General features: G+C 43.4%; 4 protein-coding genes across 4 annotated transcripts; 1 reads left to right on the top strand and 3 right to left on the bottom strand.

Moving 5' to 3' along the window:
* The first annotated feature begins 19138 nt into the window (after positions 1-19138).
* LOC133716589 (uncharacterized) lies at positions 19139-27606 on the top strand. Its single transcript, XM_062143281.1, has 3 exons — positions 19139-19660; positions 19751-20468; positions 27449-27606. Exons 1-3 carry the CDS (start codon positions 19139-19141, stop codon positions 27604-27606), a joined length of 1398 nt encoding a protein of 465 aa, XP_061999265.1.
* A 3697-nt stretch (positions 27607-31303) lies between these two features.
* On the bottom strand, positions 31304-34035 carry LOC133716588 (probable pectinesterase/pectinesterase inhibitor 36). The gene is given in 4 exon segments (XM_062143280.1): positions 31304-31464; positions 31466-32075; positions 32298-32636; positions 33960-34035. Coding segments are annotated over 4 exon segments (1104 nt in total). The 3' UTR covers positions 31304-31385.
* A 146-nt stretch (positions 34036-34181) lies between these two features.
* LOC133718082 (methionine aminopeptidase 1A-like) lies at positions 34182-39538 on the bottom strand. The gene is made up of 16 exons (XM_062144885.1): positions 39259-39538; positions 39012-39062; positions 38642-38803; positions 38361-38436; positions 38159-38206; positions 37972-38016; positions 37188-37287; positions 36804-36855; positions 36665-36706; positions 36302-36363; positions 36120-36218; positions 35596-35669; positions 35437-35506; positions 35264-35329; positions 35089-35177; positions 34182-34520 (listed from the first exon to the last, which is right to left on the bottom strand). Exons 1-16 carry the CDS (start codon positions 39312-39314, stop codon positions 34443-34445), a joined length of 1170 nt encoding a protein of 389 aa, XP_062000869.1. The 5' UTR covers positions 39315-39538; the 3' UTR covers positions 34182-34442.
* A 6307-nt stretch (positions 39539-45845) lies between these two features.
* LOC133716587 (probable pectinesterase/pectinesterase inhibitor 36) lies at positions 45846-48260 on the bottom strand. The gene is made up of 3 exons (XM_062143279.1): positions 47779-48260; positions 46763-47067; positions 45846-46537 (listed from the first exon to the last, which is right to left on the bottom strand). The coding sequence occupies exons 1-3, from the start codon at positions 48258-48260 to the stop codon at positions 45846-45848; spliced, it is 1479 nt and encodes a 492-aa protein (XP_061999263.1).
* Between the last annotated feature and the right edge of the window lie 12688 nt (positions 48261-60948).

Genomic DNA, 60948 nt, shown 5'->3' with positions numbered 1-60948 from the left:
CAAGACCTCTTCAGTCAAGACGAAGACCTTTGACTTCGAGGTCTGGGGGGCAATGTTTGGATCCAAAATGAGCATTTTTGCCTGACAAGGCACGTCTTGGAGAAATTGAGCCAAAGTCAGTGGCTCAAGCTATATATTGTCGACAAGTTCGAAATATATATTAGAGGCTAAATAAAGCCTACTATGGAAGCATGAAAAGTCAACTTTAGCACATTTTCCTACTTCGGCTAGGAGAAACCGAGATAAACAAGGAAGGAGGGGTGGCAGACTGATCAAATGAACTCGAAATGAGCTGAAACTCTGCAAATACATTCTAGACAGCTCAAGGATCATTTCTTATGAAGAGTTCCAGAGCTAGTTTTGAGTGGAAGTCCTTCAAACAATCAGTCCAATTTTCTGCAGAAGCAAAACTGGAAAACTGGACCTGTAAGAGGTCCAGCAGCGTTTCCGGCCCAACCACATGGAAGAAAGCTCTAAAAATTTTCCACAATGATCTACACTCATTGTGGATCATTTGATGTGAAGAGGTCGAAGGCCCATTTTGAGTTCTTGGTGGAGATATAGCTGCAGCAAAATTGGAGCAGTAAGTGCTTAAACCTAACATTCCATTAGTGTTTAAGTGCTTAAACCTAACATTCCATTAGTGTTTTAAGTGCTTAAACCTAACATTCCATTAATGTTTAAGTGCTAAAACCTAACCCATTATGAGTTGTTTAAGGCCATATAGTGTTGTTTGGTAGCCTATATATAGAGGCTACAACAAGTAACAAAAAACAACAACACAAATCAAAACATCTCTAAGATGATCTAAGTTCTCTCTAGAGCAACCTCTCTAAGAGCACTCCTCTCCTTCTCTTTCTCTTATCGGTGATCACACTCCTAGTCCTAGTCTTCTCAGAAGCCGACTTTCAGTGCCACCAAACCCTCTGTCAAAGTGCTTTGGTCCTATTCTCCTCAGGAGCCGACTATAGTACTGCGACCACAACGGTTACGGAACCAGCCAAGCAAGGGTAACGCCCTCGCAACCTAGCCAAGCTAAAGTCAAGCTTTAGCAAGTTCTCAATACTTCCCAGTGGTTCTCGCTCTGCTCGATCTACAACATCGAGTATCGATTGTGATTGTACATACATGTACATTTGCAAGCATAATTAGCTCTAATGGGCTACGCTCATTGTACCGCCAAAGGTACTAATTCCAACCAAAGGAATGACATGCAGACACACCGCCAGGCGGGCTACAGCCCCAACGTCGGACCACCTCCAGATCGGCGACGACGCGCCGCCACGCGCCGCGCCAAGATGGCATCAGAAGCTTCTGAAACTGGGAACTGAAGCATATCAGTCCCACATCGAAAACAAAGAGAAGATCAACCTCTTCCTCACCTATAAAAGGTTCTCTCCTCTCTCCTCATTAATTACGCATTCAATACTTTACCTACTGTTACTCTGTCAACATAAATACATTGACTAACTTAGGCATCGGAGAGTTGAAGACCGCCCAGCGCGGTCTCCCTCTGACGCCCCTTTGTATTTTACTTGACAGGCAACGGAGGCTCTGAGAACACTATAAGTATCGATCCGCCCACCGGATCAGCGTTAACAAAGGTTCAGCTACCGCCGAACTTTTAGACATTAACATTGGCGCCGTCTGTGGGAAACATTGAACAAAAGGCCATCCCACCACAATCACCATGACTAACGGTAGCGGGGGAAACGCTGAAGAGCAGGCAGACCATCCCGCCGTCCCCCAACCTCCCGACCCAGCAGTAGGCGTTAACCGCGCACTATTCACAACCCCGGCCAACCCCGGCGGTGAGGCAAATCCGAGCAGCAGCCGTCCGCCGGTCCAAGATCTCGTCACTATGTACGAGCTGGCACTGGCGGATCTTCACAAGGCAAACAAGGAGCGTGAGGCGGAACGCAAGGAAAAGGCTGAAGCCCAGCGGCAGGTGGCTACGCTCATGACACGTTTCGAGGAATTAAAGAAGACGCTGGAGGCCACCGCCCACCCAGCACAGGGCGAGCAGTCACATAGCACCAGGCATAGCCGACCCGGCACCGGAACGTTGGGGCCGGGGCCGGTCATACAGATGCAGGTGCCGCTGAACCCGCCCGTGTTATTGGGAATGGGACCACCGCCCATACCCCAACCCATGTTAGAACAAGAGGCGGAATCACTCCCGCACACCAACCGCTCGGAGACGAGGACCGCGAATGTCCCGCCTGTGCCAAGGCGCGGGCTGTCCCAGCGGGTTGTTCAGGCTGATTCCACCAACGACGCAACCGCCCAGATATTGGAAAGGATGCACTAGTTGGAGCAGAGGTTGATCCGGGCGGAGTCAGGCGTCCCAGCGCCAACTCAGAATCCGCTTTTCGCTTCCAGACCCGGGCCCTTCACCGCTGCCATTCTGCAGGCTGTCAGACTGGCATATGCAAAAACCCCAAAGATGGCGCATTACGGTGGAATGTCCGATCCCTTCGTCCACATGGACACCTTCAAGAAGGTCACCAACAACAAGGGATTCGACGACGCCACCTTGTGCCACTTGTTTAGCGAAACGTTGGATGGCGAGGCAATGAACTGGTTCTTTGAGTGTCCGCCGGGGTCTGTCAGTTCATTCAATGCACTATCCCATGCTTTCCTCTCCCGGTTCATCTTATTATCCGCTGGTCATCACAACACAAGTCAGCTGTTCAGCGTCAAGCAGGGGGAGGACGAGTCACTGAAGGCCTTCGTCACAAGGTGGCGGGCGGCAGCATCTCAGTGCCGTGACCTAGACAAAACGATGGCGTCGGCGGCCTTCAGGAAGGGACTGCTCAAGGGACCGTTCCTCTATCACCTCAACTACAATCATCCCAATGCGACGTATGACCACGTCATGAGTGAGGCGGTCATTCACGCCCAGGCGGAATTCATCACATACGGAGAAACCTCACCACCACCACTAACACCAAAATCAGCACAGCCATCTTCCAGTCATCAGGAAACCGCTAGCAAGACCCCCTCAGCACCATCAACTGACAAGAAAAGGGAGTGGCAACAGGGCCACCACCAGAGCAAGCGGCAGAAGGACCAGCAATACCATAAGGGAAACCGCCCAACACATGGGGATAACCGCAACAAGCAGGCGGAGTCCTCGCAGCGGTATGCAGTTTTCACTGTCCTGACTGCCTCATATGAAGACATCTACAATCAGTGCAAGAATCAGATCCCACCGCCACCCCCTCCAAAATACCCAAAAACAGGCAAGCCCAGGAACACCGGCAAGTGGTGCAAATACCACGAAGACAGCGGCCACAATACCAACAGTTGCAATGCTCTCAAAACGGCCATTAAGACCCTGTACCGTGACGGCAAGATGGACCAGTTCAAGGTGCGTCAACCACCACCAGTAATTGCCAACGTTGAGACCTTGGGCCGCATCAATACCATCGATGGCGGCGCCCCAATCACCAGCATGTCTCACAGGGCAAGGAAGCGCTATGCACGCGCTAATCACCCAAAGGAAGTCTGCAATATCCGCTACGAAAGATCCGCCAAACTCCCGAAATCAGGTTGGGAACCTATTACCTTTTCGGAGGAGGAAGAGCGCGGAGTGCATTTACCCCATGACGACCCATTCTTGGTCGATGCCATTCTGGGCAAATTCTCGGTGGGGAGAATTTTGGTGGATAGCGGATCCGCCGTCAACGTCATCTTCAATGGTTGCTACGACCATCTCAAGCGGAACAAAAAACTGCTCCAGGATCACGAGCCACTGCTCAGCTTCTCCGGTGACGTCACACAACCGCTGGGGTCAGATTACATGCGGCTGGTTATTGGTACTAGCCCTTGTATAGCGGAGGTACATACAGAATTCATTATTGTCGACTGTTTCAGTTCGTACAACGCCATCATCGGTCGACCTGCACTTAACAAGCTCAAGTGCATCATTGCCGGGTACATGCTCCTTATGAAGTTCCCCACGCCCAACGGCACGGGCTGTGTCAGGGGAAGTCAACAGCTGGCACGAGAGTGTTACTCGACAACTTTAGCGCGGTCGACGCGCCGCCATGAAATTCTGACAGTGGGTAATGAGGCACCGCCACCAAATATCTTTGAGGATCCTAGGGATGAAGAGGAGAAGTATGTAAGGAAGGAGCCGGTCGACCCTGACACGTCACTAAAGGTTGTCTGCCTCTCGGATGAACACCCTGAGCGGACAGTCCGCATAGGCGCCCATCTAAACCCAGAGGTGGAGGCAGAGCTCACTCAGTTCCTACGTGATAACGCCGCCGTCTTTGCATGGTCATACGCGGACATGCCAGGTATCTCTCCTGACATTATCACTCATAAACTGACCATCAAACCCTCCTTTTATCCCATCAAGCAGAAGCGAAGGGCCTTTGATGAGGAAAAATACCGGGCAATCAGAGAGGAGGTCGCGAAACTCCAGGACATTGGGTTCATCCGCCAAGTTATCTATCCCCAGTGGATCTCAAACCTGGTAATGGTCAAGAAGGCCAGCGGCAAGTGGCGGATGTGTGTCGACTTCAAAAATCTCAACAAGGCATGCCCAAAGGATAGCTTCCCGCTACCTCGTATCGATCAACTAGTCGATGCAACGGCCGGACATGAGCTCCTCAGCATGATGGACGCTTTCTCCGGATACAATCAGATCAAGATGCACCCCAGCGACCAGGAATGCACCACCTTCACCACCGACAAAGGCCTCTACTGCTACAATGTCATGCCTTTCGGTCTGAAGAACGCCGGTGCAACTTACCAGCGGTTGATGAATGCCATGTTCGCTGAGCATCTGGGAAAAATCATCGAGGTCTACGTGGACGACATGTTAGTCAAAAGCGTAAAGGCCAGCGGACATGTGGCAAACCTCAAGGTCATAGTAACCATTCTCTTGGCCTACGGCATGCGCCTCAACCCAGAGAAGTGTTTCTTTGCGGTCACCGCTAGCAAATTCTTGGGATACATCGTCAGCGAGCGAGGCATCGAGGCTAACCCAGACAAGGTCCAGGCCATCCTTGACCTGGCGGACCCTGAGTATAAGGTACACGTCCAGTGCCTCCAGGGCAAGTTAACCGCCCTTTCCCGGTTCATCTCTCGACTCACTGATAAGTGCGCCCCATTCTTCAAACTCCTCAAAACAACGCACAAGAAGGTCATCGATGGAACCCGGAGTGCCAAGCGGCGTTCCAGGGCTTAAAGGAATACCTGGCGGCAGTCCCTCTCCTTTCTGTTCCTGTGCAAGGAGAAACACTATTCATCTACCTGGCGGTTTCTACATCGGCGGTAAGTTGCGCCATTGTCCGGCGGGAAGGCCAAGATGAGCTTCCAGTGTTTTACGCCGGCAGAGGCATGAACAGTGCAGAAACAAGGTATCCCCCCTTGGAGCAGCTGGCCCTCGCACTTATCGTTGCTGCCAGACGCCTCCGGCAATACTTCCAGGCTCACACGATCCATGTGTTAACCAATCAGCCGCTGCGGCAGGTGATGCAGAACCCTGAGCACTCGGGGCGCCTCAGCAAGTGGGCCATCGAGCTCAGCGAATTCGACATAGATTACAAGCCAAGAACCGCCATGAAAGGCCAGGCAGTGGCGGACTTCATCGCTGAGTTAACCGAGCGACGGCCGGAGCCCGGTGTTGAGACAAGTCCCGGAACAGATATAGTAACCGTTGAGGAGTCAGCTCCCCCACAGTCAGACTGGAACCTGCATGTGGACGGCTCCGCCAGCGCCAAGGCCAGCGGCGCCGGAATCATCTTAACAGGACCCGGGGGACTGAACGCGGAATATGCGTTAAAATTCAACTTCAAAGCTTCGAACAACATGGCGGAGTACGAGGCACTCATCGCCGGTCTACTCCTCGCCATTGACTCAGGGGCTGACAGCGTCAACATATTCAGCGACTCCCAGCTAGTCGTTAACCAGGTCAACGACAGCTTCCAGGCCAAGGACCAGCAGTTAGCGGCATATTTGGGGTACGTCAAAACGTTGCTAAAAAAGTTCAAATTCCACAACATCACACAAATCCCCAGGGAAAAGAACGCCAAGGCTGATTCACTGGCGAGACTGGCAACCGCCCAGCCACATCAGAGTCCAGCGGACACAAGGGTAGAATACCTTGACAAGCCAAGCATCACAAGGACCCTGGCGGAGATCTTCAACATTGACGTCAACTCCAGCTGGATGGACGAGATCATTGCATATAAGCGCAACGGCACATTGCCAGAGGACAAGATCCAGGCAAGACAGCTCAAGCGGCGAGCAACCCGCTACAACATTCAGAATGGCAAGCTGTACCGCCAGGGGTTCACCTACCCCAACCTCCGCTGTCTAACCCCAGAGGAGGGAAAGATCGTCCTGGTGGAAATCCACGGCGGAGAATGTGGAAACCACTCAGGCGCCAGATCATTAGCCAACCGCACATTGCGACAAGGCTACTTCTGGCCCACACTGGGTGATGACGCCCGGAAGATTTCGAGGTCTTGCCACAAATGCCAACAGTTCGCAGATCTCCCACACGCGCCGGCGGAACCTCTGTCAGTAATCATCGGCCCTTGGGTTCACTCCACGTGGGGCCTTGATTTGATGGGAAAATTCCAAACCGCCAAGGGCCAGTTCAAGTACATCATTGTAGCCATCGACTACAACAGTAAATGGATAGAGGCGGAGCCACTAACGGCGATTACTACCGCCAAGGTCATTCGCTTCCTCTGGAAGAACATCTACTGCCGCTATGGTGTCCCGCACACAATCATTACAGACAACGGTACACAGTTCAACAACAAGGAACTCATATCGTTCACCGCCAACTTGGGCACCAAGCTAAGTTTTGCATCTGTCGCCCACCCCCAAACCAACGGCCAGGTCGAAGCAGCAAACAAGATAATCAAGAAGCTGCTAAAAAAGAAGCTCGACAGCGCCAAGGGTTTATGGGCGGAGAAGCTTCCAGAAGTCCTATGGGCCATCCGGACAACTCCAACTACCGCCACCGGCGAAACTCCTTTCTGCATGATGTTCGGCGCAGAGGCGGTCCTACCTATTGAAGTAACTCAGCCTACCGCTAGGGTCGAGGGCTACTGCCCAGACACCAACGGCGACGGCATCAATCTGGACAGGGACCTCCTAGAAGAGAAAAGACTCAAGGCCCATTTGCGCAACTTGCAAAACAAAAGGCTCGTATCGCGTTTCTATAACGCCAGAGTCAAGGCCCGGAACCTCCAACTGGGGGACTGGGTAATGAAAGAAGTCATTCCACCTCCGACCAAGCTCCGCCCAACTTGGGAGGGCCCATACAACATTGTGGAAGTCGTGAGCCCAGGCACCTTCTACTTAATGGACAAGGATGGCGTCAAATCGGCCCACCCTTGGAATACCGAACACCTTCGGTATTATTACAAATAGTCAGACCGCTACCCAGGAGCATCTTGACTTAGCTAAATTTTTGTTTAATATTTAGCTAAGGGAAGCTACCCGACGGGTACTACCCCACTTTTGTACGCTGATCAATCAGCTATCAATGAAACGAGGAATTATTCAAACCATTGTTACCAAGTCTAGCACTGAGGGCAACTGGCAACGCCAGCAATCGTCAGCGGACCTCGTCCGCTACGAAGTGCACTTGGACCAATTTTAATTCCTTTAATGTGTCATTGATTGACAAAAGCAAAATGTAATTCAGAGTACTAACGGCACAAACACATGGGGCAAACAAACTCAGAATTTCATACTATTCAGCAAAAACGTTACAAAATGATATGCCTCAACGGCTACAACGGAAATAGGGAAGTTGCAAAATCTAGAGCGGTCCAACTGGCCTCAGGGGTGCTCTTCGGCATCTTCTGCTCCGGCGGGCGGCGGCACGACCGCTCGACTAGTCTGATCGGACCCTCGCGCTGTCGGGCTCGGGGTCTCTATGGTACCATCTGCACGGGTGTGCGCCGCCAAGAAACCAGCGTGCGACACCTCTGATGGGGTGGGGTTGGGAGTCTGCTGGGAGTCTTCCGCCGGATGGGCACCACTTTCCCCGCTCCCTGACCGAGCGCCTCCCACTGGGGCTGCCACGACAGTTTTCACCGGCGGCGTACTCCTGGTTGGCGGCACATCAGGCTGCGACGCTTTGGCAAAGTCGATGGCACCCTTCCGCTTCAGCATATCTATGTTTGCCAGGGCCCCGGCCTTCGCCGACTCAGTCATCGCCTTCTTAAACTCGGCAGACTGCTTGAATGCCTCGACAGCGGCTGCCGCAGCGGTATTCCCTTCAGCTCTCAGACGAGCAACCTCACCTTCTAACCGCTTCAACTCCGTCACCCGGGCGGCAGACTCCCGCTGGACGATAATAAGTTTTTTATCCTTGGCGGCAATCCGCTCCTCCAGCAACGCAACGTCCCGCTCCAACTTGGAGACGCGGTCATTCCTCTCCAAGTCGCGCTCGATGGCCACGCGGAGCTTACCGCGGGCATCGGCAAGGTCACTCTCTGCCTTAGTCAGGCGCCGCTCTGCTTCCGCCAGCTTCTCCTTAGCCTCCGCCAACTCCCTCTGGAGACTTTGAATTTCCTCCCGCAGCTCCCCCTCGACCATGGGCTGCTTCGACGCCGCCGCAAACATGTCGTACAGTCCCGCCGATATTTGCCCAAACGCCAAGTTGAAGGGCGATTGGTCAATTGCTGTCGGGCGTGAGATACCCGCTAGGCCGCCGAACCCTAGCCGTTCGCATAGGTGGAAGAGAAACTCCCGCTCCCCGCCTGTCATGAACGGTGCGTACTCGGCAAACGAGTCTAGCTCGTTGGCGGCGGGCTCTTCTCCCTCCACCACAGCAGTCTTCGACGGAGCTCCTCGGGCCCTCTTCTGTTGGCGCGAGCCGATCACCTCCACGTCCTCCCCCTCTTCCTCGTCAGGGGAGTCGGCCTGCCGACGTTTTCTCTCCGGCGCCCTCTGGTTCCCGGCGGCAGTCTTTGTCACCCTCACCGGCGGTTCCTCCCTTGCTGCAATGACAGCATCCGCCGGCGGCACCGCCTTTTCCTTTTGAGGTCCACGCCTATTGGCGGGCATCCGATCCTTCTGCTGCCCAGCCGCAGCGCCTCCCTTCTTCCCGCCACACACTGAAACTCCCGCCTGCACTACCGGCAGGCCATCCTCACCAAGATGGGAGTGATGTGGCATGGGCAGCACTACCGGAACTTCTGACTGGCTCAGCGCCAGTGTCTCGGGGTTCACCAGCGTCTGTTGGGCTGCCAGCCCTTCGGCATACATGGTCTCCAGATAGTTGTCCACCTCGGCGCGGTCCATTGCTTTTTCGAAAGCGTCGCGACTCGACTTATTTCCTGGCGGAGTTTCTGGGAAAATACACAAGCCAGTCAGTCTCGACTAGTTACAAACGAAACATCGATCTGACGGAAATTTCTTACCAATGGAGCGAGTAAGTTTCTGGTCGACCAGCAAATCCCAACCAGTCAGAAGTCTGAAGTCCAGCAGGTTACGGTTCCGCCAACAGCCTCTGATACGAGCAATGCGACACTCCTCCTCCCGCGTTAGGTTGTACCGCAGTCCCGCTGCACAAACACAATTAGATTAGTAAGAATACAAAGCCTTCAACATAAAAACCCCGCCGGCTACCGCCAGCGGAAATTGGTCACCAACCTCGGATAGGTTGGAATTCCGACTTAATCCTAAACGTCGGCCCTTCTTCGTTCGCTCCAGCCTGGTACTCCCATCCCTCCATGGCGACACAGAAGGTCCCCCGCCAATAGGACATTGAATCCCTTAGGTTTTCTATCAACTTTGGCGCTCCCTGCCGGCGGCTCAGGTTCACTTGCCCTCCGCAACCCTGGCGCTTCACGTACACCAGTTCGTAGAAGTGAAGCACTTCCGCCACGGTAGGCCCCTCGCATCCGGATAACCGCCACAAGGAGTTCATCGCCAGCAGCAGGCGCCACATGTTGGGACAAACCTGACCGAACGCAAGGCCGAATTCACACACCAGGATTTGCAGATTTGGCACCAGCGGTAATGTCACCCCTTGGCGGAGTATCGCTTCGTGAACGGCCGCAAATCCCGCCGGGAGAATTGACGCTCTCTCATCCGCAGTCGGCGGGCGCAGCTTCACAGAGCCCGGCAGCCGGAACGTCCGCTTCATCTTGCCAACAGCGGCGAGAGTCATCCGCCCTCCCGCCTCGTCGACTGGGGTGCCATCCCGGAGGAACCACGCGGACTCAGCGTCTTCCCCCGCTGTTTCCTCATCCCCGGCGGATCCGCTGGCGGCACTGTTGCTCGCCAAGCGCTCGTCGCGCCTACCTTTGGCCGCCGCCACCTCACCCGCCTTAGAGCTCTCCGGACGTGACGTACGACCCATGGCTATTTCCCAAGGTATGGTCTGTAGCGGCTCAACCTCTAGCGGTTCCGGCAGTGAGGTTCCTGCATGGGCAGACGGACGCAACGAGTCAATAAATATCCTATCCGCCGCGCTGAACGACACGTCAGACCCGGAATCCTCACTGCTCGATATCTCTATGACGTTAGCCATCCCAAACCCTAAAACCCACACCAGTTAGCACAAACAGATCTAGCCTATTCGTACATCAGTATCGACAAGAACATGAGTCACAGTTTACCCAGAAATCACAAAAACAAGAACAAATAACCAACACTGAACCCAGATTCGACCATCTAGCAAACCCAGAAATCCCGACTGTCAAAAAACACCAAAACCCATCCCCCAAAAAAACCCACTTCACAAAACCCAGAACACTGACAACAACAGATAAACAGAAATTCAATGGAACAGGGATAAGATTCAGAGAACCAACCTTACTGATGAAACCCTTGTTGTGATTGCAAGCGCTTGTCCTCACCAATAGAAACCTCGTTCCCAAGACCCGGTAACTCCACAGTTTTCGCCCTGAAGAACTCTATTCGCAAATCGCAGGGAGCTTGAAGACGACGACTCGGGTTTGAAGTTTTCACAAAGTGTCAAATCTCGCTAAGGTTCCCCCCCTTTTATGTCAACATCAACGCGTTCTAAGCCGTCCGCTGAAATACGACATCACACACCAGCCGTCCACGTGTCATCACTTTTCACTTACTCTCCGGATTAACCGAGGCGTCGCCTCGGTTACGAAATCCATCATTACTATCATTAATGGCGAGAAGACGGCTACGCTTAGGGGACAGGCCTGCACACGCTAACCCTCTACGGGTTCAACACGTGTCAACTACCACCAGACGAAGCGTCCGGTGGGAGCAACCGTTTGGGCAGAATTCCCCAATCGTCCGAAGGCTCCGCTGAGCGAAACCCCGCCAGCGGAACTTCCCACTTGTCAACTGCCAAGTGACGAAGTCTCCGCTGAGCGAAACCCCGCCAGCGGAACTTCCCACTTGTCATCTGCCAAGTGACGAAGTCTCCGCTGAGCGAAACCCCGCCAGCGGAACTTCCCACTTGTCATCTGCCAAGTGACGAAGGCTCCGCTGAGCGAAACCCTGCCAGCGGAACTTCCCACTTGTCAACTGCCAAGTGACGAAGTCTCCGCTGAGCGGAACCCCGCCAGCGGAACTTCTCACTTGTCATCGGCCAAGTGACGAAGTCTCCGCTGAGCGAAACCCCGCCAGCGGAACTTCTCACTTGTCATCGGCCAAGTGACGAAGTCTCCGCTGAGCGAAACCCCGCCAGCGGAACTTCTCCCTTACCATCCTGCAAGCTGGGCATCTTCCGCTATGAACATCTAGCGGAACCTCCTTTTCAGCTTGCTAGCCGCGTATGTTCAGCAATATCACTCTACAAAATACCGCTAGGCATGCCTACCGGACACCGCTTCTTACTGCATTTAGCGGGGGGATATCCGCCAAACGGCGAATCCCGAGGCCACGCCTCACTCTGACAACGACCGCCACGCGGCGTTACCGTCAGACCGTCCCTACGGGACACGGGGACTGGTCAACAGTCTACGACGGCCCTGATCAGGCACGTTGACCCCCGTCATTTGGGTCCTAAAGCTTGGGCTCGCTACCCAACACCCTCTGCTCCGTGCAGCTCCCCCTCAACAAACAATTTTCCGACCATCCGGAGGTCTATCTTAGCCGGGGAGTGGGGGACTCCCTGGAGGGCCTAGCAGGGGCCCACCCGAAAGGGTATAAAGCGTTTGCTCGATAAAACCAACGGTTGACAACGCACTGACGCTAATTATGCTCTTGCAAGTCTAGCGGAAGAAAACGCTTCAAACCGCCGAACAACTCCCCAACCAAGATTGCCCTCCTTGACTGGGGACTTGGGGGACTTGTACATACATGTACATTTGCAAGCATAATTAGCTCTAATGGGCTACGCTCATTGTACCGCCAAAGGTACTAATTCCAACCAAAGGAATGACATGCAGACACACCGCCAGGCGGGCTACAGCCCCAACGTCGGACCACCTCCAGATCGGCGACGACGCGCCGCCACGCGCCGCGCCAAGATGGCATCAGAAGCTTCTGAAACTGGGAACTGAAGCATATCAGTCCCACATCGAAAACAAAGAGAAGATCAACCTCTTCCTCACCTATAAAAGGTTCTCTCCTCTCTCCTCATTAATTACGCATTCAATACTTTACCTACTGTTACTCTGTCAACATAAATACATTGACTAACTTAGGCATCGGAGAGTTGAAGACCGCCCAGCGCGGTCTCCCTCTGACGCCCCTTTGTATTTTACTTGACAGGCAACGGAGGCTCTGAGAACACTATAAGTATCGATCCGCCCACCGGATCAGCGTTAACAAAGGTTCAGCTACCGCCGAACTTTTAGACATTAACAGTGATTTTCAAGAAGCTCAGCAAAAGTCCTCGCCACGAGGCATAAAGAATCCCACGACGAGGTTGGTGCTCTCCTCGTCTACAATCGCTTGATAGAAGTCAGGTCAAGGGACACCCCCGACGACCGCACCCGACGGTGCTGGCACGCCCGCGCAGAAAAGAGACTGTTGACCAGCTGCAACAAAATTGGAGCCAAACAACCACAAAAGGTAAAACAGAAGCTCTGCACTTTTGGTATTCTTGACAGATTGGATTAATTGTTGTGCTGTGGTTGAAATTTGAAATACGTTGGTTATAAGTTTAATTGCTTGAGCAGAATGGGTTGTTTGCGTTTTGATTAGAATAGAATCTGATTATCAAGCATGGTTGTTTGATTTTAAGTTGAAAGGTGGATTGATACTTAACAAGAGTCGAATACTGTGTTGCAAGCTTGCTATTTTCTCCATGTTTGCTATTGCTGGTGAATGTACTATTCTTTTTGATTGTGAAGTTTGGACCGTTGATAATTGTTGTAAAGTGTGGAATATTAGAGAATGGTATCAGACTATCAGTCATATGGGTGTCCATAGTAAATTCGAAGACGAGATGAGAGTAGTGAACTTTGTTTTGAAGACGAATTCGGATGCAAATGTAGGGATGAGGAGAATGGGAATTGAGTGAGAGAGTGAGGGAGAAGATGGGCTGGTTGGGCTTCTGGTGAAACTAGTCTTTGGAGGCGGAATGAAAGAGAGGATTTGCTTCCGGCGGCGGCGGGGAGGGAAGGAGGAGGGAGGGAGGGAGGGAGAGAGAGAGAATATAGAGAAAAAAATAAAATTAGAAATTAGAAATTATATTAAATAGGAAATGTCCATTCTGCCCTCCTTCAGGATTTAAAAATCTGAAGTGTGGGCCCTCTTATCGGCTCGAACTCAGCAGCTGACGTCATTTTTGGACCCGAATTCAAATTTTGGACTTGGGTGATGTTGTTTGAGAGTACAAGGACCAGTCTGATTAAAAACAAAATTTAAAGACCAGTATGATTTTTAGGCCCAAAGTTCAGGGGGGTAAACTGAATTTAATCCTTCCATTTAATTATGTGTTTTGTGTTTATTGTTAGATGCTCACATATATAATACAATCTCTGTTGTTAACCATTAGATGCTCCGATTATACATTTATATATTTACATATGTACGTATGAAGAATTAAAATATCTGCGATATTTCCGATATATCTCATGATATCTCCTTTTTTGAAGGGACCGATATATCATAGGGGGAGAATATCTTATTCCACTATTTTTGAAAAATTTCTCCAATATCGTCAAAATCAAATATCCCTGATATATTAGATATTTGGGATACATCCCCGATAAAATAAAGAAATATCTGTAAAATATGACGAAAAAACAAAAACAAAAAAAGAAAAAAAAACTCAGTTGTTCACAGAGAAACATATAATATGGAATATGAAGGTTATATCAGGGTGTAAAAATTTAATGGTTTTTAGTCAGGATATGGCCTAATAAAGAGGCAAATTAACCTATTTGGGAAAAATACCTCGAAATGAAACCTCTGAAGGCAGATTTAGGTGAAACGAATTCTCTCAGGGCTAATTTAGGTGAGGAGAAATCCCCTCAAGGCAATTCTGGATGAGAAGTAATTCTCTAAATGCAAATCTGTGTGAAGAGAGATCTCCTCAAGGCGAATCTGGGTGGGGAGAAATATCCTCAAGGCGATTCTGGGTGAGAAATAATTCTCTAAATGCAAATATGTGTGAGGAGAGATCTCCTCAAGGCGAATATGGATTAAGAGAAATTTCCTCAAAGCGAATATGGATGAGGAGTATTCCCTTAGGGAGAAATCCGAGTGAGGAGTGGAATTCAGTTGAGGAGAAATTTCCTGAAGACGAATCTAAACGAGGAGAATTCATGATGAAGCAATTCATATTATATGAGTCATATGTATTGGTTTGATTATTGTACTTTTGTAGATCAGCGAGCGACTTTTCAACCACCTAAAATCTCCTTTTGGATGTAGATGAAGTTGACACTCATATGTATTTATATATAATCTCAATAAATTGACTCTTTCAAAAAGATATATTTTTCTGGATATCCCCGATATTTTCGATATGGATTAAATTATGTTTAGTCCCTGTACTTTGTCCCTCTCATCGTTTCAGTCCCTGACATTCTAATTTAATCTAAAAACTCCCTGACCTCACAATTTCCCTCCAATAGGTCCCTCCCGCGTCAAATTAAGAGTTGGCCTTAGGTGAAATGTCCAATATACCCCTTTGTTATTTCTTTTTCTTTTTTCCTTTTTAATTTCTTTTTTTCCTTTTTTTCTTTTTTCTTTTTCCTTTTTAATTTCTTTTTTCCTTTTTAATTTTTAATTTTTTCTTTTTTCTTTTTCCTTTTTAATGACCATCGTATCCTGCTGCATCGGTAGCGCCAAGTCGGCGAACCAATCCAGATCGACCCGAAACCCCAATTCTTGTTCTCCACGCCGGCGGCCCTTTTTCTTTTCTTTTTTCTTTTTCCTTTTTAATTTCTTTTTTCCTTTTCCTTTTTTTATTTTTCTTTTTTCCTTTGTAATTTCTTTTTTCCTTTTTCTTTTCTTTTTTCCTTTTTCTTTTTCCTTTTTAATGACCATCGTATCCTGCTGCATCGGTAGCGCCACGTTGGCGAACTAATCCAGATTGACCCGAAACCCCAATTATTGTTCTCCAAGCCGGCGGCCATTTTTCTTTTCCATCACTATTCTTCTTCTTCACTTCTGGTTTTGGTCAACTTGGCCATCAAAAACCATCATTTCAACCAGACCCAAAATCCAAATCACCATGTTGAGCAAGACCCAAAGACCTCAGGGTCTGAAACAAATGGTAGTTTTCACTGAAAAATTGAGGCTTGATGTGGAGAGAGAAAGTGAGATTTGAGTGGGAGAGAGATAAGTAGGCTGTGAAAACAAGAGTGGAGTGGTTTAGCGGCGAATTTCCGAGCTAATTGGGATCTGCTTGTGTTTGGGAGATGGCGTCAGCGACGATGGAGGCGAGGGCGGATCCCAATAGAGGGAGATGGCTTCAGATAAGGTGAAGAAGTGATCGATCAGCTCCTAGCCTCTTGCTTTTGCTCGATGTCCATCTCTGCACCGCCAAGCTAGGTCTTTGTTGGGTTTGGTTTCAATTTGGGGAGAGAAACAGATGGGTTGTGGAGTTTGATCGGAATGAGATTGGTGGGTTGAGGAAGGAGAAAGTAGGCAAAACGAAAAGAAAAAAAAAGGAAAAAAAGAAATTAAAAAGGAACAAGAAAAAAAAGAAGAAAAAGCAAAAAATAAATTAAAAAGAAAAAAAGGAAAAAAAATTAAAAAGGAACAAGAAAAAAAGAAAAAAAAGCAAAAAAGAAATTAAAAAGAAAAAAAAGGAAAAAAAGAAATTAAAAAGGAAAAAGAAAAAAAAAAGGAGAAAAAAAAATTAAAAAGGAAAAAGAAATAACAGAGAGGTATATTGGACATTTCACCTAAGGCCAACTCCTAATTTGACGCGGGAGGGACCAATCAGACAGAAATTTTGACGTTAGGGACTTTTCAGATTAATTGAGAATGTCAGGGACTAAAACGAAAAAAATGTCATAGTACAGGGACTAAACATAATTTAATCATTTTGATATTTTCGATATCTCCCTTTTTCAAAATTTCGATAGATATGTAGATACAGATTTTTTAATTATTGGTACGTATTCTTTGTGCATATTAACTCATGCTGCAAGACTGACCTATATATAGAGAAATTTTTTTTTTTTTTTAGCTTAACTATGAAGGATTATCATTAATGATCATAAATAATATTTTTCCTCTATATTATGAATGTTTTATGTGTATATTTTATATAACGCAAGGCATAATGCAATACAGAGGAATAAAAAAGTCATGAAAACTCTAGCAGCGCTCCCTCTCGCGCTAACTCTAGTGCCGTCTCCCCAGGTTGGCAATAAGCAGAGCCGCTCTGGCCGGCTTCCAACCGCAAGGCATCTGGGTCAGTTTCCTCCCATAACTTTTGAGCCTTCTAGTCTTCGGGTTCACCTACCCCTGTCGAGATCTGCTGCTGTTATCAATGACCATGGCGGCGGGATTGTTCTATTATGTCCAGACCGTGGAGACGCCTACGGCGGCGCAAACCAGCCTTCAAACCTCAAACCCTTGGGTTCGATCCTCTTTCTCCCGTCGACTGTCCTTGTTTTGTCAAGACTTGAACCGTCCTCTTGGGAAGGCTGCCTGCAATCGTCGTGGTGGCCTGATTGGTGGAGACTAGATTTTCAGATCTCTGCACTGGATGGTGGCGGTGGCCTATACTATGGTAGAGAGGTTTTTACAATCAGGTTGCCTTCGTCAAGAAGCATAGATGCTCAATGGTGCAGTTCAAAGTCTGGGGATCGTCACCATGCTTCATCGTTGTCGGGTTGGTCTTGGCTGCTGGAGGTGTTGAAGTCAAGCTGTTTGATGGAGGCGCTGGAGGTGCGAAAAATTCTGCTTCGATTTGCAAGGGCAGTGACTAGAGGCGTCAGGCCTCGATCTGAGGGTCTGGAGACAGGCAATTTTGCATCCCGCCGAACTGGTGGTGGAACACCATGCATCGTGCCGGACAATGGTGTCTTCCCGATGGGGATGCCCACATCATGGCGGGTTGGACGTCTGCTGGCGATTTTGGTGAAGAGGGAAGCATGTTGGTGGGTCCTGGGGCTTCTTGGGCTGCTAGTTCTGCAATCAAGTTTTGGGCAAGGATCTCTTGGGTCCGGCATGAGCATTGGGTCTTTGTACCCATTCTTTAATTAGTGTTGTTTTTTTAACTATCCTATTACTATGCAAGATTTGTTCATAGTTATAGGCTCACTTTAAATAAGTGAGCGATAAGTTCGAATATAGTAGGTCTATCCTATGTACCACTGTGGCTCCTCCACGAATTCTTGTCTGGCCATTGTTATGTGTCAGCGGATGGGTATGTAATGACCTTCTTGGCATGAGTTATTATTATCAATGGATTTCCATTATTCAAAAAAAATGCAATACAGAGGAGAATTTTTTTTTTTGTTAGCTTAACTATGAAAGATTATCATTAATGGCCATAAATAATATTTTTTCTTTATATTATTATGAATGTTTTATGTATATATTTTATATAATGCAAGGCTTACGCTATGAATGTTTTATGTATATATTTAATATAACGCAAGGCTTACGCCTTACGCCTTGCTGAGGCTCTCCCGAAAACTTCTTGGACTACGCTTCAACATTTTAAAACATTTTTTTGACTTTGTCAAGGGGAACCCATATGCTTCATAGGCCCAAGATAAACCCCTTCGGCACATGTGAAATGCTCCAACTGTGCATTGCAGCACAATGCCTGGCCACTTTGACAGCTTCGGGGTTCGAACCTAGGTTGGGGAGCACACCCAACTAGGCAAGAACCACTAGGCCACTTGCAGTGGTTAACATTTTAAAACGGATTCGGCTCCTCTAAAGTGAGGATTGCGTGAAGTTAGTAAATTTCATAAAATCTTAACCCTTTAGGTAATTCAATGGTTACAAGAGTCCACATCATCTTTTTATACCCTAAACCATTTAACGTTGCCGTTAATCTAACATTTTTGGTTTTTCCCGTAAACATAACAGCCTCCTCTCATGAGTTGGGAATTGATCGATCCTTTGTGAACTAGGGATCCAACTCCCAACTATTTTCATTTCTTCCTATCTTACCCAAGATCATATTTCAATTGTAATTTCAATTGCATCATGAATTTTAGGTTTTTCAGTTTTGAAATCTAGTGGCTTTCACGTAATACACTTTTTCAGTATTGGTGTGAATAGCAAAGGAGTTTCAACTGTCTTATTCAGTATTCAAAGAAACTGCATAGAGTAAATAGCTGACTAGGGAATCGCCAACCTCTGCTCTTTGATGAATGGTTGCTTTAACTTACTCAATACTCATCCAAGTTTGTTTATGGCCTTTTCAATTCTCATCGTTTATTTAATCATTGGTGAGTAAGTATTAATCATAAGCCATAAGAAACCCTCACCCACTTTAGCCTATAGAAGAGTATAAACTGAATATAGAGGCAATATTACCTGATTTGATTTACATTCTCGTAACCTTGAATGTTTTCCATTGGAAAAATAGATAGAGCGAAACAGAAATGAATTAGACGTGATGGAGTTAACGACGGTTTGCGGACAATACCAGTTAAAATTACATTAGCTGATTTAGGAAGTTAGTTAATTAGTCAAACACGCGCGGGACACACACCTTTGGAAAATTCACACGAACAGGGAGTTTCTGCACTCTAGGGTTCCTGCCTAGGGCAGCCACAGTTTCGCGATGTTGGCGACGAGCGCTGGAACCTCAAGAGCGGCTGCATGTCCGTGGGCCTTCTTGTGTCCATTGGAGGAGGGTTTGCCTCATCCTCAACCTATTCCAAAGGCCAAAACATTCGCCTCTGTGCTCTCTAACTCAGTGGAGTCTTCCGTCTCTCTTAGCGAATTGCCTGCTCCAGTCATACGCGGAGACAAAACTTACGTAAAAATCAATGAAGCTCTATACCAGTATCAGTTGAAAATTTTCAAAACCAATCTTATTGGTAGGCTGCTACTGCGAAAGGGTTCTGTCCCAATGAAAACATCCATCCTCAAGAGCTTGCTTGCCGATCTATGGAAGCCATCAACGCCTTGGCGCTTGGTTCCGCTTGGGATGGGATACTTTGACATTCACTTTGGCACTGAGGAAGACCTACGACGAGTTTGGGGTGGTGGTACATGCACTCTACTCGACGGCCTCTTCCGACTGGCTCAATGGAAGCCTGACTTTGTGCCTGGGGATGTCCTTCCACAAACACATGCCCAAGTATAGGTCAGATTGTATGGCTTGAGCCAAGATTACTAGCATCCTCAGCATCTTATGGAAATTGCGCGGGGAGTGGGTACGCCCTTGCAGTTGGACAAGGCTACCAAGGAGCGTGAATTTGGGTATTACGCTCGGGTGCTAGTGGACGTTGATCTTGCCGGCGAGTTGCCTTCTTCGCTCATGGTAGAGCGTGAGACACATTGTTTTCCTATTGAGATTATTTATGAAAACATGTGCACTCATTGTGGTATGGTTGGACATATGGCCGATCGCTGTAGACAATTGCAGGGTGATTCAAAGCCTCGTAATATTGAGAAACCTACTAGAGTTCCACAGCTGGTGGTCGGCCAGGTATACAGAGTGAAGGAGAAGACTGCTTCAAAAAAAAGTCAGACTACAGAGGTTCAGCCCTTAGTTGAGACAACTGACACTAATGTTGTGATTCCAGCATGCGCAGAAGTCATGCATGTTCATGCTGGCCAAGATTCCTTACAAGTTGGCACGAGAAATATAGAACCTATTGATAATGGGAGAGCTAGTAGTCCAGGGAGCACAGTTAGGTCTGGACCTCCTATTACCAATGACAATCAGTTTGCCATTTTGGCTCATGATGTCATTGTAGGGGCTGCCAATGACTTAATTGAGCAATTAGCAGACCAAGTGTTCCTTGAACCAAATGATCAATCCATTGCCGCAGAGCATTCAAGGGAGATCGCTGTTCAGGCTTCAGTTGATGAGGGGGACTCATTCCCTACCTCCCCCATTGTGACGGAGGGAAATGCAGTTGTTGTTCAAGGGCCAGAGGACGGTATGACCGTTGTCCTTTCTAAATCACAGCAAAAGAAGCAAAAAAAGATAATGCGTGAGAAAATATTACAAGAGCAAGCTTCAGACCGTTACCCTACCCGTAATAGGGCTCCCACCTCACGCCTTAACATATGAAGATTCTGTTCTGGAATGCTCGGGACATGGGCAATGCCCCGACTCAAAGAGTCTTGCGTAGGATGGTTCACTGATATCAACCCTCAATTATTGGTATTTCTGAACCTTTATTAATTTAAGTACACTTAAATCTTCCTTTTGGCGTTCTTTAATGATGTTTCCAGTTGCTGTAAATGACCGGGGTGACCAACCTCCAAATATTTGGCTCTTCTGTGATCAAGCTATTCAACCGACCCTATTACTAGCGACAGATCAACAGCTTACAATCTCTTGCACTTTGGACTCTGTCACTTGTGTTCTGACCTGGGTTTATGCTAAAACAACTACACTGGAGCGTCGTCGACTTTGGCGAGATCTACTTCATGTTAAAATTAACTTTGTCCACGGGCCTTGGATAGTGCTAGGAGATTTTAATTGTGTTCTAGGAGTGTACATACCTCCAACAATATGGAGTATTTGCTACATCACCAAGCATAATTAACACCCACTTTGGGATACCCACGAGACATGGCAAGGCCCAACCGAGACATGCATCGTGTAGCCCTATGTTCAAGCTACGCTACGGTATCCGGAAGTCGCAAATCCGCCACCGGGAAGCCACATTCCCGCCCTTGCAAAGTTGCCTCCACAAACTAGGCATTTCTACACTAGAATAGTTTCTACACTAGAATAGTTGTTACTTGTCCCACATCGAAAACAATGTAAAGGAGATGGCTTCCTTCACCTATAAAAGGAATGCCTCCTCCCACAACTCAAGACATTCATTACATCCCTTGTAATCTCGTTGGGCCGCAAGGCTCGACACACACTAGTATAAGCTTTCAAGTGGACGTAGTCTCCCGCTCATGCGGAGGCGAACCACTATACATCTCGTGTCAACTCTCTCTCTCTCTATCTCTCTCTCTTTGATGCGAACTAGAGTCCCCATGAATTCTAACGTTAACATTTGGCGCCGTCTGTGGGAAGCCAACACAAAGGCTTCGTCACTTACCATTGAGTTAAGTCATCTTAACATATTCTTAGCGGCAACTTGTGCCATCTACCAAGTCAATGCTTGGTCAACGCCGGTCAGGTCTGGTCAACGCTGATCATGAGCGGTCAACACAGAACAAAGCTAAGTCAACGCCCATGGGCCAGTCAACGCTGACAAACGGCAACTCCATCCCAAGTCAACGCTGGTCATCACAAAAGTCAACGCCAGCTCAAATGGGCACCGCTGACCAACAAAAAAAAAAAAAAAAAATTTGTGCTAACTTACTCTGGACACCCAGAAAACTTCTCTGGGCACCCAAGCACAAGCTTCAATCATCAGCGCCTCAGCTGAGCTCCACCCACGAGCTCCGCTCCGCCGAACTGTACACCGCCGGACTATACACAGCTGACCCCAAGCTCCTCGGTCCGACTCTCCACTGAGCACCAAGTCCTCAGCTAGCTACAACACCGCTAGGAGACACCGGCGGCAAAACCTCCGCCAGCCGCAAAACCAACAGCCAAAACTACTCCACTGTCGAGCACCTCTGCTCCATTCAGTTCCGAATCTCCGCCCAACTCCGAGGCTCCGCTCCGCTGGACAACGGCTCCGCCGGCCAAGAGCTCCGCCGTCCATGATCTGCTGATGTCCCAAAGCTCCACTCCGCTGGCCGGATAGCTTCACATCCGAGCAGCTTCAGCCCGAGCTTTACCGCTGAACAACACCTCCGCTGACCAGAACCTCCGCCGAGCAACGTTTCCGCTGGCCAAAGCGCCGCATAGCAGCACCGCCAGGCCTCGCAAGCTCAGGGCAGCAAGAGCAGACCCACTGCTCCGCCGGCCATCTCCTACCAGAGAGGTTAGCGGCCATCAACCCAGCACCGCTGGCAGCGCCCAGCGAAAACCCAGCGGTAATCCGGCAGCAGCACAGCAAAAAAAAAAAAAACAAAAAAAAAAAAACCCAGCGGTAATATCGCCGACACCGACGACCTCTTCACAATTAAATCTTCTCTTCGCACCCAGAAAGCTTCTGTGCGCACCCATGACCATTCTTCGGTCATCATCAGCACCAGCGGTACATCTCCCGCTAGATACGCCCAGCGGTGAGCAGCAACCTCTGCTCCGCTCCGCCAACCGGCAGCCACCGCTAGGCAACCTCCATCCTCCTCCAACATCACCATTGCAGCTCCCCTCGGAAACCTGCAATACCCAAGCCTTGCGGCCTCACCGCACGACACTAGGCCCTCCTTATCTAAATTGCATCGGCAATCCCTGGGTACTTACTGAATATGCCGACGGATTTCCAGCCATCAGTTTTTCCGCCATATTCTGAAGCTTCTTAATCGAGAGCCAGCCCAAGGCAATCACTAAAAGATAAGCTCTTGCTTCTTATACAATTTTATATGGACACCACGTGCCTACTCAGTGCATGTCGTCAGTCATTAGGCACAACACATATATTTTCTTTTATTATTATCGATATCCACCGTCAATTGCTGTAGCCTCATGTGGTTTACCTAGGCTATACGCACAAAGTTGTCAGCATGCCATTACCTCTACAACTTAATTAATTGATTTCATAACTAGTACCCACACATATATAGCTGATGCATATATTTATATCCAGTGGCTATCCAATTAATGCCATATGACAGACACGTTTCCATTATATGCATCTTATCATCTATGCCCAGGGCATGTATAATTGCCATGTTTCACTTGCCATTATACACAATGAGTTCGGTATTCTCCTATGTTGATTTGTAAACAACCATTGGCTGCAATTAGCATCAGCACTACATAATCATATATGGAATGCAGGCCTTTACACCCAAACATGCTTACAAACCCTACATGTGTACATGTCAATTAATTACATATTTGCAATTCAAAATTACAGGCACATGGTCAACTTGCTTCTCTTTTCATATATTGCTACATATGCACATGTTATACGGCTAGTGACAACATGTTATATAGTGTGATACATTATAACTTCTAAAGCATGCCACTTAAACGTCCACAGTATTAGGGCATTACCATTGCCCCCGGTCAATGCACATATCAAACATTTAATAGTTTTACAAACTTACATGATAATTGTTTGCTTTGTTTTGAGGTTCGATTATTTCTCCCGGCAACCTCATCCCCAAAATGGAACCAATACCTCGATGGGCAATTGATGCATTCCAAATAAAGTCTCACGATCGGATACCTCAATCCTTTACAACCTATTAAAACCTCGTTCGATCGGCTCCAGATAAGTCACTATATCTTATCTTTTACGCTCTTGCAATTAGAGCCGTTAAATGCTTTCACTACTTTTAAGCATGCTTATAGAATATCATACTTGATATATTTTTACATGCTTCCATAAACTTTTAAGCATGCCTACAACATTTCGTAGATTTGGCAACACTTTCTAGATCTCACATACTAGATATGCCATGTTTCACATACCGATCTCAATGATCCTTTAGCATATCTACAAAAATGCAAAAATGATATTAGCATCCACATTACAAGTACATGCTATACACATATGCCATGCTTCTATTTTAATTGCAAAATTAAATAAGTATGGGACACTCAAACAAAATTTTATTACTTGCTCTATGTGTTTATCATTTTTTTTAACCAACCGCCAAGCGGTAAGGCTACGCCTCATAATGACAATGACCGCTACGCGGCATTGCAGTCAAGCTTTTCTCCTTCGAGAAAACAGCAAGGGACTAGTTAACACAGCCCACGGCAGCCATTGATCCGGCAGTTAACCCCGACGCTTGGGTACCAAAGATTGGGCTCGCTACCCAACACCCTCTGCTCCGTGCAGCTCCCCTCATCAAACAATTTTCCGACCATCCGGAGGTCTATAGCCAGGAGTGGGGGACTCCTCGCAGGGCCTGGCAGGGGCCCACCCGAAAGGGCAAAAGCGTTCGCTCCAACCAATTCTAGATGGACGATGCACTCGCACTAATTATGCTTGATATACGGCACAAAGCTACGCTTTGGTATCAACCCGCAAGAACACCCTCCTTGACTGGGGACTTCGGGGACTTATACATACAGCCCAGCATAATTAGCACGGCCACGCTCATGCCTCAGGGCGTCACCATCGAGCTACCCGTTAAAGCCTCATGGCAACACAGAGCTCCGGGCTCGTGCCTCAGCGGCACCGCCAGGCTTTCGCGCTCGTGCCTCAGCGGCACCGCCAGGCTTTCGCCCTCGTGCCTCAGCGGCACCGCCGCGCTTTTCGAGCTCGTGCCTCAGCGGCACCGCCAAGCTCCGCGCTCATGCCTCAGCGGCACCGCCGATCTTTTCGCGCTCCGCTCATGCCTTTGCGGCACCCCGAGCTTCCGCTCATGCCTTCCCGGCACCACGAGCTTCCGCTCACGAGCTTACCGCTCATGCCTTCGCGGCACCCTTGAGCTTCCGCTCATGCCTTCCCGGCACCACGAGCTTACCGCTCACGAGTTTACCGCTCATGCCTTCGCGGCACCCTTGAGCTTCCGCTCATGCCTTCCCGGCAACCCACGAGCTCCCCGCTCATGCCTTCCCGGCACCACGAGCTTACCGCTCATGCCTTCGCGGCACCCTTGAGCTTCCGCTCATGCCTTCCCGGCACCACGAGCTTCCGCTCACGAGCTTACCGCTCATGCCTTCGCGGCACCCTTGAGCTTCCGCTCATGCCTTCCTGGCACCACGAGCTTACCGCTCACGAGTTTACCGCTCATGCCTTCGCGGCACCCTTGAGCTCCCCGCTCATGCCTTCCCGGCACCCCGAGCTTCCGCTCATGCCTTCCCGGCACCACGAGCTTACCGCTCACGAGGTTACCGCTCATGCCGTCGCGGCACCCTTGAGCTCCCCGCTCATGCCTTCCCGGCAGCCCTTGAGCTCCCCGCTCATGCCTTCCCGGCAGCCCTTGAGCTCCCCGCTCATGCCTTCCCGGCAACCCACGAGCTTCCCGCTCATGCCTTCCCGGCAACCCTTAAGCTCCCCGCTCATGCCTTCCCGGCAACCCACGAGCTTCCCGCTCATGCCTTCCCGGCACCCCGAGCTTCCGCTCATGCCTTCCCGGCACCACGAGCTTACCGCTCACGAGTTTACCGCTCATGCCTTCCCGGCAACCCACGAGTTTCCCGCTCATGCCTTCCCGGCACCCCGAGCTTCCGCTCATGCCTTCCCGGCAACCCACGAGCTTCCCACTCATGCCTTCCCGACAACCCTTGAGCTCCCCGCTCATGCCTTCCCGGCAACCCACGAACTTCCTGCTCATGCCTTCCCGGCACCACGAGCTTACCACTCACGAGTTTACCGCTCATGCCTTCGCGGCACCCTTGAGCTTCCGCTCATGCCTTCCCGGCAACCCACGAGCTCCCCGCCCATGCCTTCCCGGCAACCCCGAGTTTCCCGATCACGAGCTTTCCGCTCATGCCTTCCCGGCAATCCTCGAGCTTTACGCTCATGTCTACTCGACACACCACACGTTAATGGAACATTGAATTTTTCTACCATTTGTCGTTTACCGACCGCCACAAATCAAATTCTTTTCGCGTTCCATTAATACGAGCGAAAACCAAACAGACACAATCGTACGCGCGGTCATCGTTCATAAGTCACAAGCGCTTACCTTCGCACCGCTCATGCAACTTACATTTATCATATGCAATCCATACGCTCACACGACCATACGCGTTCTCGAGTTTCTACGCCATAATCGATCGTACTCGGCACCATTCGCATATATGCATCAACATGTATCACGCACCTCATACGTTTATATATGCCAACGCATATCGGTGCAACTCACATTTGTTGCCCAATGCAACGAGCATTCTACGTATGCCTGTTTTTTGTCTTTGTTGTGCAGGTTAACGGGTCCCTTCTTGCTTACGGAGTTCGGGGACTTGTAGGGGCTCCGTACCGCCCGGTTACTTATGCTTGGTGACATCGTGTGTATAACTCCCCAACCAAGAAGCTCCTCTTACTTGGGGACTTCGGGGACTTGTACATACCTCCAACAATATGGAGTATTTGCTACATCACCAAGCATAATTAACACCCACTTTGGGACACCCACGAGACATGGCAAGGCCCAACCGAGACATGCATCGTGTAGCCCTATGTTCAAGCTACGCTACGGTATCCGGAAGTCGCAAATCCGCCACCGGGAAGCCACCTTCCCGCCCTTGCAAAGTTGCCTCCACAAACTAGGCATTTCTACACTAGAATAGTTTCTACACTAGAATAGTTGTTACTTGTCCCACATCGAAAACAATGTAAAGGAGATGGCTTCCTTCACCTATAAAAGGAATGCCTCCTCCCACAACTCAAGACATTCATTACATCCCTTGTAATCTCGTTGGGCCGCAAGGCTCGACACACACTAGTATAAGCTTTCAAGTGGACGTAGTCTCCCGCTCATGCGGAGGCGAACCACTATACATCTCGTGTCAACTCTCTCTCTCTCTATCTCTCTCTCTTTGATGCTAACTAGAGTCCCCATGGATTCTAACGTTAACAAGGAGCTCATGAAAAAAGAGGTGAAATTCTTCCCAATGCGGTTTCATGCTCGGAGTTTCAAGATATGTCAACTAATTGTGAACTGTTTCATCTTCCTATTAAGGGCTTGCCTTATACTTGGACAAATAGAAGGGGTATTAGTGCAAGTGTCGAAATGAGGCTTGATCGGTGTCTCAGTAATTCTTCTTGGATGGATATTTGGCGTCATTTGGAATGCTCCACGCTGCCACGTTGTTCCTCAGATCATTGTCCTCCTTTAGTGTCCTTCTCAAGGCTCATGTTTATTCAGAGATCACCGTTCCGGTTTCAGCGCATGTGGTTGGATCATCCAAGTTTTCTTTCTTTGGTGACAGATGTCTGGCAGAGTGTTCACTTCTATGGCAATCCAATGTTTGTCCTGGCTTCCAAGCTTCAGACTCTTAAGCAGAGGATTCGGGCTTGGAGTAAAACTGAGTTTGGGGATGTCAACATAATGGTGGAAAATTCCTTTGTAGACTTGGATATAATTTAGCAGGAAATTGCTAGTTTGGGTCCTTCAGAAGACAGGCTTTCTAAGGAGAGTGCTGCTAGTGCTCAAGTTCATGCGGCCCTTGCTCTTCAAGAAAAAAAAAATTGTGATAAATCAAGGATTAAGTGGCTTACAGAGGGTGACCGTCACACATCTTTCTTTCATGCAATGGTCAAGGTTCGTCAACTAAAACAATCTTTATCCCTTATGAGAGATGGAAGCCGTATTATTGATGACCGAAAAGAGATAAGTGATCATGTAGTAAATTATTTCAGTGAGCTCTTCACAGTAGATCCTTCAGTTAGAGATACTGGTCTGATTTCTAAGGTAATTCCAGAACTTGTGACTAATGAGGATAATGCTCTGCTAACAGCCATTCCCGCGTCTAAGGAAATTTTTCAAGCTATGTGTTCCATGGATCATAATAGCTCTCCAGGTTCAGATGGTTTTGGGGGAGTTTTCTTTATGAAATGCTGGTCAATTGTTAGTGTGGAGGTAGTCAGAGCTGTTCAGAGTTTTTTCACTAATGGTTACATTCTCCCCCATTTTAATTCAAACGTAATGATCTTGATTCCGAAAGTTCCTGGAGCAGATTCAGTAACACAGTTGCGTCCCATTGCTATGGCGAATTTTGTTTTCAAACTTATCACAAAAATTATAGCTGACAGATTGGGACCTATTGCTGCTCGGATTATATCCCCAAACCAAAGTGCTTTTCTTAAAGGCCGCACTATTGCAGACCCTATTATATTGACTTCAGAGTGTATCAACCTTCTGGATCGTAATTGCAAGGCTGGTAACATAGCAATTAAGTTTGATGTGCGAAAGGCTTTTGATACTCTAGACTGGGGTTTCTTACTTCGTGTTTTGAAGGCTTTTGGATTTTCTGATGTTTTTCGGGATTGGATTAAAGCTATTCTGGGTTCTGCGCACTTGTCAATTCTAATAAATGGTGCAATGGAAGGGTTCTTTTCCTGTTCGCGTGGAGTTCGTCAAGGCGATCCCCTATCTCCTATTCTCTTTTGTCGTGCTGAGGAAGTATTGAGTAGGGGTCTGACCAAGCTAGTAGAAGATGGACGTATTGATTTAATATCAGCTCCTCTTGGAATTACTCCGCCCTCTCATGTTCTTTTTGCAGATGATATTATGGTTTTCATGCGGGGTACCAAGCGTTCGCTGAAAAATCTAATGCATTTTGAATTCAGGGCAACGAATCAACAAAGATAAATCATTAGTCTTCCTGGGGAAATATGCTTATCGTCGACGTTTTATTATCCGGAAAATTCTTGGGGTCAAGCAAGGGTCTCTTCTTTTCACTTATCTTGGCGTCCCGATTTTCCAAGGTCGTCCCAAAAGAATATATTTTCAGGCCATCGCCGATAGGGTTCGGTGCAAATTATCATCTTGGAAAGGTTCTTTACTCTCACAAGCGCGTAGGCTGCAGCTCATTCAGTCAGTGATTCAAGGCATTTTGGTCTACAGTTTTCAAATTTAGGAATTTTTTCTGGACAGGGGATCCATTAAAAAAAGGCATGCCTCTTGTAGCTTGGCGTCATTGTTGTAAACCCAAGGAGGAAGGAGGTTTGGGACTACGTGATCTCTTTGAGGCGAATCATGCTCTTCTAATAAAAAGGTGTTGGGAGGTGCTCTCTTCTTCTTCTCCGGCTTCTGTCTTGATGCGAGCTCGATTTTTGAAGGAAGATTTTCAGCCTATAAAATCTTACAAAAGATCCTCAGTTTGGTTGGGTCTCAAAAAGGTTTGGCCTACATTCTTTAATTCGCTACAATGGTGTGTTGGGGATGGCACAAAAATCTCATTTTGGTTAGATAATTGGCTGGGTGAGCCTCTGGTTTCTACTATTGGAGTAAGTGGTTCTGTTCCTCTTCAAGCCAAGGTGCACGAGTTTATTGTGGATTCACACTGGGTTATTCCGGCAGATTTTACTGCTTCATTCCCTCAAGTTGCAGTGAAAATACATCAAATTGCTTTGCCTATGGAAGACACACATGACTCACTTTTATGGCCAGGATCCTCCTCAGGAACTCTGACAGCTAAGGAAGCCTTTATGTTCTTTTCAAATCATATTGATCGTCGAAATTGGGGTAAGGTTATCTGGGACAAAACAATTCAACCACGCAAAAGCCTTGTTGTTTGGAAGGCTCTTCATGGACGATTGCTAACCGATGATGCTTTACAGCGGCGAGGTTTTTCCCTCCCTTTCTCGTTGTTCTTTATGTGGTAGTCACGCCGAGTCAGATGTGCATCTTCTTCTACGCTGTCCGCGAGTTGTGGAGTTATGGAAATGGGTTGGCCTTCTTTTTTCTCATTCTTTCTCCCCTTGGAATGCTCTTGAGGACGTGTTTTTTGGAGCTTCTGTTTCTGCTCTCTCTAAGCATAAACGTCAGCTTTGGTTTCTGGTAACTTGCAACCTAATTTGGTATATTTGGCTTACTAGGAATCTGCTGCGTTTTGAAGGTAAGGATTTTAATGTGTTGGATGTCCAACATCATCTTCTGGGATTATTCAAGGAGGCTGCTATGCATTCCTTCCATCCCTACAATAAACATGCTGATGTTTCTATTTACTCTATTCTTAGTATCTCGCAATTATCAGCCACTGCTCCCAGTTTCATTCCATGCTTTAATTCTTAAGAGGTGGCGCCGGTTTTTCTATGTCTTCAAAGGAGCAACTGTACTATAGTGTACTATGGAACGCAAGGACAAGAATGCTGCTGTTGGTTTTGCATGCATGCACAATTAAGTGAGCATTTGTTTATCATCTCTAGTTAGAGAATTGTAAGATTTGGGAGGTCAGGTTTTGTCCCCCTCATTACTTGTACTATCTTTTTAATAAAATAGTGGGCTGTTTGCCCGCTCTTCCTAAAAAAAAAAAAAAATTTGGCCACTTTAATAACCATTGGATTAATTAAATGATTAAGATTTTATGAAATTTATATAACTTCACACAATCCTCACTTTAGAGGAGCCAAATCCTTTTAAAACATTGGTTTAAATAGAATAGTTTGTTACTAATCCACTGTGGGAATGTCTAATCGTCTTTCTCTACATATCTTTTCCTCCCTCAGAGTGGCATCCCTACCTCCATCTCTTCTCGTCTTCACTCACCCATTTCATTTTCCAAAAACAAAGATTTCCTCATAGGTGGTAATATGCTAGATCAACGATGATTTAGACCATGGCTACCAAGGTTGTACCCCAATCCGTGCCAAAAAAAAAAAAAGGGACCGGGAAGGAGATCTCCCTATTGGGAATAGTGGATCCCAGATGAAGAGTTGGATCGAATATCAAGTAACCACCTATGAAAATTTAGTTGCAAAGACTTTGGTAGTGGTACTGGCCGATACTGGTACGATCAACAATTTAGCGTGGAGAGGCTATGGGATTGTTGGTTGGGTTCCAGAATGGCCCAATTTATTTTTGTTTTCATTGCTCTTAAAGCTTGTAGTTCCAATTGGACAGGTTCAATCTTAGGTCTTGTAATATTGGTCTTGGTGTCTCTTTCTTACTGCATTCATTTCCTGATAAAAAATATAAAAAAATTGTGAGAGTTGATTTTTTTTTTTTTTTTTTAAACGAAAGGCTAGCGGCCGACATATTACTAGCTACCATAGTTTTGGTACGTACGTATTAAGTTTATTTAGAGTTTACGATATAATTTTTCTTACAAATTAAACAGCTACTAGTCATGCCCGATGTTCATGTTGTTGCCCTTACCAATAACATTTTATGGTAACATGTTGAATCGAGGAAGCACCCGATGATTATATTCCAAGCCAAACTGGCACACCAGTGCCTAGAATCCATGACTCTCCTTGAATGAAACGACTGACTGAAAGGGCTGACCTCCTGTGGACTATTAAGCACGTGAAAACAAGGCCATCTAACCCTCTTGTCAGTTGAGGCACCCACTCCTACATTCATATACTCCCCATAATACAGTGTTGAAAGTGCAAAACTACCTCTCCATTCCGTCCACCCCTTTGGATCAACCAAACCATCCAAATCTGTCTTCAAGAACAGAGTCATCGAGTATCTCTGCCACGGCTGACCAAGGTAAGTCCTATACGAACCCTTAACCCCCTCAAACTCCTTCGCAGGTCTAACGCGACAACCTTGAATAACAATGCCCGTGTTCTCTCCCGGGTTGTCGCGTCCTTGGGCAGTTAACATGTTGGATTGGTGCCCCATTGGCCTCCTCACAAGAATGTCGCAATTTTGTAGCACGACGGGGGCGTCACCGAATATGAAATCCATTGTGCCATATATGTGACAGTCACGGTAGAATTGCCTTAGGGAATGGGTGTAGAGAGTGTCTTGGTACCCCTTAATGCTGCATCGGTAAAACACTACCAGGTCAGAGCTGACCCTCAATGCCACTGCTTGGTGCTTTTGTGGACCGGCCGTATTCTCAAACGTTATGTCCCTCGCCCAAAAACCATCCCCTAAGACACCTGCAAACGACAATATTATAAGTGACTAGTTCATAGTCATTAATTGTACTATGGTTGCATATTCTAGCTTACATGATATATTTTCTGACAATTAAAAAGAAAAATTTCTAAAATCCGCTATTGCACCTTGATAAAAGAGAGTTGTGCTACTGCTAGCTATGTATTGACAGAGATAAAGTTAATTTGGAATATATAATGATTGATTTTTGGGATCAAACTCACCGAATGTGGCTGAGGTCAAAGTGCTGTCACCGTCCACGACACTGCGGCTACCAGTGATTACAGTTCTGTCCATGCCATCCCCAACAAGCATCGCATTCTTCATATGTCCACCAATCTCCACCTTCTCATTATAGACTCCGGATTTCACATAGATTATGGCTCTTAGAGGTCGCCTGTGACCCATTCTAGCAAGTGCAGCCACGGCTTGGTTAAGTGATGTGTGAGTGCCTGAACCATATTTTGCAACCACAAAGTCAGCCCTGGATGTTGCTGGACTCCATGATGCTAAAAGCCCTCCATTTGACCTGGGGTTGGAGTTTTGTCCATGTGGTACGTCTACTATATATAACACCATAAATTACAAAAACTCAGTTATGATAATAAGAAAAGCAGTACTTGTGGAGTTGTGGTCAGGGAATTAACCAAGAGATCGATCAAGGTTGGAAGCTTGGAAATTGACACTTGGGACAGCAATTTGAATCACTAAATACTAATCATTATCGTCATTTTCACTAATGTAACACCAAAAGAAAAAATCGCTCATCATTTCATTACAAAGAATTAGTTGCAATTTTGATAGACGGAGCATGAGAAGCCACACTACTTTTGGGGATAAATCAAGAGGAACAATGAGTATATAGACGTTTTTGTTGACGTGTCAGTCATTATTAGTTGACGCGTGAGTCATTATGTTCACATGTCAGTCATTATTAGTTGACGCGTGAGTCATCTAGAGAATATGTGTATTCAGTAGTTTCCTTATAGGAATTAGTTTCCTATACTAGATTGTACTAATGTGTAGTACAAGTATAGTACAATAGGGTTTTGTATATATATCCCTTACACAATTGTGAATAATATAGAAGAATTCTCACTCACAAATATTTTCTCAATATTTGACTGTTTTATGTAAAAGTTTGGAAAATAGTAACTTCGAGCGCAAATTGTACGTGTTTTTTTTTTTTTTTTTTTTTTGCAATAAAAAAGATAGAGGTGAATAATAAATTATTCTCAATGTGAACAGGTATAACTTCAGAAATAGAAATTCAGACCAAAAAAACTTAATTCAGAAATAGAAATAATAAGAATTCGATTGTCACCTTACCTTTCTCTAACCAAAAAATAAATAAAAAATGTCCCTCCGCTAAATGTGCAACACAAAATATTCCTAATAGCAAGATGTCTTAACTGTATGTTTCAGTTGGTAACAACTAACAACTAACACAAAGGAAGCCTTAGTTGTCAAAAGACCAGAACACTTGAAAGACACAAACACCAATGGAAAACAGAGAAGGATGTTAAGTAAGTGGGTTACCCTGAGAAAGGCAACTCCAGCAAGTGGAATCGAAGGCAATGTTGGACTTGAGCCGAGCAGAAGCAATGGCACTGTGAGGCGGCATCATTGATTCCAAGCTTCCCAATACCGAGACGAACCTATATATACTACAGATAACAATCATATATAAGAAAATCTGATTCCCATAAATGAATCCGTGATTTAAGAATGAAATGAAATTGCTAAAATCAGAATTCTCCATCTTAAGCCAAAAACAAGACAACAGGGGGCAGGAATAGAAATTCCATGACCCACAAGCCAAACTATCGATAAGATTATGAACATCTACCATCTCCCTTGCCAAGGTTCATCATCAGTCTCAGTACCTTGGTCTTTGAACGCATGGTCTGCAATATTAATATCCACAACTCTCCTCAGACTGAAGAGCTTAGCTAAAGCCATGTTCAAATTGTTTTATTCTGATTTCCTACGTTGAACATTGTATGTGAATCATACACCGATTAAACGACGCAATTGTATGAACTATTCCGCCTATCACCCAACATCAATTACAATAGCGCAACAACAAAAACAATAGCCAACTCTAATGAGATTTAAATCATGAAATCTAATATAGACTCTGTGCTTTTGAAATCAAACATGTCGTAACCAAAACATACAATTGTCCTGTATAACATTATTCGTCTTGCTCTTATAAAACAGACAGAGAAAATCATTCTTTAACCAAAATGTAAAATTGAAAGTTACAAAAACGAATGACCCCCTAAAAAACACAACATTTGCTTTACTCCTGTATTGCCTGCCATAATAGAACCCCTCTGTTTGCAACTTTAACCAAGAGGCAGTGATCAGGCATCTAACCAAGGGTACACTTTTGGCGATGAAGGCAACCGTGCTGTAAGAACTTCAACTCCGGTCTCAGTCACCTACAAATTAAGGAAGAAAAGAAAGATAAAGGAATTAGAAATGTAAGCCACTATAGCTGCATTCAGCCCAGAAAAATAATCACAAATGAATAACACATCAGCTAACATCATGACAACAACGGCTAACCTATCTTCCTATGAAAAAGAGATTCCTAACTAAATCTCAATGGCATTGTAATTCAATGAAAAAAAATGGCAGATTTGATTTAAGACAAAATACCAAGATACTAGCTTAAGGTACTTCCTTATCATCTCATAGGCAACATTTGAAGTACTAATGCTAGCATGCCACGATATCCATCCTTTTATAACATGGAACTAGAAGATGTCTTCATTTTCTTTACATACTTATGGTGACTGAAGACCCAGAACAAATTTCAGAAACAGTTTCCGAGAAGAACGAAAAAAAAAAAAAAATCAATGCATACAGATCAATCCAAGAATATGCACAGAGATGCACAGAAAACCAACAAGAAAGTTATTCTCACAGTCAGAGTAATGGCACTTAGAAGTTGCAAACAAGTTAGTAGTTACTAACATAACATAATAAAAGGAACTGCACAGTTACCAGAAGTGTGTGCTCAAATTGAGCACTTCGTTTTCCATCTGCGGTAACATCAGTCCACCCGTCAGGCCACACTCGATCACGCCAAATTCCTATTGATATTTTGTTCATATTTAATAAGGTGTGGCCAGCAACCAAAAAACAATTCAATATGCTCATAACAACTTTTCAAAAATACCTGCATTGATCATTGGTTCAATCGTAAAAGTTTGTCCAGCTTTCATCACTCCAACTGCTTTATTTCCTGCTTGGATTAAAGGTACCAATGCATTAAAAGGAGAAGCAAAAAAAATATATATGAAAAAAAAAAATCAATGACCGTAGATACACAAGCTTCTTAAAGGAGCATACTTGCATAGTGAGGAATATTTGGTGCACAATGAAAGAGCTCCCCTATACCATGACCACAATATGATTTCGCCTGTTGGTGCAATACAAGAATACTCAGTCTTATCTGTTATTCTTAAAATTGAAAGTACTGTGCAAGTCCAAATACAAGTTACAAATTACCACAGAAAATCCCGCCATCGTAGCATGGCGATTAATGACTTCTCCAACTTCACGAAATCTAACTCCAGGTTTTACTGCACTCAACAAATATCACGAATCAGGTATTACGCTTTCGAACCCAAATACTTGAAATTATACTATTGTACACTTCCAATTACAAACGAATAGGTTGACTTCTCCGACACAATCAGTTATCACTATAATCTAGAATTTGCCGATACAAAACCAAGCAAAAACAAAACCACAAAGATATTTCAAGAATGATTGCAACTTGCCCGGCATCAAATAAGTATACAAGCAATATCAGAGCAAATAAATAACAAAAGTGAATAAAATGAATAGGAGACACATGAGAACACTTGAGAAAAGGTGCAATTTTCTTGGACCCCTAAAAAATCCAGCGTGACAGATAAGACACCCCAATATCAAAATCCATCATGGAACAACTGTAAATTTTACTTGAGAATCCCCAACCCCCAATGATAGATCAGTAATGCACCAAATAGTTATATCGTAATGCATACCAATGGATATTGCTTTTTCCAAGCACTCATAAGTACACTGGACTAGCCGTCGAGACTCTTCATCAACATTTCCCACAAAGTATGTATCATTGAGATCAGCTGTATTATGAGTTTACAATTGGTCAAGCAAAGAACATGAGAGAATTTTGAACTATATGTTAAATGTGCAAAGCAGGTATTACCATGGACACCCTTGTAAAACACAGACACATCAACATTGACGATATCACCATCCTCTAATTTCCTGGAGCAAAAGTTTCACTAAAATGACATAGAACAAAAAAAGGCTACAATGCTATACACAACTGCCTCTAATAATTCTAATCTAGTAATCTCGTAAAAGAAAACTGTCAAGATTATGCTAAAGTGGACCGCAAGTTCAAACATGGAACCAAAAAGAGCACAAAACAAAAGAAGTAAGAATGGAAAAAAAAAATACTGTAAAAACAAAATTTTACAAACCCCTAATATAAAACAAGATTTTCCCATTAAGTATTTCAGAACCCAAAAGGCACTGGCAAATATAAAATACGTAAGAGATATACCTGGCATCAGGAATCCCATGGCAAATTACTTCATTGACTGACCTGTGATGATGAAACAAGACAAAGCACAATTACTTGATCAATATCGTACAATCTCAATAAAAAACTATTAGAAAATCTACAAGCAAAAAGTACCTACGTGCAGCAAGACTTTGGGAAAAAATGATAATTGAGGGGAGATGGATATCCACCTGCAGCGAGTTTACAAGTCAGACAACCAAACGAACAAGATTCGGCCTAGTCCACTAAAAAGCATAGAAGGTGTGTGTGTGTGTGTGTGTGTGTGTTTAGTCATATAGCTATGTAAATTATAATTGAATAGCTATGTAAATTATAATTGATAAGCAAAGCATAGAACTGATATGATCAAAAATAGACATTAAATTATATGAATATAAAACTAAGGAATTGAACTAGTAAACACACTGCAACATCAATAAGAACTCACTAAAGAGCATATAAAACTTGAATGAAAATCCTAGTTTTGGCATGCTACATATAATGGTGAAGGCCTATTATATACCCGCAGCAATAGTAGCATCATGGACCACCCGATCAATTTCATCAGTCGTGATACCAGGTCGTATGACACGAGCAGCTGCATCCAAAACCTCTCTTGCAATCTGAAAACAAAGAACAACCCAATATAAGTAAAACTTAAGCAGACGATATAGTGAAGAGTTCCCATTTGATACTTAATAATATCATTCTATACATACAACCCTTCTCATCTCTGCTCAATCTCTCTCTAAAAAAAAAACAGAAGAAGAAGAAGAAGAAGACATACAAGCTCAATCCCTAAACTGAACTATCTGATTTGCTAAAACATACAAGCTCTGTAAGAGATGTTCCCTAAACCTGTTATTCTGTTTGACTCATAGAAATGTTCATCAAGGACAATCAAATGATCATATAGTAATAATAAAACATATTCTCAGTCTTGTCTCCTTTGTTTAGTCATCTTAATGTAAGTGTTCCATCTCTTTTTAAAGTTTCACATTTCCTTTTCAGGAGAAATCACTTTGACTTTATTAACAGAAACTCTTCCATCCAAAGCACTATCAGTGAGAAAAATTGTTAAGACATGAAGTCTGATGTAATAGAAAGAATAATTAAAACTTTGAAGAGAGAAAATCCTTAAATGAAAAAGTCAAATCATCAGCAAAATTTGCATTTGTTTAAGGTCTACAGGATAAAGTGAAAAGGCACTGGCAGCAAATTAAAAAGAAAATAAGTAACAAGATAACACTAGTTCATCAGAATTAAATATAACGAAAGAAAATAAGAAATAAGCAATTGCAACTTACTCGACAAGTTTCTCGCATCCTCTCAATTTGATCCGGAGTTTTGATCTTCAAAATGAATATACAATTAATTACTTGCAAAATAAGAAAAAAGGAAACCTAGAGCAGAAAGTCTAACTTGATAGCAGTCATAGCACATCAACCTATACCAAAACTATGAATTTTATGAGGTTATCAAGTACATTCTTACCTCAACAACACGCTGCAGGTCACTACTGGGCTCCTCTTTTGGGATTCCCTGCAATTTTTGAAAGGTCAAAACCATGATGCCATATTTGCATCTAGAAGTAGCAACACAATGCAGCATCTACTTCCAATTAAATCAGCAAAAGATGCAGTGCATCTATGCAAATAAACCATGAGGATTACATAGAAATGATTCCAAAACTTACATCAGCTGCCCAATCAGGTAAATCAATATGAGCAGGTACCACATGCTTACTAGATATAGGATATGGTCTCAATGTCCTGCACAAGACAGATATCAGTTTCAGAAACTCCATAAGCTGATTAATTCTTGTGATTTATAACAATTTATATGATGTCATAGCCATGATACGTAACTTTTCACACCATAAGACTAAGAATGCCAAGGGTCAGACCCATCCAGCATGATTAACATTAATGCATAATTAAGATTAGTGAAAAGGCAGGCAAAAACATAGAAACATACCCAGTCCAATCAAAATAAGGAAGTTTCGGAGTTCGACCCTGTCCTTTCTTCATGCAATATTCCCAGCCTTCGTTCTCTGGATTTCCCGTCCCATTGGACTGTTTGGCCTTTAAATGTACTGATTTATGCGAGCTCCACGAAGCCTTAAAACAATCCTGAGTGCTGATAAGAGTCCAAATCTCCACAATCAGTCAAACTTACAAATCATTTTCAAACTTCTATCAACATACGCTATCGATTCTAGTCAAATCAAACCGCTAATGTGTTCTAAATCCTGATCAAGCTAAACCCAAAAAGATCAACTCACTATAATTTCTAAAGGGCACCCTAATAATCCACTATTAACACAAAGAAGGAAATCATTACAAACCAGAAAGCGGCATCTTCACGAGGAAGCTTCAATTCCACACACTTGGGACACCTGCAAATGGAAAATTAAAGCTTAATTCAACAAAAGTTCCAATCTTTCAAGCCATGAACATTCAAGAATTCTTAGAATCAAGTACTTCTCATATAGTAGCATCAAGATTATAGCTTTATTAATCAAAAATCATAAAGATTACATCTTTGAGTAGCGAAATTGAAAAAAAAAAAATGAGAGTGAGAAATTGACATACTGAAGATTGGCGGGTTTGCTGCAACGAGCACACGAGAGGGTGGCGACGTCGGCCATGATCGTATTCAGTAGCCTCAGGCGAGCTGTGAGACAATCGTTTGAGTTGAGAGGGAAATCAGTTGGAGATTTCTGTATTTATACATTTATTAATTTTCCCGCAAATATTATGGAAAAAATAAAATAAAAAATAAAAACTATGTCAAAGAAACAAAAATGGAAACAACACGCAACGAAGAATGCAGAAATTCTTCACATTTGACTTGATCCATATTAATAAAACCAAAATAAGGAAGAGTAGAGGAAAATGTTGTTGGTATGCATTAGTCAATAATAGCAATAATAATAAATTCTGACATACGAATTTGGCTGAAAAGTAAGAGTCATTCAAATAATATTTTTATATCGTGAAATGGTACAGTAATTTTGCAAATTCATGCTATCTACGAAGTCTGCTATCAATTATTCCTATCTCTAGACTCTACTGCAATGTGTAAATGTAAATATTCACACCGCTCCAAGAGTATTAGAATGTTCTTGGTAGATTGTTAGCTCTGTCACATTGTCTCAATTTTCATGAGTAATGTCTCATGTGTTCATATCATTTATCTATCATGAAATTGAATGTGGTACTTGGTTGTTGGTTGTTAATGTTACACAAATTTAAAATGGTTCATGCATACATGTTACACTAGAAACATGTTAAAGGTTTATGCAACCCCATGAAATTAATAGATGATGTATAAGTAGGTTTCTTTTTTGGGTTCTCAATATAGATACATTTATCTATTCGGTTTTTTTTTATCTGATTATGATTAGAAAATTAATAGATATTAAATTTACATAGTTTTTCACAAAATTTACAATGTTACACTCAGAGTTTCTTTTTTTATTTTGACACCCTATTTTTTCGGATTAATCGTGGTATCTCAAAAACTTCTTAGGTCCAATGATTAATCTACTTGGGGCCAAAACGGCCAACATGATAGTGCAACATCTCCACTCGCCACGTTAATAATTTAGCAATTACACTAAACCAACTTAGTCTTCAAACGCAGGACATGAGGATTCTACATCTTGAACATTCCTGTGGAGGGACTCAATTTATCCACTAAACCACTTATCGTGATTTAAACCTTGAGCGGTTTAAATCAATGTATTAAAAAACGCGTCTTGAAAGGTAGGATTTCGCCATCAAAATGCCTTAGTTTTTAGGGCTCCCAATCTACGTCTAACATCTCGCTAAAACTCAATATTGGAGGGGAATCTATGATCAAAGTGCTCGAAATAGAATGGAAGATCTACTTTCGAGAGGGAGGGAGGGAGGAGGGAGGGAGGGAGAGAGAGAGAGAGAGAGAGAGAGAGAGAGAGAGAGAGAAGCTTTCATGTCGTCCGTATCTGGAATCATTTGATTGACTTGATTCAATTCAGCTTATCCCATTTAATTATGTGTTTTGTGTTTACTGTTAGATGCTCACATACATAATACAATATCTGTTGTTAACCATTAGATGCTCCGCTTATACATTTATATAATTACATATGTACGTATGAAGAATTAAAATATCTGCGATATTTTCGATATATCTCCATATATCTCCTTTTTTGGAGGGACCGATATATCATAGGGGGAGAATATCTTATTCCACTACTTTTGCGAAATTTCTCCAATATTGTCAAAATCAAATATCTCTGATATATTAGATATTTGGGATTCATCCCCGATAAAATGAAGAAATATCTGTAAAATATGATGGAAATTTTTTTTAAAAAAAAAAACTCAATTGTTTACAGATAAACATATAATATGGAATGTGAAGGTTATATCAGGGTGTAAAAATTTAATGGTTTTTAGTCAGGATATGGCCTAATAAAGAGACAAATTAACCTATTTGGGAAAAATACCTCGAAATGAAACCTCTGTAGGCAGATTTAGGTGAAACGAATTCTCTTAAGGCGAATCTAGGTGAGGAAATTTCTGGATGAGAAGTAATTCTCTAAATGCAAATTTGTGTGAAGAGAGATCTCCTCAAGGCGAATCCGGGTGAAGAAAAATACCCTCAAGGCAATTCTGGGTGAGAAGTAATTCTCTAAATGCAAATTTGTGTGAGGAGAGATCTCCTCAAGGCGAATATGGGTTAGGAGAAATCTCCTCAAAGCGAATCTGGGTGAGGAGTATTTCCTTATGGAGAAATCCGAGTGAGGAGTGGAATCCAGGTGAGGAGAAATTCCCTGAAGACGAATCTGAATGAGGAGAATTCATGATGAAGCAATTCGTACTATATAAGTCATATGTATTGGTTTGATTATTGTACTTTCGTAGACCAGCGAGCGACTTTTCAACCACCTAAAGTCAACTTTTGAATGTAGATGAAGTTGACATTCATATGTATTTATATATAATCTCAATAAATTGACTCTTTCAAAAAAGATATATTTTCCTGGATATCCCCGATATTTTCAATATCTCCCTTTTTCAAAATTCCGATAGATATGTAGATACAAATTTTTTAATTTTTGGTACGTATTCTTTGTGCATATTAACTCATGATGCAAGACTGACCTATATATAGAGAAATTTTCTTTTTTTTTTTTAGCTTAATTATGAATAAGGATTATCATTAATAATCATAAATAATATTTTTCCTCTATATTATGAATGTTTTATGTATATATTTTATATAACGCAAGGCATAATGCAATACAAACCTATATATAGAGAAATTGTCTTTTTTTTGTTAGCTTAACTATGAAAGATTATCATTAATGGCCATAAATAATATTTTTTCTTTATATTATTATGAATGTTTTATGTATATATTTTATATAACGCAAGGCTTACGCTATGAATGTTTTAGAATTAATTTCAGTTTACCCCCTGAGGTTTGGGGGTGTCATCATGTCACCTTCTCTACTTTCAATTTTGAATTTTAACCCCCCAAGATTTCCAATTTCAGTCAGCCGTGTCCAATTTCTCCGATTCTGTCCAAATTGGACATTAACTTTGATGATCTGGCCCACTTTAAGGGCTAAGATGGTCATTTCAAGACAAACAACCAAAAAAAAAAAAAAAAACTCTTTCACTTTCGGGGTCTCTCTCTCTCTTTCTCTTCTGCAAACCATTTTCATCACCATCTCTCTCTTCTGCAAACCCATGACAGATATTCCCAAATAAACCCAAAACAGAGCACATGCATAAACCCATCAAACACCCCCAAAATTCCAACCCCAAATCCCACATGCATTATCAAAATCAACCAAACCCAATTCACCTACCTCTTTCTCGGCCCGACTCCACTCGCCGCCGCACCAATCCCAATGTCGCCGCAGCTCCTCGCGCCCAATCTCCAGCAAATCCGGCGGGCTCTTAAACCCCACCGTGTACTTCTCCCCCACAACATTCATCACCACCCCGGGCCACCATGCGTCTAAATTAAACGCGTCAACGACGTTGTTTACCTCAAAGTCTCAAACCCCTCCTCAGCAAGCGGCGACGGCCGAACCAAACCCACCTCGATTTCATCCGTCAGCGGCTTCGAAGGGTCGTCTTCGTCGACAAGAGTTTCATACTCTACTAGCAACTCCGGCTTCCGATTCCGAAGCGAGAATGGGAACTGGTTTGGATTTGGGTCCAGGACATAAGCAGGAAACCATGCAACTTGTTTGGTGCCCACCTCGACTTTCGAGCCGCGGCTGAAAATCCCACATGGGAGACAACTGATCTCCTCCTTCAGGTTCTTCATTTAGCCAGAATTTGAGTTTTTTTTTTTTTTCCTGCTGTAGAAAACGACGGTCAGTGTGTGAAGTCCACTATGATCTTTGTAGAAGAGAGAGAGAGGGATTTGGAGAAGAGGAAGTTGCAGAAGAGAGAGACAGAGAGAGAGAGGGATTTGGAGAAGAGAGAGAAATCCTGAAAGTGAAATAGAGAGTTTTTTTTTTTTTTTGGTCTTGAAATGACCATTTTAGCCCTCAAAGTGGGTCAGATTGTCAGAGTTAACGTCCAATTTGGAAGGAATCGGAGAAATTGGACACGACTGACTGAAATTGGAAAGCTTGGGGGGTAAAAATTCAAAATTGAAAGTAAAGGGGGTGACATGATGACACCCCCAAACCTCAGGGGTAAACTGAAATTAATCCAATGTTTTATATTTAAGGGTCCTTGACCCAAAGCACCAAAATTGGACAAAGTTATCTCACTTACCCCAGCAACAAATTTTTATTCCCACTTATCCTGTTTAAATGAAAATGACAGTTTTGTCCTTGATTTAATTAATTAATTACACTGCCCCTCTCTCTCTCTCTCTCTCTCTCTCTCTCTCTCTCTCCCTCCCTCCCTCCCTCCCTCCCTCAAAGCCCTAACGCCGCTGGATCGCCCAGGCCCGAAACCCCGACGAACTAGGGTTGGTTTTCGCCGCCATCCACCTTGACTACGTCACAGTCGACTGCATCTCTGATTCCGGTTCCGTTCTCCTCTCTCATCAGCACGACTTCACCGACCTCTTCTCCCTCTGCAGCGACGTCGTTTTCCACTCCACAATTCAGCTTCTCGCCTCACTTTCAGGCCGCAATCGGAACCGGTAGGATCGCCGGTTGCTTAGACTTCACCGGTCACAAAATCAAAATCGGAGCTCATCTTCTGCGAGATTTGGCGCTCGAGCTCAACCTCCGGTGCTTGACCCAAGCTCTCTGACATGAACGACGACGAAGAATCTGTCGTTTTCATCTTCTAGTTGCTCTTGTACTTGCTTAGCGGCAGCAGCCATGCGCCTCACCTGCTTCACTACTTTCTTTCGTTTACTTCACTCTTCTTGTGCTTTTGTACTTCACTCTTCTCTATTTCACGAAATCAAATTCTTTCTTTCTTTGTTTTTTTTTTGGGTAAAATGGGGCAGAAGCCCAAAATGAAAGAAAAATGAAAAAAAAAAAAAAAAAGTTCTATTGGGGCAATAGAGGCCTGTTAAAGGTCTATTGGGAGGCAATAGACGTTTTGAATTGATGTAATCTCCTCGTTTTTTTTTTTTTTTTAATCAAAGTTTTATTTGTCTAAATTTAGGAAGATTAGTTCTCATTCCGGCTACCGAAAGTTCTATTGGGGGGCAATAGACGTCTATTGGGGCAATAAACCTTTTCGGCGACCTCCGACGAGGTTTTCAGAAAAGTCTGGCGAGCGGCGACCGATCGCCGGGGACCGGAATCCAGCGACCGGTGACAGGGCTCGCGCGAAGTCTTATATGGTTTCTCTCTCTTCTATTTTCTCTCTCTCTCTCTCTCTAAGTAACAAATGGGTAAGGGTAAAATGGTATTAAAAAAAAAAACAAAACAAAAAACTTGAATGGGGTATTAGGAAACACTTCCTTAGAGTGTTTTGGGTAAGAGGGAATTAAAAAAACTTAATAGGGTAAGTGGGAAAAAAATCCCTAAAAATGGGGTAAATAGACAAAAACCCTATATTTAATATAACGCAAGGCTTACGCCTTACGCCTTACTGAGGCTCTCCTGAAAACTTCTTGAACTACGCTTCAGCATTTTAAAACATTGGTTTAAATAGAATAGTTCATTACTAATCCACTGTGGGAATGTCTAATCGTCTTTCTCTACATCTCTTTTCCTCCCTCAGATTGACATCGCTACCTCCATCTCTTCTCGTCTTCACTCGTCACCCATTTCATTTCCCAAAAACAAAGATTTCCTCATAGGTGGTAATATGCTAGATCAACGATGATTTAGTCCATGGCTAACAAGGTTGTACCCCAATCCGTGCTAAAAAAAAGGGACTGGGAAGGAGATATTCCCAATAGGGAATATAGTGGATCCGAGATGAAGGGCTAGTTTGGGATTGTTGTGACTTTTAAAAAAAACTGTTGCTGCTATGTTGTGAGAATAATCAGCTGTGAATTAAAACAGTTTTGTGTTTGGTAAATAATATTTTTAAAATTGTTGTCAGTACATAAAACAACTCCAGAGCGTGTTTTGATCCACATCAACTTCTAAAAGCAACCTCTGGGCTGCTTCTAAAATCTGCTGCTAGTGACCTACAACTTTCAATTAAAGCTGCTTTTTATTTATTTACCAAACACAATAAAATCTAAAATTTTGAACAAAAGCTGATTTTTTAAAAAGCGAAGCAGTCCCAAACGGGACCGAAGAGTTGGATCGAATATCAAGTAACCACCTATGAAAATTTAGTTGCAAAGACTCCACTTCGCAAAATGTGGTAGTGGTACGAGCGTACGGTCAACAATTCAGCGTGGAGAAGCTATGGGATTGTTGTCTGGGTTCCAGAATGGCCCAATTGTTATTTTTGTTTTTATTGCTCTTAAAGCTTGTAGTTCCAACTGGACAGTTCAATCTTAGGTCTTGTAATATTGGTCTTGGTGTCTCTTTCTTACTGCATTCATTTCCTGATAAAAAAAATTGTGAGAGTTGATTTTTTTTTTTTTTAAAAGAAGAAATACGCAAAAAGGCTAGCGGACATATTACTCCATAATTTTATTAAACAACTACTAGTCATGCCCAATGTTCATGTTGTTGCCCTTACCAATAACATTTTATGGGTAACATGTTGAATCGAGGAAGCACCCGATCGATGGATTATATTCCAAGCCAAACTGGCACACCAGTGCCTAGGATCCATGACTCTCCTTGAATGAAACGACTAACTGTGAAAGGGCTGACCTCCTGTGGACTATTAAGCACATGAAAACCAGGCCATCTAACCCTCTTGTCAGTTGAAGCACCCACCCCTACATCCATGTACTCCCCATAATACAGTGTTGAAAGTGCAAAACTACCTCTCCATTCCGTCCACCCCTTTGGATCAACCAAACCATCCAAATCTGTCTTCAAGAACAGAGTCCTCGAGTATCTCTGCCACGGCCGACCAAGGTAAGTCCTATACGAACCCTTAACCCCCTCAAACTCCCTCGCAGGTCTAACGCGACAACCTTGAATAACAATGCCCGTGTTCTCTCCCGGGTTGTCGCGTCCTTGGGCAGTGATCATGTTGGATTGGTGCCCCATTGGCCTCCTCACAAGAATGTCGCAATTTTGTAGCACGACGGGGGCGTCACCGAAGATGAAATCGATTGTGCCATATATGTGACAGTCACGGTAGAATTGCCTTAGGGAATGGGTGTAGAGAGTGTCTTGGTACCCCTTAATGCTGCATCGGTAAAACACTGCCAGGTCAGAGCTGACCCTCAATGCCACTGCTTGGTGCTTTTGTGGACCGGCCGTATTCTCAAACGTTATGTCCCTCGCCCAGAAACCATCCCCGGAGACACCTGCAAACGACAATATTATATGTGACTAATTCATAGTCATTAATTGTACTATGGTTGCATATTCTAGCTTATATGATGTATTTCTGACAATTAAAAAGAAAAATTTCTAAAATCCGCTATTGCACCATGATAAAAGAGAGTTGTGCTACTGCTAGCTAGCTATGTATTGACAGAGATAAAGTTAATTTGGAATATATAATGATTGATTTTTGGGATCAAACTCACCGAATGTGGCTGAGGTCAAAGTGCTGTCACCGTCCACGACACTGCGGCTACCAGTGATTACAGTTCGGTCCATGCCATCCCCAACAAGCATCACATTCTTCATATGTCCACCAATCTCCACCTTCTCATTGTAGACGCCGGATTTCACATAGATTATGGCTCTTGGAGGTCGTCTGTGACCCATTCTAGCAAGTGCAGCCACGGCTTGGTTAAGTGTTGTGTGAGTGCCTGAACCATCTTTTGCAACCACGAAGTCAGCCCTGGATGTTGCTGGACTCCATGATGCTAAAAGCCCTCCATTTGGACTCGGTTTGGAGTTTTGTCCATGTGGTACGTCTACTATATATAACACCATAAATTGCAAAAACTCAGTTATGATAATAAGAAAAGCAGTACTTGTGGAGTTGTGGTCAGGGAATTAACCAAGAGATCGATCAAGGTCGCAAGCTGGGAAATTGAGACACTTGGGACAGCAATTTGATCAAGATCGATCAAGACATTATCGTCATTTACTCATTTTCACTATTGTAACATCAAAAGAAAAATCGCTCATCATTTCATTATAAAGAATTAGTTGCAATTTTGATAGACGGAGCATGAGAAGTCACTCTACTTTTGGGGATAAATCAAGAGGAACAATGAGACGATGAGTATATAGACGTTTTATGTAAAAGTTTGAAAAATAGTAACTTCGAGTGCACATTGTACGTGCTTTTTTTTCTTTTTTTTTTTTGCAATAAAAAAGATAGAGGTGAATAATAAATTATTCTCAATGTGAACAGTTATAACTCAGAAATAGAAGTTCAGACCAAAAAAACTTCAGAAATAGAAATAATAAGAATTCGATTGTCACCTTACCTTTCTCTAACCAAAAAATAAATAAAAAATGTCCCTCCGCTAAATGTGCAACACAAAATATTCCTAATAGCAAGATGTCTTAACTGTATGTTTCAGTTGGTATAACGCACTGAAAGTAAGATTCAAATATCACCAATTGGCTGAGTTTAACGATCAACTACTTACTCATTGCCTCATCAGTAGTCATAGTACTCTTCCCATACAAAGCAAGAGCTTCATCAAGCACCATGGTCAAGTTTTGTGTCACCGCCCTATAATGATGAGCACCACTAGTATTCTTAAGAAAACCCTTCTCCTCCAAGCCATCCCAACAACTCCTATGGTTGGCAAGCACACCACTGAGCCATGTCCGAGCATCTTCTCTGGTATAATTACCCTCACCGGAGATCAACTCAGTGAGCCTCGGCACACTCTCATCATATAGTCTTTCACAGTCCATCAGAACCACATCATGGCCAGCAGAATCCGATTCGGAGCTTGTCAACCCATGTACCAGGTCCATAGAGGTACGGACCACATTGGTGGCTTGAAGAACGCCATTTAGGGCGAGCTGAACTGGGTTCGGATCTCGGAGGCAGGAGGTGCAAGAAGCAATAGCCATGGCTAGCAGGAGGAGGAAGGAGGTGACAGAAGTGTACATTTTTGCTTAGTTAATGCTAGCTAGGGAAGAGCAGTGAGATGCATGAGCCAGCTATAGCTTAAATGAGTTGCACTATCGAAGTGGTGTGGATTTATAGGGAGAGTTGAGGGAAGCAAACACATGGAGCTAGCTACTAGTGTTGCATATAGCAAGCCAAGTGGCATTGGTGCTGAGGTGGAGGCAGTGCTTGTTTTTTTTTTTGATAAGTAAAGAAAATTACAGCAAATAACCCCTAAAACAACCTAAACTATGAAAGTCAAAATTAAAATCATGAAGGACAGAAAGAGGAAGGCCATGATGCCAGCTGGCTATGTCTGTGTCGTGACCCAAATCCGCAAGAGCATCTGCAACAAAGTTCGCCTCACGACAAACGTGCTTGAATTCAATGTCCGAGAAATGAGAAGCCAACATTTTGATATCAAAACTAGCATATGAATCTTCCAAGGAACTGTGATCTTATTGTTAATACAGTCGATCAAGGTCTTTGAATCGCCTTCAACTTTAATTTTTGACATACCATGAAGAACAACAGCCTGTAGACCTGCTCTAAGAGCCATAGCTTCAGCTACAAGGACATTAGAATGACCTAGTCTCTTAGAAGAGGCTAGGATAGGAATACCCTGATCATTCCAGATAATAAAACCTGCAGAATGTCGCACAGAACCATCAAAGTTGAGTTTAACAAAATTAGAGGGAGGAGGAAGCCACTTAATAATATTAGTATTAGGAGAATGAGCTTTTTGAGAGTGAGCTTGAACAACATCAAAATTTCTTGAATAAGCCAGGAACATATTAGCAGCAGCAAAAGCAACTTGAATAGCCTCTTTACGAACGTTTCTGAAAATAAGATTATTTCTAGTAGTCCAAATATGGTAACAAATAAATAAAGATTTAGAGAAGATCGAAGCATCCTGAGAAGAATTGTTTGTAGCAATATAATTCAACCAAGTAAAGAAAGAGTAATGCCAATCAGAAGGAGTAAAATGTATATGAGAGAAATTCCAAATCTCTCTGGAAAAAGAACAATTAAAGAAAGAACAATTCTTAGGTTCACCCCTGGGTGAACAAGTATATTCACCCCTATTATCGATTAACTCACTTTTACTTAATAAATTTATAATCCAACGGTCCATATCTTAAATTAGCATTTAAAGATCATCTCTGTAAAAAATCAATCGAATCAGAAATCGTTTAATTATCTAATTAAATCAAATAAATGGACGGTTCTAACAACACTTACTGCTATTATGATGAACCGTCCATATATTTCATATAAATGAATGATTAAAAGGTCTTCAATTTGAATGATTTTTTACAGAACTAATCTTTGTATTACATTATACAACTTGAATGGTTGGATTAGAAAATTAAAATGTTATTATGTGTTAATCATAAGAGAGAGTGAATATGCTGCTTCACCCCAAGGGGTGAACCTGAGAATTGTTTTTAAAGAAAAGATGATTAATCGATTCCATGTCAGAAGAACAAAAAGGATAAGATCGGTTAATAAACAAATTAGTGAAAATAGTATCTCTAGTTTTAAGACGTCCGCGAATAAGTTGCCAAGAGAAAACCTTGATTTTAGGAGGTAGATGAAGTTTCCACATCTTAGTAAGCAGAGCGGATCTGAAATGAGTAGGATAATTACTAGTAAGTAAATTAGAAGCTGATTTAATAGTAAACTTTTCATGACCAGTAGGTCCCCAGACAAAACGATCTGTATAGTTAATAATCTCAGGAGGTAAGAAACGCTGGATTCTTGTAAGGTTCCAACAATTATCCACAATGAAATCTGCAACAGTATCAGTTAAATTTAGAGAATGTTTTAAGTTATCAGGAACTAAATTAATAAGAGGGAAATGATATAACCAGTTAAAAAGCCAGAAGTTAACCTCCCGACCATTGCCAATGATCCAATATTCCAATGTATTCCTTGTTGTATGGAGGCAGTGCTTTGAGTTTGATACTTTGATGAGAAGTAAGTTGCGATAAATTATTATTTCTAGGAGGGAGTTATGAAAACAGTTCTTAGGTGGCAGTGGCTTGTAACGTTTAGGTAAAGGTAGACTTTTTGGGAAATGATGAGCTTCTTCCAAATTCAGCGATGCATGTCATACATTGTTTGCTGAGTTTCTTCCAAATTCCTTCACGTGATTGTTCCTGATTTTTCTCTCTTTTTCTTTGTATTTTTCTTTCTGCTAAGGAAGATAATAAGAGGAAGGATTAGAACACAAACTTTAAGATCGATGTACGTAATTAACCAGGGATATATATATATGAGAGAGATCATTTCTCGCCTAATTCTCTATTTTAAAAAAGTTAATTTATAGTTATCAGTTCATGTCAATCTTCGATGAGTTTAAGAGCTATTATGATACTTCGATCTGTTCAGAGGTAAAGTATATATGATCTTGTTATGAATTAGTATAAAACTCATGTTAGAGATAGAACCTAGGGACCTGAAACAACGTGTTAGGGAAACCAGCAGGTAGTGATTGATTTGGCAATGTAAGAGTAGAGATACGTGCCATTGTTCTAAACCTGCGCCATACATAACGTTCTATTTATGAATGTTTCGTCAGTTACTGCCGATCGATCGAGTTTAATTATATTCCGGTACGTTTATATAATGCTGCCTTAATATTGGTAGCCTTCAGATCCGGCTCTTCTAAAGTGAGAAAGGTGTGAATTTATTTCAATTTCATAAAATCTTGACTCTTTATCTAATCTAACGGTTCTAATAAATGACACATCACCCTTCCACTAATTTTTGATTTTTTGTCTAACTCTCGGTTAACTTGCCGTTAATTCTAAAAGAAAAAAAAATTGGGATTTCTCCTCTGCCTCCAAAATGTTACCGATACACTGCCCCCTTTCTCTATTCCCCAACTCCATTTACCATTTCAGCTTCATTCCTCTCGCGAATTCCTGAAATTCCAAGTCCTTATATCCCCCTCCTCGTTTTCTCCGAGCTTAACTAACCCTAGGGTTTATGCGAGCAGAGTGAGCAGCTTCTGATTTCATGGAGGCTACGGCCGCCGCGCTCAGTGGTTCGATGCCAGCGATGATGCAAGCTTAAACACACAAGCAGTGGCGCGCTGTGTCAAAGCAAACTTACAGATCGACTTGCGATTCAATTTCACAGAAATTGCAACGACGATTGAATGGTTAAACAATAGCTTTATCAATTAAAGTTTTGTATTTAGTTAAGCAATAGCAGCGTGATCACTCTTAAAACTTCTTGTTTTCCCAGTACAACGATGAAGGCCTCATTTTTGTGGCATTCACAATTAAACAGGACAAGATATGACATAATCGATTTTATATTTCCCCACTTCTTAGTTAAGACTTCAGAGTAGAGAGATTACCAAAGAACCAAATCATTGCAAAAAATTGTGGAATAAGGAATGAGGCCAAGCAAATTGGCAAAAGACTTGCGATTACGTGTTTTGAACTTCATCAAAGCCCTATTCAGAGTTCTTCTCCTTCCTTTAAGAAACTGTTGATGAAAACAAACAACAGAGCATGTAAACAACCACCATATATACATATACTAAACCTTCATGCACACACACAAACACACACACACACACACACACACATAGATATATATATGGGGAAATTATTGGTCACTCCCTGTACTTTTAGGGCGTCGACAGTTCAGTCCCTGCTATCTTAATTTTAACAAGTTACTCCCTAGATATTCAAATCTCACACAATGTGGTCCAAAATGACTATTTTACCCCTCACTTCCTTTTTTATTTTATTTTTCTCTCTCTCTCTCTCTCTCTCTCTCTCTCTCTCTCTCTCTCTCTCTCTCTCTCTCTCTCTCTCTCTCTCTCTCTCTCTCTCTCTCTCTCTCTCTCCCCTTCTCTCCTCGATCTGTTCTTCGTCTTAACCATTTACCCAGACATAAAAAAATCGTGAGAGAGAGGTGATCGATGGATCAGAAACCGAAGACGAAGATCGTGTGCACCCTGGGTCGTCGAAACAGGAGCGGCCGATCTGGCCTTCTTGGTCGCCGGCGTCTGGCTCGTCAGTGTCGATGATACCAGCTTCTCAAGATCTCGGGGTCACTAGTCCTGGTCGTCGGAAGGGCTGGTGCTGCAGATGAAATCTCTCTCTCTCTCTCTCTCTTAAGTTGTGGCAGTGGGTTGATTGCCCAACATGACCAATCAGGTTGGTATGTTCTTGTTTTCCTCACCGGCGATATTCAAATATTGAATTAAGGCCAAATTGATTGATGGGTGTGCCTGATTTTGTCAATCTAAGAGGATTAATTGGCAGGATTCATTTTGAGGTGCATGATGTTCTTCACTAATTGCTGCAAAAACCTCTGGATTTAGGGCTTTGCATTGGTGCCGTCGAGTTTTTTTCTGGGCTAGTTTTTCTCCTCCGCCGAACAGCCCTAACTGCAATCCTCCATTCCTCGATTTCCTCCTTGAGTCCTTGGAGCACTCCGGCACTCCCGACTGCTCCAGCAACCCGTCTCGGCGTTTCCGCCTCCACCCTCCAGGTACCGCCTCTGAACTCTCTCTCCCTCTCCGGGTCTCCGTTTTCTTCTGCTTCTCAGCGAGTGGCGACGGCTCGGTCGTGGCGATGGCTCGGTCGGGCGGGTCGGCTCCTCAGTCCTCTCCTCCTCCAATCTTTAGTCGATTTCCATTTGAATATTTGATGATTTGTCGATTACTCGATTTGATCTTATGACTTGTAACTAGTTGAGTTGTTGGACTGTTGGTTCTTACTTCTTAGAATGGTATTGACCCATTAGACCGTAGCCTTGAATTGTTGAAATGGGTTGATTTCAAGTTTTCAAATTTCAGCTATTTCCATTTTCCAGTTGATCTTGAATCTTGAATTCTTGTCTTCTGGATGGCATAAACCATATAATTGCAGTCAACATGATATAATTGAGGTTTATATAATTGAGTTAACATAAGATTCAATTACTATAATTGATTGTATAGTATGGGTACTAGGTGTATTGAAGAATAGAAATTGTTCTTGGTTTTCTGGGTATGAGTTTGTGCTTGATCTTGAGCAAAAAACTTGGTTATAAGTTGTGGGTATGATCTGGGTTTATTCAGAAAAGAATCAAGATCAGTTGATTTTGTTTGAAAATAGATACGAGGAAGAAATAAGCTTCCTGGGTATGATATTGGTATGGATATATTTTCTGGGTAAAATGGTTAAGATGAAGAACAGATCGAGGAGAGAAGGGAGGGGGGGGGGAGAGAGAGAGAGAGAGAAAAGGAAGTGAGGAGTAAAATAGTCATTTTGGACCACATTGTGTGAGATTTGAATGTCTGGGGAGTAACTTGTTAAAATTAAGATAGCATGGACTGAACTGTCGACGCCCTAAAAGTACAGGGAGTGACCAGTAACTTCCCCTATATATATATACACATACACACACACACACACACACACACACACACACACACATGTATACCTACATAACATACATACATTTTGACGTGGTTAGAAATAAGAAGACCATTTATTGATTAACTCAAATGCGAGAAGTCGTTCCATGATTAGGGCATGGAAACAAAGAGAAATAGAAAGAAAGGACGTACAAAGAAGGAATTGGACGCAGAGGAGAAATCCTTTTTTTTTTTTTTCTAGAGTTAACAGCAAGTTAACCGAGAGTTAGACAAAAAACTAAAAATTAGTGGAAGGGTGATGTGTCATTTATTAGAACCGTTAGATTAAATAAAGAGTCCAGATTTTATGAAATTGAAGTGAATTCACACCCTCCTCACTTTAGAGGAGCCGGATCCAGATCGTTCTTTTGTTTGGCATTCCATTATATGGTGAAGAGAACTAGTGGAGAAAGGATGCATCCAGAGAATTGGTAATGGGGAAGCAACAAGGATCTACTCTGATAAATGGATTCCTAGACCTTTTCTTTTCAGAATTTGGAGTCCAGTGGTCCTCAATCCTGTTGCTATGGTGAATGAATTACTTCAACCCTCCGGTTAATGGAACATTCTTCTCATTTACAACAATTTCAACAGAGATGAAGTAGATATTATTAGTGGCCTTTCAATGGCAGATACACAGTAAATTCGGGTTACAAGCTTGTTTTGGACATAGAGAAAAATTTGTCAAATATTGGTGGAGGTTCAAGTAATGAAGCAGACAGTAAGTTTTGGAAAGTGATTTGGGGACTTCATATTCCCAATAAGATCAAGCTTTTTTTGTGGAGAGCAGTTCATGATATTCTTTCTTGTACCTATAATCTTCATGGATCCAGCTCCTCTAAAGTGAGAAGAGTGTGAATTTACTTCAATTTCATAAAATCTGGACTCTCTATCTAATCTAAAGGTCATGACAATTGACACATCACTCTTCTATCAATTTTTAGTTTTTCGTCTAAACCATAGTTAACTTGCCGTTAACTCTAGAAAAAAAAAATTAGGGATTTGAGTCGCTGCGTTTGCTTTCTCTGAACTTCCATGGCAACTCATCCATGGTTGAAGAAAAGAATAAACAAATCGTGCTGTTATTGATTTACCATTCAATTGTTCATTATATCAGTTGTGTATGCCCTTTGGTTTGTTCCAATGCTAGAATTATATATTCAACAATTGTTCAGTGATCCATTAGCCAACGTCATGAATTTAAGAAGAAGAAAAAAAAACTTGTGTAACAACAAAGGACAATTATTAGCTAGCATTCAAGATTGAAACTTGGGAAAGCATTAGGAATTTCTATCAGATGATAGGAGAAATTGCACTTAACTGTTTTTCCCGATATAGTATTGCTTCTTGATGAATTTTCCAATTGACACAACTTCCAGGGTTATGTTTATAATTCACATGGCATATTCATTGCTGCTATTCACTGCAAGTCAGCTTTTTCTTTTCTTTTCTTCTTCTCCTCTGCAACCATGAATGAGTTGCCATGGTCAGAAACACAGAGAAAGAACACACAGCAACTCCAAGCCCAATCCCTAAACTTTTTTTTTTCTAGAGTTAACTGCAAGTTAACTATGGTTTAGACGAAAAAACTAAAAATTGATGGAAGAGTGATGTGTCAATTGTCATGACCTTTAGATTAGATAGAGAGTTCAGATTTTATGAAATTGAAGTAAATTCACACTCTCCTCACTTTAGAGGAGCCGGATCCAATCTTCATCAAAGAAAGATTACAAACAACCCCTACTGCTTTATATGTGGATTTCAAGCTGAGACAACCTTTCATGCTTTATGGGATTGTGATTGTAGCCAGAAAGTTTGGAAGAAATCCAAAACGTCAGGAAAGAATCATTTTGTCTTTGCTAGTTGGTGTGAAGCAATGATTGGTCAAGCTACTAAGGATGAAATGGAATTGTTTGCTTATGTAACTTGGTATCTTTGGACGTTAAGAAATGACCATCTACATGGGAAGATTAACTCTCAGAGCCTAAGCTGCATTATATCTCTAAAGCTACTTCTCTTTTGGGTGAGTTTAAGGAGGCTAACACCTTCAAGGGTCTCCAAAAAGTTGATAGAGATTGTAAATGGCAACCTCCCCCTGGAGGTGTGTACAAACTAAATACTGATGGTGTTGCAGATCCACGAAATGGAAGAAGAGGCCTTGGGGCTGTGATTTGAAATGAGAATGGTGAGCTTATGGGAGCATTTGCACAACAAACTATAGGTACATTCTCCCCATTGGTAACTGAACTTTTGGCAAAGCAGGACTTTGTTTTGCTATTGATTTGAGAACCATCCCAGTGATGATTGAAATGGATAGCATAGAGGCAGTGCGTCTTGTCAATGCCTCTGATCCTTGTTCCGCCGAAGAAGGTTTCTAAGTTGAAGAAGTAAAGTCTTTGTTAAATGTATGCAGTGCAAGTAATGTCATCTTCGAACCCCGAGAATGCAACAATGTTGCTTATAGTTTAGCTAAATTCATCTTGTATGAAAATGGGAATATGTTCTGTATTAAATATGGGCCGCAGTGACTTATGGAATTGGTGAAAATCGATTCCGGCGGTTATAACCCTTCCTGCATGTAATTAATGAATGGTTACTACTCTTGATAAAAAAAAAAAAAAAATATATATATATATATATATATATATATATATATATATATAATGCTGCCTTGTGCTGACATCATGGATATAATACAAACAAATTTTAACCAAAGTAGTGATGATGATCGAGAGTAACGCCTTGGTGACCATATGAATAAAGCAGAAATGTGTGATCAAATTTGACGGACTATAGACACGTGGAAAATAACTTGATGTTAACTTGTTATTGATTGTGTACTTCATTAACTATGTACATATGTGGCAATTGATTTTCATTTCATAATTAATTGGCAAATGATGTTCTTCTAAAATGTAGTGTTCTCATTATTGTTCATTGCTTAGTTAGCCATCTAAAGCATCTTTAGCAAACTCTCTTGGCTACTTAGCTATTTTAGAGGACGTAATTTTTGTTTTTTTTTTTTATAAATTTTAGCAGCTACACCAAACTCTAAGTGACTCTCTATTTCAACTTTTAGCTATCTCGCTCCTAAATATATATAGAAAGCGAGATGAGACTGATTTGTATAGTAAATTTAAAACATTGCTTTTAAGTTGTTATATGTAACATGCATTTAAACTATTTTATTTATTTAAAAGATAACATAAATTCAGAACTGTTTAAGGAAATCTCTTTTCTGTGTTTGGCCCAAACTCTAGGTTACTTGACCTAGTGGTAATAGGGTTAAATTAGAAGGATCTAGATTCCTATTCAATGTACGATTACTTTCCTTGTATGATTGAGATTCTATGCATTGTAATCCTCTATATAAAGAGGGGCCTATTATCAATGAGAATACACAGCAAATTCCTCTCAATTTTAGTTTCTCTACAACACGTTATCAGCACGAAGCCCTAACCCTGAAATCCTAAATTCGTAGCCTTTAAATCCCAATAACCTCCGCCGCCCACCTTGAAGCTCTCACCTCCAGGAGCCCAGAACCGGCGGCGCTGCCCCCAGAACTGGCCGGAATCGACCTGAACCAACCACCGGAAGTGACCAAACTGGCCTCCCAAGAAGAATCTGAAGATCTCCTGCCTGGTTTGCCATCTTCCCGTCCACCTTACACTGCCATATTTTGTCAGTAGCTGAACCTCATCCCCAAATTCCGGGAACCGGAAAAACCATCCCCTGAACCGGCCGGGAAACATCTGAACCGGCCGCCTGATCGTCCGGCAGAAAAACCGACAGAAAAGAAAAGAAAAAGAAAAGAAGAAGAAAGAAGCAGCCCAGCCCAAAAGGAAGAAGTCAAAGCCCAGCCCACTTACATCAGCCTGCCAAGTCAACAGCCGCCACGTCAGCATTTGGACCCACTGCCACGTCAGCAACCGAACCCCATTGCCACGTCAGCAACCGGACCCACACTGCCATGTCAGCAACAGCATCAACATGCCACGTCAGCATCAGTCTGCCACGTCAGCATTGCCGGTCAACGCCGATCAACCTTTTTCCTGCCACTTTCCGGCCACTTTTCCGACGATTTTTTTCTGTCCAAATTTTCCGGCGACCTATTTCGAGGTCTTTTTTACTAAACGTTCCCGTTTTTTAGAGTTTTTTAATTCAATTTCTCTTCTTTTTCGGGGACTTGCAACCTCCCTTCTTCTACCCCCCTTTCTTCATCATAGGGGAGACCAAATTAAGCCGAACTGTGGGGGTTCGTGCTCACTCCAAGCTTAGAGCTTGTTGAGATCTCCAAACTTAGAGTTTGTAGAGAATTTATGATCGACCACTTACGTCATTGTTTCGATCTAATCCAATATCTCTTGGAATCGAATTTCTTGGAAGCGACTACGCTCGGAAATTCCTAATTTATTAGAATTATTGGAAGCGATTACGCTCAGAAATTTTATATGTTTTCGTGGTAGCCTATTTCGCTCTGAAACTAACCCTAATTTCTTGTTCTCTTTCAGGATGAGTAACTTGAACAAATTGGATTTTGCTCCATTGGGAACAACTGGCTCTGGATATCACAGGTGGGTTCGTGATGTACGCCAGCATCTCAAGGCTGATGGAATCCTGGATATGATTCTCGAGCCTAGCCAGGACGTGCTAACTGTTGACCAAGCTCAAGCTTTGGAAGCAAATAGAGCAGCCTTAGAAGCAAATAAGGCGAAAGCCATCATCCTAATGACTCGTCATATGGATGATTTGCTCCAGTACGAGTGTATGAATGAAGAAGACCCCAGAAGGCTGTGGGTCTCACTCGAAAAAAGATTTGGCAACGTCCGTGACTCCTTGCTTCCTGACCTAAAAGTGAGATGGCATAGCCTCCGCTTCTGTGATTTCAAGTCAGTTCTTGACTACAACTCGGAAGCACTTCGCATTAAATCCTTAATGGAATTTTGTGGTAAAGAGATCACAGATACGATGTTGATTGAGAAGACTCTCTCTACCTTCCCCGTCTCTGCATTGATGGTTGCTAAGAACTATCAAATCGATATTGCTGCAGGACGGATCACAAGGTTTCATGAGCTCATTGGAGCCATGAATATCGCTGAAAAGCATGACAACATCCTTGTGAAGAACTATAATTCGAGATCCGTGGAAATATAGCATATTCCTAAATCCAATTATAGTCGCGCCTCTAAGAGAAGGCGCCAAGAGCGAAACCCTAATCTTAGGGATACTTCTGGACGTTCTGGTCCATATAATCGCTCTACTTGGGAAGGTAACCGCCAAAATAAGCGAACACGGAACCGAAGAGGTAAACGTGGAAAGAGAGAGGGAGGCAACGCCTCTGGCCATGTTGGTGGCGCCACCAACACTAAGAGCCATCTAAATGACGCTTCCAAAGCGCCTCAATCAATGGAGTTTGAGCAAAGAGATGTATGTTCTCGATGTGGAGTGTCTGATCATTGGGCACACATTTGTAGAGCTCGTGAAGAACTTGTCACCGCCTAGAAAGCATATTGTGAAGTAAGAGAAGCTCACTATGTGGAACAAGAAGATCAAGAAGATGATCTAGAGTGAAGGGTTGAAGACTACAAATCTGGCTGGGATCAATAGATCGCCAATTCTGTTTAAGTCTTTATTTTTCCAAGAGATGTAATAGGCAATTGCCATATATTTTTGTAGTAAATGCCAATGGTTTAGTCTTTCTTCAAAGTAGCTAGGCTCACCCAAAGTAAGTGTGATGTCTAGGAAGGTTCTGAGATTAGTGGTACTTAAGCGAGCCTTGCTCCACCGACATCTCTCTACTCACCTGGTCACATTTATTTTAGAATTACCTAAAGAAGTTAGATGACTACCATTGTTTTGCATTAGCTAGCATTTTGGATTAGATTTTCTTTGGTCAAAGAGACAATGATGTAACTCCGTTGGCTTATGAATAAAATTTTGAGTTCTTCTCATGATGACTCAATTTTGATTATGAGCATATTACTTTTGTGACTACGATGGCAGGGTCATCAGTATTAATTCAAAGACATGGAATAGCCCAAGTTCCACTTGCCAAATGGCACTTTAATTACTGTCACAGAAACTCTCTACGCTCCTAGGGCAAATCGTACCTATGAATTGCCAACGGATTCCATGAGAAAACGCATGTAGAGAACGGAAATGTGTTCCTTTGCAATACCTCTAATGATTGCGAACAAAGGCGCATCTTAGAGAAGTTTATGTGTCTCTCTAGTGGACTCTATGTCACTATTCGAGCTATAAAATCCAATAAAGTTATGAGAGAAGATCCATTGGATTTAGACACATATTGGCTTTGTCACGACAGGATAGATCATCCTAGTCATGATATGATGATCCGTCTACTAAAGACTTCACATGGACATCATTTCTTTCGAGCGAAACGAAGCATGAATCAAAAGTTGATTTCTGGACTAAGTGTGACCGACGCAGCTGCCTAGGGCACCGCCTCCGTCCACCACCAGCCTAGGGCTGGCGTAGTCCCTATCCATGACGCCATGGATGGCGTCCATCATGGTGATGGCGCCCTAGGTGATGCTGCAATCACCAACTTTGCTTCAAATAGCGTTTCAAACGCTCAGGCCCAACCAAAATCTTCATTGGTTACTTCTAAAGCCTCTCGCTCGTTTTACAAAGCCCGTTCCTTAGGGAAACTAGGACTGAGACCGTCCTATGCAAAGGATATGAAAATACTCATTATGTTCTTACATAGAATCCGTAGGGATTCTCTGGACTGATTCAACCAACTTGCGGACGTTTAAAATATCTCATGATGTTGGTTGACACCCAAACACGCTGGTCACGTGTTGTGCCATTGTTCACTTGTAATGCTGCTTATGAAACACTCCTAGCACACATCATATGACAACGGGCTCACTCCCCGGATCATCATATTCCGTCAATTGGACTTGACGATGCTAGAGAGTTTACATCGAAGACTTTCAGTGGTTATTGCATTTGGGACTGATGTTGGACATCATATTCCCATGAGCACACCCAAATGGTCTCCCGGAAACGACTACGATGGTAGTCCGGACATTGGTAATGCGCACCAACCTCCTTATATCCGCTTGGGGTGATGCAATATCGCATGCAGCTATGCTAATTCGTCTACGACCCACTGCCACTCAATCTACCTATGCGTTACAGCTAGTGACTGGGTACAAATATCATACTTACGCATATTTGAGTGTGCCATTTATGTGCCAATTGCGCCACCACAGCACTCTATAATGGGTCCTTAC

Source organism: Rosa rugosa, chromosome 6 (assembly GCF_958449725.1).
Source record: "Rosa rugosa chromosome 6, drRosRugo1.1, whole genome shotgun sequence".
NCBI lineage: Eukaryota > Viridiplantae > Streptophyta > Magnoliopsida > Rosales > Rosaceae > Rosa > Rosa rugosa.
The sequence above is the reverse complement of the archived record's forward strand: the minus strand, read 5'-3'. Positions and strand labels throughout refer to the sequence as shown.

Excerpts from the sequence above, each read along its gene's own strand:
- LOC133718082 (XM_062144885.1), bottom strand. The coding sequence starts at position 39,314 with ATGGCCGACGTCGCCACCCTCTCGTGTGCTCGTTGCAGCAAACCCGCC. Across the intron at positions 38,017-38,158 it reads ACCTGCAGCGTGTTGTTGAG|ATCAAAACTCCGGATCAAAT; the intron begins GTAAGAATGTAC and ends TTCATTTTGAAG. Across the intron at positions 35,670-36,119 it reads GGAAAAAGCAATATCCATTG|TAAAACCTGGAGTTAGATTT; the intron begins GTATGCATTACG and ends TGTTGAGTGCAG.
- LOC133716589 (XM_062143281.1), top strand. The coding sequence starts at position 19,139 with ATGTTGGCGACGAGCGCTGGAACCTCAAGAGCGGCTGCATGTCCGTGG. Across the intron at positions 19,661-19,750 it reads TTCCACAAACACATGCCCAA|TTGGACAAGGCTACCAAGGA; the intron begins GTATAGGTCAGA and ends ACGCCCTTGCAG. Across the intron at positions 20,469-27,448 it reads TGTTCAAGGGCCAGAGGACG|ATGTCTGGCAGAGTGTTCAC; the intron begins GTATGACCGTTG and ends CTTTGGTGACAG.
- LOC133716587 (XM_062143279.1), bottom strand. The coding sequence starts at position 48,260 with ATGTACACTTCTGTCACCTCCTTCCTCCTCCTGCTAGCCATGGCTATT. Across the intron at positions 47,068-47,778 it reads GATGAGGCAATGAGTAAGTA|TCCAAATGGAGGGCTTTTAG; the intron begins GTTGATCGTTAA and ends CTCCAAACCGAG. Across the intron at positions 46,538-46,762 it reads TTTGACCTCAGCCACATTCG|GTGTCTCCGGGGATGGTTTC; the intron begins GTGAGTTTGATC and ends TGTCGTTTGCAG.